Genomic DNA, 72,089 nt, shown 5'->3' with positions numbered 1-72,089 from the left:
ATTTTTTATCGATTGAATCAACGCATATTGACTTGTCAATTTTAATATTTACCGTTAAAAGTTTAGAAGAGTAATATATAAAAAGAAAAGAAAAAACTTTATCAAAACAAAAGGAAAAAAAGAAGAAGAGATTGAATAAAATATAAATGAAGAGAAAACAAAGATTTTTTGACACAGTGATCAAAGATTACTCTAACAAAAAAGTTATGAATTACACTTTTCTTTTAGAAGGGTAACTAATGAATGAATTACTAGAAAGTAATATGTATATAGCATTTGCCGTTAACTAATTAATTAATAATAAACAAAGTCAAAATATGTTACTGCACCGCTTGGTCCTTTATGGTTTTATCTTTGAGTCAGGTGGTGCAAATCTCAAATATGAGGGGATTCATAATCATATGAGATAGAAAATTTGGTACAAATCTCACAATTTCAGGGGATGCAGCTGCATCCTCTCAGCTGTACGTGGCTCCGCCACTGGGTGCAATGATGTCCCGGAAACAGCGGCACATATTCTGATGCAATGCAACAAAAGTAGATTAACTTGAGTGAAACTTAATCTGATTCATTGCATACACCAGGCCTAGCTGCAACATGATAGTATTTGAAGTATGATTTTCTACTTATGGAATATATTGTCAAAGAAAGATAATATATGTTTGCTATGAATATTTGGAACTTGTGGAAGAGTAGAAATGCATCAATTTGGGACCATCAAAATGAGGGGATTGCAGAAATTATTCATAGAGGGGACTGCACCCAATTTGGGACCATCAATTTGCAAAAAATATTTAGAGGGTACTGGATCTCAACAGAATGGCGGAATGCACGTCAAGTTGAGGAGCAGCATTCGTCACTACAACAAACTCATTGGGATAGATTGAGTTGGAAACTACCACCCAATAGTTTTGTATAGTGTAATATCGATGTTTCATTTTTATTTTCTGGGTGGCTTGAAGGTTGTGAATATGAAAAGGTTGAAGATGAAGAATGGAATGAAGATGATGATTTTGAATTTCTGTTTTATAGTTTTATTTTAAATTTTTAATAAAATTTACTAAAAAATAGATAATTTGCTAACTAAGATATGCCACGTCGGCATTTAATAGCCACATGAGCATTGTTTAGCGGGGTTAGATGGAAAAGGGTAACAATGCAAACTGTTGAAGAGATAAATGACCAATTTGAAATTAAAAAAATGTACAGGATGGATGTGGTACAAACATTAACCTTAACGAACTCCGTGTGTGTGTACACACACTATGATCCATTGATCTTTAAATGTAGAAACTGCAGTTAGGTAATTAAAAAACTACATTGAAGATGGCTCCCATTTCTGAAGTTAGTCACTAATGTGATATTTATCTGTCTTGTGAGCTAACAAAATCCAAACATGAGTTATCAAACCTCCACCTCTTCTTATTTGTTCTGAATGATAATCTACATTGCAATTGGCTGCAGCATAACACAACATCTCCACCCACACACTACATATGATTTCCCATCTGTTTTCCCTAACCATTAAATTCCTAGCCAGTCTTTGAGCATCCCTTAGTATGTGCCATTTTGATGTGACAACAGTTTCTGATTTCCTCTCAGAATTCGAGTAATGTGGAAGTCTTTCCATTCTCAAAATCCTACAAGCTTCTTTTTCATCTTTCACAGATTCTTCTTGTTGTAGCAACAAGGATTTGAGTTTGTCGCAGGCGTGTCGAAAGATTATACCGGTTGTTGTCATGGAAAGCATATGAGGACGCAACGCGAGAAGGTACATCATATAATCTGACAATGATTTGGCCATTTGGATTTTGGTGCAATATTGTGCATTAGTTTCCGAATCAGAATAATAACATATATCAGTTGCAATGTGCCATATGGTGATGCTCTTGTCAAAATCTCTTTTAACACTCCATTTCAAATCATTGAGACAATCATACCTTCCAAGTGACCAGTCTCCCCTATGGTTGAATGGCTTTAGTCCTCTGTCTCTATCGATATCTTTCATTTCTTCAACCATTAGAACTTTCAATTCCTTCGGAAATGGTACACGCTTCCTATTCTTGTTCTTCTTCAACATCATGTCGATTCCTCGGAACTTGAGAATTCTTCCACACTTCAATGGGATGTCATGATGGATGCAAAAGCTCATCAAGTTAAACTGTGCCAACGTATTTGACCACCTTTTCCAATTGGTTGCCCTAGGTCCTAGAATCCGTAGGCATGGAATCATAAATGGACGATGTTGGTGCTTGATCATTTGAACAATCGCCCAATCTGAGAAAGGTAATTGCGCAATCTGGTATGCCTCCAAAAGAACAGCTCCCCCTAACATACCAACTATAAAACAGGCTTTCCAATGGCGTGAAAAGTCTTCTCTGAATAAGATTGAAAATCCACATAGAGTCATAACTAAATGCGAGAAACTCACAACACGAAGAATACAACCTGCTTTGGTGTAGATTATAGGCGCTTTCGTGTATAACACATCATACATGAAGCTGAGTTCTGCATCTGTGATGTGGAAGATATCCTCCGGCGAATACTCATCGATTGACATCCATGGTAGAGAATCATACAGAGGCTGATATAGCCAGTTTTCGCGATGAGGCTTCAAGGAGATAAAGCGGTAATAAGCCTTCAAGATCAATTCAATATTCGGAATATCATCTGGAAGGAATCTGAATAAAGCAGGCATGTTTGCTTCTTGATCATCGATCTCTTGAACGGTTATTATACCAGATGTTTTAGTAAGAGCTGACTTGAGAGTCCACACAACTTCTCCATACTTAATTAAGCCGGAGACGAGTAATGGAAGGTAAAGATAAGAGAGATGAGAATGTGTCCAGCTCCTCACAATGATCCAAATCACAACAGCTACTTGTAAAACAAGGGTAAGCAGTTGCCTTAATCCGAGTCTATTGTCTTCAATTGAGTATGCAGTTATGGCATCCGGATTTCCAATTTGAACGAGAAGTAACGGTGCAAACAATGCCTTGAGTTCACGTCTAATGTTTCGCTCATCTGGATCACTTTCAGGTATTATAGTGAGTTTTCCTATGATGATTTTCGCAAGTGAAGCCGAGAGTAAATAGGTAAACCAAACTGTGAGCCTTATCCCCATACCTGGGATATCCTTTCTACGGCTGCCGTAAACCGTGAGGATAACTTGGATTGTGAAACTCATTAGCATTAGTATTTCTAAGCCCCATAGATCCCATAAGTCTTGTAATTCTCCAGGGATGAAACTTATGTGCATTTTTTTTTTTCTTTTTTCTGTTCAGCTCTATCAAATGCTGCAGAAGAGAAAGATTTTTTTCGCAAACATTTTCATTTTAAGTATTAGTTTAGGATTAATTAATTGTTCACACTTGAGCTGAGCACAAACAGAAGGTAAAGTTTGATACTCCTGCTAATATATGTCGGAAGAAACCAAGTTTTCTTAAACAGGATGATTTACATAAAACATACATATGACACAGGTCCTTCACGTTCAGCAATTATGGATGCTTGCTTTAGTAAGGGGCTAATACCATATTACCAATTATTTATATATAATAATAGAACATGCTTAACTGGATTTCACAAACTCTAATGTTTCTTTGTATAGGCTGATTATATTAAGGAAAGCAACTTGTTTTAGATTACCTTCATTCTTATGGAAAGGAATTTGTTTTAGTACTAGGTTCAACTACGTGGTACGTACCAAAGGGTTTCATTTGTTTTTGTTTCTTTTAGTAGAAAATCATGTTATGCGAATAATTTTTCATGTTATGTGTTTCTTAATAACATTAAAAAGAAGATTAGGAAAAGCATAAAGGGGAAACTGTTAACCTATTACATAAGCCATGTCTCTTTTTATGTCTAATATTATCCAACTTTATTGATATATAGGAACCGTGTTTGGATAAACATGGTCAAATATATTCACAACTGTATTTTTTACGCTAAAACTAGTGTAGTGACATGTGCTAAATACATATTAAAAAATATATATAAAATAAAATAACTGAAAAATAAATTAATATAATCTTTATTTTTTTCATGTGGTTAAATTAAATAATTAGGTAAAATAAAGTATAAACTTATATAGATAAAAAAAGGGTTAAATATGTTTTTAGTCCTTACATTTTTCGATCCTTTGAAGAATAGTCCCTACATTTCATTAAATGTTTTAAAAATCCTCACATTTTATATTCATTATCAAAATTAGTCACTGATGTTAATTCTCTAATGGAATGCTGATGTGCCAGTTAGTGAGTCCCAAAATGTAAGGACTATTCTTCAAAGTCATGCAAAATGTAGAGATCAAAAAACATATTTAACCCTAAAATAACTAGGACTCACTAACTGTCACATCAACATTCTGTTAGAGAATTAACTGCATAACTCTGAGCCTTATCCCCATACCTGGGATGTTCATACTCAATCTCAATGTCAAAAGAAAAATTATCTCTTTCAAAACACAGAGTATCAGGAATAAATCCAGCAAAATTGATATCTACTAGAACACGAGCATAATGACCAAATGAATTGTTTCTAGTATTCTCATCAATTATTATAGGGGTACCAATAGCCCCAGCTATCTCAAAAAGGATTTCATCTTGCCAATATTCTAATGGAAGATAATGAAAACGGACCCATACCTAACTATGGGTTTGAGTCTGATTAGGGAGATTAAAATCCGGAGACCAACGCGATAAGCGTAACAATCCAGGCTTCAAGTTCCAAAAGTCATTCGACCAAACACTTCTAAGATCATCAGCAGTGGAGAAACAAAATTTAAAAAAAAAAACTCTACCCAAAGGAATCATCTTCCATCGATAAAGAGGTTTCCACAATTGTAAGAGTTTAGTGTACAAGTCTTTAGACGATAAAGACTTATCCCCTTTAGACAAAACTAATCGACCATGGAGGTAATTGCTGCAATTAACTAGACAAGATTGGTAAACATCCTCCGAAATTTTGATTGAAAGGGAATTAATTACCTTTCAAACGAGGTTTCAGAAGATCATACAAAGGGACGTTCACTTTGTTGAGAAGAGCCTATGCAAAACTACGAGTTGAGACAGGCTTCGGCGTATGTGAGACCAAGCAAGGCCAAGGACATACAAATTGCGCCGTAAGAGCAGACATAGCCAAACCTTCGAAACCTACAAAGCAGAAAACAACAATCTACAAATAGCAAAGAACAGATTGCAGTTAAACACCCAAAACAGTTGCGCAAACAACAACAGATTGCAATATCAGATCAATCTCCAAATTAAACCCAAAACCAGGCCAACATGACAAAATCGGAACAATCAATCACACCCCAAAGTCCACACACCCAGAATCAACATTGTGTACAGTCGGAATCTAGAAAACGAAGAGATTGCAGTATCAGATCAAGTTCCAAATTGAACCCAAAACTAAGACGAAGCAAAGAGACCGTGTCTTGAAGACCGACAAACGCAGAGAAACGGAGATGGGAGAGATCCGGAGAATAAGTGACGTGTGAGGGGGTGTCGTTCAAACCTTTGGCGGGTTACTGTTCATCGGAGTCTACCATGGGTTACGCGACCTTTTCCAATCAAAAATAAAAATAAAGGGTAAGATTGTATTTTTGGTAGACATTAAGTTTCATAATTAGAAAATAGATTCTACGTCCATGCTAATTTTAATGAAGGGTTAATTTTGCCTTGAATCTGTTAAATATGAGTTCGAGTATGCTCTATTTAAGCTAAGCTCCATTTACTCTATTTAGGGTTTGGATGCAAGACATGTGGCAAAAAAGTATCTAATGGTTGAGATTTTAAATTAAAAAACAAATATTTGTTTAATAAAAATACATAATAATAACAAACAAATCATGTTCTCTTCTTCTCTCATATCGCAATAACGTTTTATTGTTTTTTAATTTAAAATCTCAACCGTTAGATATTTTTTGCCACATGTCTTGCATCCAAACCCTAAATGGAGTAAATTGAGCTTAGTCTAAATGGAGCATACCCTAACTCGTTAAATATATATATTCCAAATCTAATTTTTAATTTACAACGATCGTCAATATATTAAATATTATTGACTCTAAATCAAATTGGGTTAAATATCTTTTTAGTCCTTACATTTTGCGCCTCTTTGAAGAATAGTCCCTACATTTCATTAAATGTTTTTAAAATCCTCACATTTTATCTCCACTATCAAAATTAGTCCTTGCTGTTAATTCTCTAACGGAATGCTGATATGGCAGTTAGTGGGTCCAATTATTTTAGGGTTAAATATGTTTCTGCTCCCTACATTTTGCGTGACTTTGAAGAATAGTCCTTACATTTTGCGTGACTTTAAAAGCATTTATTAAAATATAAGGACTATTCTTCAAAGTCACGCAAATGTAGCGACCAAAAACATATTTAATCTTAAAATAATTGGGACCCACTAACTGCCACATCAGCATTCCGTTAAAGAATTAACGGCAGGGACTAATTTTGTTAACGGGGATAAAATGTGAGGATTTTAAAAACATTTAATGAAATGTAGGGACTATTCTTCAAAGCGGCGCAAAATGTAAGGACTAAAAACATATTTAACCCAATCAAATTTATAATTTACAAGAATCTGCAATATATTAATTTATTAAATAAATTCCCACTCTCTATAAAATTTACAAGGATCTACAATATATATTTTTTTTTTAAAGAAGGATCTACAATATATTTATTTATTGAACAAATCTTTACTCTCTATAAATACACATAAGCTAAGCATGCTTTGTTCGACAAATCACATTCACCATGAGTACAAGAGGGAGTCAAATCTGTCAAACTGATACAGTAGGTCTCATTTTATTTCTTTCCAAATCTACATTACAAGAGTGTAAAGGTATTCTATATATACAAGTAAAAAACCTATTTTTACTAGACTGAAATAATGGTAAATTATTTCTGATTACAAATCAAATCCCTATGATTCCTCATGATATATCAGAGGCATAACTCACGCCAACACTCCCCCTCAAGTTGGTGCACAGAGATTCTGAATGCCCAACTTGTCAAGTGAGTTGAAAAAGTTTTTGCTGCATACGGCTTTTGTGAGTATATCTGCTAACTGGTCCTCAGATTTAACAAATGGAAATTGAATTATTTTGGTCTCCAGATTTTGTTTAATAAAGTGCCGATCTACTTCCACATGTTTGGTTCGATCATGTTGAACCGGATTGTGAGAAATGTTTATAGCAGCCTTGTTGTCACAAAATAGTTTCATTTCACAATTTGGAGCAAATCCAATTTCTGTCAACAACCTTCGCAGCCAAAGGAGCTCACAAAGACCCTTAGCCATCCCCCGAAATTCAGCTTCAGCACTGGATAATGCTACAACCTTCTGTTTTTTACTTTTCCATGAAACCAAATTTCCTCCAACAAAGGTAAAATAGCCTGAAGTGGATTTCCTACTTGTGATATCTCCCGCCCAGTCGGCGTCTGTATAGCCTTCAACCTGAAGATGATTATTTTTTGTGAACATTAATCCTTTTCCAGGCGAGGATTTCAAGTACCGGAGAATCCGAATTACTGCATTCATGTGATCTTCACTTGGATTGTGCATGAACTGACTCATTACACTTACAGCGTAGGCTATGTCAGGTCGTGTATGAGATAGATAAATAAGTTTTCCAACTAACCTTTGGTACCTTCCTTTATCTGTTGGCACTTGGTCTGGATATTCTCCAAGGTGGTGATTTTGAATGATTGGAGTATCTACTGGCTTACAATCTAGTAATCCAACCTCTGATAAAAGATCTAGAATATACTTCCGTTGAGATATAAAGATGCCTTGCTTGGACCTAGCAACCTCAATCCCTAGAAAATATTTGAGCCCTCCTAGATTTTTCATTTCAAATTCTGTTGCCAATTGCTTTTGAAGCCTTTCTATTTCCTTAGAGTCATCTCCGGTAATGATCATATCGTCTACATAGATGATCAAAGCTGTAACTTTACCTTCACGATGTTTTAAGAATAAAGTATGATCTGCATTGCTTTGTTGAAAGCCATATTTTCTCATTGCCAAGCTTAATCGCCCAAACCATGCTCTAGGGGATTGCTTCAAACCATATAATGAACGTTGCAACTTGCACACCACTTCGGTCTTAGAACTTGTCATATATCCTGGAGGAATATCCATATATATTTCTTCATCGAGATATCCATGGAGAAAAGCATTTTTTACATCTAATTGATGTAATGGCCAATCAAGATTTACAGCGAGAGATAGAAGGACTCTTACAGTGCTCAACTTAGCTACAGGTGAAAAGGTTTCTTGATAGTCTACACCATATGTTTGTGTAAACCCTTTAGCCACTAGTCTTGCCTTGTACCTTTCGATAGATCCATCAGCTTTATACTTGATCGAGAAAACCCACTTACAACCTACAGGTTTCTTCCCCTTTGGTAGAGGTACAAGATTCCATGTTGTATTCTTATTTAATGCCTCCATTTCTTCATTCATAGCTTGAATCCATCTCGGGTCTTCAAGAGCCTCTTCAACATTGGTAGGAACACTATGTGATGAGAGCTCATTTGCAAACTTCTTAAGAGGTTCAGACAACTCCTCTGTAGAGACATAATTAGTAATTGGATACCTCGATCTTTGGTCTTCCACCTCAGGAGAGTATCTTTTTGGTGGTTTCCCCCGATTATGCCTGTAAGGAAGCTCATAGCCAACATTGATATCAACATTATTATCAAGAGTAACAGGAGAGCTAACCTCAACGATATTTTCTAAAGAAGAGTCATTGGATACTGGAGAGAGAGGGGGGTTTGTTGCTTCAACTTCTAGAGAAGGGAAAAATGTTTGAGGAGCCTCATCGGAAACCTCATGAGATGGTGTATCGATATGATTGAACCAGTCAAACATCATCCAATTCGATTCTTCTTCTCTTGTCTCCCCCTGAAGAGAAGAATTGGATGAGGGAGGTGCATAGAAAGTGTCAAATTCGAGGAAAGTCACATCCATAGTTACATATGTATGCCGATTGATAGGGTCAAAGCAACGGTACCCTTTCTGGTGTACACCATACCCCAAAAAAAGGCAGCGAATGGCACAAGGATCAAGTTTTGTTCGCTGATTTTTATGTAGGTGAACAAATGCAACACAACCAAAGACTCGAGGTGGGAGCATTTGTATTGTGGGTAGTGACACAAATGTTGACAAAGTTTGCAGCGGAGTCTTAAAATCAAGAACCTTCGATGGCATCCTATTAATGAGATACACTGCTGTAGTAACAGCATCAGCCCAATGGTGGCTAGGCACATGAGCTCCAAGTAAAAGAGCACGAGCAGTTTCAAGGATATGGCGATTCTTACGTTCTGCGGTGCCATTTTGCTGGGGAGTTTGTGGACAAGTGGTTTCGTGAATATGTCCATGTTGTTGGAAGTATTCACGAAATTGTTGATTCACATATTCGCCACCATTATCAGAACGAAGAATACGAATCTTTGATAAGTATTGAGTTTGAATCATTTTATGGAATTGTTGAAATTTTTGGAACACTTCATTCTTGTGTTTTAACGAGTAAATCCAAGTCATTCGAGTGCAATCATCAATAAATATCACAAACCAACGAAAGCCAAAGACAGAGGATTTTGGGGATGGACCCCATACATCAGAATGAATCAAAGCAAAAGGAACATCAATCTTATTCATACTTAATGGAAAATTGACTCTATGACTCTTGGCTAAGATGCAAGCCTCACACTTTAAGTCCAACAATGATGTACCAATAAATAAATCAGGAAACACATGTTTCAAGTATCCAAATGAAGGATGGCCTAGCCTACGATGCCAAAGTAAAATCTGTTCCACTTTAAGATTTTCCGGGTGGCGCATGTGGTGTGCTTGTCCTACACTAAAATCCTCCATGTAATAGAGCCCCCCCTTCTTAGTACCACGCCCAATGATCTCCTTGGTGAGAATATCCTGAAGGAAACAGAAAGATGGATATATCAGCACAACACAATTCAAGTCGTTTGTAACTTGACTCACGGATAGCAACTTATGAGAGAGAGATGGAACAAGCAGCGTATTAGATAGTAAAAGAGAGGGTGATAACATCACAGTCCCAGCCCCTGTTACCGACGATAAGCCACCATTAGCATTGGAAATACTTTTGCGTCGAGGAGTTGAGCGTTTGGAAAAATCAGCCACATCAAATGTCATGTGATCGGTAGCACCGGAATCAAGTATCCAAGCATTGCGGTCGTCGACAGGATTAGAGAAAATTAGAGCATTACCTTGTGTAAGGTGGGAGCTTGATGATGGAATGAGTGACAAATGTGGTTCTGCAGAAGCTACAGCAGCTGTTCCTGGATCGCTATCAGAAGTGCTTGTATCTCGATGCTTCCGAGCTTGAAAATCTGTCCACCAATCTGGATAACCATGAAGTTTAAAGCATGTTTCACGTGTATGTCTTGTTCCGCCACAGTGAGAGCACTTAGTACTGATGTATGAGCTTTTATGTTTTGAGTTGGAACTCGCTTTGCCGGTATGTAATCTGAGACTTTTAGATGCAAGAACTGCTCCAGGTATTTCATCAGAGTTGTCTGTCATTACCGCTTGACGCAGAGCTTCCCTCCGTACATGTGCATAGGCTTGCTCCACCGATGGAAATGGTTTCATCTGTAAAACATCGCTCCGAATATTATCTAAGCGGTCATCAAGCCCATCCAAAAATACATATACTCGGTCTTCTTGGAGGAGGGTGTTGTAATGTTGGATATCAATGGGGCATTCCATCGGATTTGGACGACGGAAGTCGATCTCACGCCAAAGTCCTTGGAGATCATTATAATATTTCTCAATAGATCCACCAGCCTGCTTGAGACGGCTTACCCGACGCCGAAGATCGTACACCTGAGAGGTGTCACTGCCATCAAAGTACATGGTTGCAATTGCGTCCCACACCAACTTGGCTGTGGAGAATCGAATAAAATTACTGATGAGGGAGGTGTCCATAGAGTTAATCAGCCATCCTTTTACAATCGCGTTGTCAGTCCGCCAACGTCGAAAAGTAGGGTCAGTTTGAGGAGGTTGAGGAAGATCTCCATTGATATAACCCAGCTTGTCTTTGCCTGAGATATACATCTCGACAACCTGGGACCAAAGTGGGTAGTTGCTGCCGTCTAATTTGATGCCGATTGGTGCCACCACCGTATGATCAGAATTAACATTAACTTGTGACGGGGCTGCAGCTCGGTTCAAAACTTCCGTCATTTTCGCCGTCAATTCAGCTAGGATGGAGGACGATGATGTGTCTTCCGTATTAGAATCAGAGTCGGCCATGGAAGGAGGTGGATTTTTAGGGTTTCAGAGTTATATTAGGTTTTGGATCAGAAGCTCTGATACCATGTCAAACTGATACAGTAGGTCTCATTTTATTTCTTTCCAAATCTACATTACAAGAGTGTAAAGGTATTCTATATATACAAGTAAAAAACCTATTTTTACTAGACTGAAATAATGGTAAATTATTTCTGATTACAAATCAAATCCCTATGATTCCTCATGATATATCAGAGGCATAACTCACGCCAACAAAATCAAATGCATAGCCTGCACCATTACGTCAATTTCCTTGATTTCGTTGCTCATCTTTTTGATCGTTGCTCTCTCGCCACCCTTCAATGTCAAGTTCGACATAACAAATATCTCCCTCATGCAATTCAACCTCACAAACAACAACACCCTATATTACAACTTTAAGGTCAACATTACATCAAGAAACTCCAACAACCATGGAAAAATATATTATAGGAGGATCACTGCAGTTGCATGGTACAAAGATAATGATTTTGCATGGATGAGTTTGACACCCTTTGACCAAAGAAAAAAGAATACTACTTTACTTGGGCCAATAGTGTTTGAAGGGAACTATATGATCAATCTCAAATCGAAACAACTTGATGAATATAAGGAGGAGAAACGTATTGGAATTTATAATGATTTGGCTGTGGATTTGGAAATCAAAATAAAATCAAAATATGGAGGGATCAAGAGTAACCAATATCCACTAGTTCAATGTCGTCGCTTAAGTGTTCCTTTGATTTCTAATGGTGAAACATCACCTACGTTCAATGCTACTAGATGCAAGAATCAGTCGCAAAGACAAACATTTTGGTTATGGTTGTGGAATTCAAGGTCAAGGTCAAGGTCTAAATCACAACGAAAACGATGATTATTGCAGCGGGTTATAGTTTTTCTTTTTTGTGGTGGTCGGGGTTTAAACTATTATACTTATTTCACAAAATCTACTTATTACTTTTATATTTCGTACTCATAATATTTATGGTAGTCTTTCTATTGCATAACTTAATGTAATGGTTTTCTCAGTCTGTTAATAAAATTAGACCTATTAAAAGTGTGAAATTTTTATTTAGTTTTCGATTGCATGTCAATTTTCATCCAAAAATATATTGCACTACATAAAGTTCTAGACTTTTTGAAAGAACATAAAGTTCTAGACTTATATAGGGTTTGTGTACGGAATTGTCATTATTTTGTTTTGAAGGGATTATGATTCTCGGTGAACCATAAAATTTCCTATTAATTTATACCCAACAAGATATGCATTAATTTTTTTAATAGAAAAAATTAATAATTATTTGTTACACTAATATTTACTTACACCACAAAAAAAAAAAAAAAAAAAACACTAATATTTACTTCTTCTTTTCGAATTTAACTCAAGATATTCAACTCCTTTTTTAAAGGCATAGTTTTCTTCGTGTAATGCTCTATGGTAGTAGAAGAAGACGTTACCCGCATGACTAGTTAAGTGGGGTGATGAGGGAGTTAGAGTATAAGAGAGGCTATTTTTTTGTTGTTTGTACAATTTTTTTTTTTTGTGGTGGCCGGGATTCGAACCCCAGACCTTGCATATATCATGCATTGTCTTTACCATACCAACTGAGTTAAGCTCACGGGAATTGTTGTTTGTACACTAAATGCATGGGATTAGTAGATATGTGTGTATGGTGAGGCAGACCCGGCCTTGAGGGGGTGCAAACAACTCAATGGAGCTGGACCTCCTCAAGGTATGGGTCTCTAGAAAAAATATTGCCTAGTAAACCAGTAATAAATATATGGCGCAATATTTATATATTAGTATTATTGCAATGGCTTAGTGGTACAAATGCAAGCTTGCAATGTGTGTTCAACACTCAGCAACCCTATAATTTATGTTTTTTTTCTTCCTTTTTACTTCTTTTATTAGTATTTTTAGTATGACAGGACTTTGATTTATTAAGGGTCTATTTTAATATGAGAACCGAGCCTCCGATTACACAGGGACGGTCCTATGGTGAGGTATGAGAGTAGGGGTAACATCTCTTCCCTTATTATAAAAGCTTAACTTGCCAAGCTGGCACTAAACCCTAATCAACTTAGTTTTCCCTCCTAAGCTAACCTTAAATGCAAGCTAAACTGCCAACTACCTATCCATCCCTCAAACTTTTCATCTCTCCCTTTCATATTCTTAATCTTAATGAGTTTTTCTTTCTCCCTTGTCGTCATGTTGATTTTATTCATGGGTTAATCTTCTTCTTCTCACCTTGCTTAATTTGTGCTTAAAAACTGAAAAGCCCAAAAAAATAAAAATTGAAAATCGTAACCCCTCTTCTCCCTCTCTAATCCGAAATTTATTTTTGCTCTATGATAATTTTTGTTTTGGTATTGTTGTTTGACTGTTGTGTGTTGTAGGGATAGATTTTTGGGTTGGCTCTAATTTGATTTTGTTGTTGCTCAACGAAGTTCCTAATTTTTTCTATTTAACATCATGTTCTATGTGAATTTTGACTTTTTGTGATTGCTTTTGAACGCTTATCATTTTGTGTTTGCAATTTGATTTTCTACGATTTAATTGTAAGAGAATGTATATGCATAGACTATCTACAGACGAACTTAGCATTGGCAAGAGGGGCTGTCGAAGATCACTAGCCTAAACGAAAGAGGCCTTGCTCTTGCGAGGTGATTCCAGCTCTTTGTTCCACTATGCTTATATGATTTTTCTTCATTTCATTAACCTTTTTATTTTGGATATTCAACAAATTGTTTGCTAAAAAACTTCATGCTTAATGTATGCATATTCTCCTTCGAGATATATATAATTATTTTGATTCTTGAACTTTTGTCTTTCTTCCTATGACTTTCTACCAACAAAAGGTACGGGCTCCTTTTTAAGCTTAATTTTTGTATTCTTATTGGAATGAGAATTCTTATATGTTTTAGTCTTTTAGAACACAAATTTGTACATTTGTAAACTGATTAAAAATCCTAGCAATATATAGATTGTTATGCTTTACGATATTTAGAGCTCTTTTAAAAAGTATACTGATTATGATTTTTGTTTATATGGTGTTTGAGAATTTATTTACGGTGCCTATATGTATGTAGTATAATCAAAATCTTTTTGTCAAACTTTGTTAGGTATCAAATGTCATTTTGCACTCTAAAGTTTGAAAATTTGGATTTGCTACCTTAGAGCATCTCTGTAAGTATCTTGGCACTCCAGAAGTTGCATAGATAAGGAACATTAAAATCATAAACTAGTCCAAAATAAAGTAATAAACACCAAATTGAAAAGAAACTTGGCACTAGTCTCATGCCAGGCCACTCCATTGATTCACAACACCGTGTTAGCCGGTATTTTCAAAGGCTATCATTTAATGCAGTCAAAATAGATTGATCTTGTCATCGAATAAATTGTTTTCTCTTTTATATCAAAGTTGGACTTGCTGAAAATGCTCGAAAGCGCGTGTTTTAGTTCGACAGGCGAAAAAGTTATCGAAGGGCAGTTTTGTTGTGGTTTGGATAAGGTCAAGCAACGAATATTTTCAAGACACATTCAAAATTCAAATCGAATGGATAAGTATTGTTAGTTTACCACAGTTATAGTTTTAAATTTAAATATAGGTAGTTATTTCTATTTGTATAAATAGTAGTTTTCCCTAAGGAAAAGTGGTCACAATTCAATCATACAAAAAACTTACACTCAAATTATCCGCATGGAAGAGAGAAACGAGTCACAATGTATGAACATGTGTACCAATTTACATTCAATCAATGCAATTTAAGTTTATTTTCTTAAATGTCTTTACAATTTACTTGTTTCTTTTGAGCAATTCATTTACCTTTGTTTACACCGATTTCAATTGAATTCAACTGGGTTGAATTCGATTGCTTTTTACTTTCTTTTATCGAGTTCTTCAAGAACAACATTAAATTTATGGAAAAATAACAAACACAATATGTTCCTAAGATTTACTGGTTGATCTTGCAAGTAAATATTTTTAAAACCAGCGGTTGTTTACCAAAAATCAGTGTAAACACACCGACAATATTCTAGGATTGTAAATCATTGTTGAAGGTTAAAATCGAGCCCACAATGGATCACTGTCGTGGTCTTGAATCCCAGCACCCATCCGATACCTGTCCATTTGATAAAATAGCTTAGGGTTTTCTTCTTCAGACGCACACATAACGACTCTCCAATAGGGGCCAATAGCATTGTAAACATTTTGCATCTCTTCTGTTGTTTTACAAGACACGACCGGTAGCAGGAAGTGATCGGATCTTGGATGTCGGATTTTGTCACGTCGATTCCGCTTTGAGTTGCTATCAAGTAGAAGATTCACAATACAATCATAGGATTTTTCATCCACGTCGTTGGACACATTGAAAGAAACTGGTTCAGCATTATTAATGTATCTCTCAAGCAAATCCTGAAAATTATCATCGCTTTGAAACATTTACTTGAGTCTTTGTGCTGCATAAATTTGAAAACAAATGAACGCATGAGGTGAGAAGAAACATAAACATACTATATGAAAACTAGGGGTGTTCGTGGTTCATAATTTGAACTAGACCGTCTTGTTCAAGTTCTTAAAAACCATTATTAAAAACTGGTTAATTTCTCAAACCATTCAGTTCGAAACTGGTTTAGTACAACTTAACCATTATTAACAGTTTTTTTAAAGAAAAAATTGGATTTAAGAGCAGTTTGTATCCGAACATGACATTACAAACTCCAAGAAAACGATAACTTTCTATAATTCAGACATATCTGAGCATGACATTATGAACTCCAAGAAAACAATAACTTTCTATAATTCAGACTATTGATGAAACAAATTAAAACATATTAACATATAATAATAATCATCATCTGCAACAAATTTAAAAATATGATGAGTTTAGATTTGCTTCCCCAACGGAGCTCGCATCTTTTTATGATTAAAAACCAAACTCATTTTCATAATTAAAAAATAATAATAAACGAGAATGGAAAAGCCATGTTACAAAATAAGCACTTAAACAATGCCAATATTTAAAACCTTGTATGTAACTATCTAATGAAAATGTTTGTATCCACATAACAAAATACATCTAATGAAATAATAAAGAAAGAATTCCAGGACACTTACCTTTTCTTCCTGGATGGCTGAGGAGTAGAATGATTATCAATTCCAGCCTTTAACTGAGATTTGCGCATTTCAACCAATAGTTTCGCAGTCTTGCAATCCCCATAACCTGGTCGTGGACGCATAATGACCTTCCAATGATGGCCATAAACATTGCAAGCAACTTTCATAACCTCTACGGAGGAACAAACGATCGGATACTGGCAGTCATCGGGTCTTGGATTTTTAATTTTGTCACGTCAACCCGACCTTAAGTTGCTAAAGCATAGATCATCCACAATATTATCGTAGTCCATTCGACCCAAGCTATGGTTTACAATGAAAGAGACTGGTGCAGCATTTTTAGTTACATAATCATTAAGCAGATTCATAAAATCTGGGTAGCTTTGAACATTTGCACGAATCCGGTGCCCCTTCCTACATAAATTATGAAAACAAATTAAATCAAGGGTTTTAGTTGGTGTTCCAAAGGCTTATTAAGTTTGATATTCGGATCATTTTTTAACTCAATCACATGGTTTGGTTTGGTTTGCAGATTTTATTATACCAGCCGAATCAAACAAAACCAAACCGCAACGTAAGAAAACCAATACTTATAGAAACTCAATCGAAACTTTTATAAAATTGACATTTTTTTTTTCTTCATCTGGTTAAGTTTCTTATTTGATTTTTATTTCAAAATTGTAGTTGAGCTACTTGAACGAATGATAAAATCTTGGCAAAATTACATCATTAGTCCCTTAACTTAATTTCAAGTAACACTTTAGTTTAGACCTTTATCTTATTTTATTTTTCTTCCCCATTTTAATCCTTTATGTATTTAAATGTTAACAATGCCATCCTTTTTTGTAAAATATGTTACAGAGAAAGCATTCAGTAAAAAAAAAAATTACTTTAATTTTTTAAAAAACCAATAATTTTATGTTAGGGTTCATCTTCATCAGAGTTGCATGGATTCTTCTATGACAGCAAGAGTATCATAATAAAAGAAACTACAAAAAACAAAAATTCAATAAATGGATAAATAGAGAGACAAACGAGAGGACTTACATGTAAGGCTTCTTCTTGTCAACCAATAAAGAAGGAAGATGATTCACCTTCAAGCTAAAAACTACCACCAGTAATCAAAGGAAAAAATTAAATACGAATCTTTTTAAACCTAATCAATCGTCTTGCACACAAATGATCGCATTCAACTCATAATCAACTCGTATTCAATACAAAAATATACCTGGAGACCTATATAAAAGGCGGCGAGTGTGAGAAGAGGGTTTGGTTCTTTTGCTGAACAACCTATGCAGAGAGAGAACAATCAATTAACATTCAAAGAAAATAAGAAGAATGTGTCTATCTAATGAAAATAATAAAGAAAGAATATCAGGATTTTGAAGAGGACTTTACCTTCTCTTTCTCTTCCTGGAAGGCTGAGCGGTAACTGAAAAAATAGACATATATGGTCACAACTAGCACCAATAATCAAAGGAAAAAAAGAATAACTAATCTTAAACCCTAATCATCGTTTTCAATACAAAAACATATATGAATGTATGTATGTAAATATACCTGGAGACGACTGTGAGAAGAGGGTTTGGTCCATTTGGAGACTTCTTTGTGAAAGAAAAAGTGGAGGAGAAATTGAAGTAAGGAAAAAGAAAAGGAAATCGATGAAGAAGAAAGTGGAAAAAACTAGGTTGGGTAGAGATGGTTGTTTGTTTGTAGTGGTAGATTGAGATATGGAGGGAAAAAGAATGGGTGATGTATATATGGGACAAACATTCAATAATTAACCCTTTTTTGTTACTATCAAATATTCTATTTATTGGTTACTCAAAAAAAAAATTCTATTTATTGGTTACGGCAATTATTTGGACCCTTAAATATTGCATCTAGATTGTTGAATACTCCTTCCGTTCATTTTGAAGTGTATTTTTAAAAATTAACACTAAAATAGCGATGCATATTTTTGCATATTTTTTTTATTATACCTTCATTTTAATCCACCAATAAATATTTTTTTTTTTGCACACACTTTATCTTTTCAATAAATTTAATATGTTATTTTTCTCTAGTAACAAACAATTGTTAATTTTCTAAATATTTACACATCTTTTTAATTATTTTAAGTCAATATAAAATTATATTGATGAAACTTCTTCTTCTTCTTCATTGTCATCTTGTTCTTGTATCTTGTCAAATGAGTCTTCAACTATTGCTCCATCTTCACCTCTCATCAGCAATTCCAACGAGTCTTCAACTTTTTCTTTCTTTTGATTATTCATGGAGTCTTTCATTATTCTTCTCTCGAATATGTTCTTTTACTTTGTACTTGAAATTTTTAACAATTGTTACTCATCTTATTTATAGAATTTTAACTCTTCTTGGAACCATTGTTTGCAACAAATTTTGTTTAAATTTAAAGATAACAAGAAACTAATTTTGTTTAAAGAAAAATAAACTTTAGTTTTTCAAATAGATAGCATTAATTAATTTTATTGAAAAAGATAAGTGTAATTGACAAAGAGTATAATTGACAAATCGTACCCTTAAAATATTAAAAAGACAATTAAATATAAACGAAAAATTCACCCTAAAAAAGACACTTAAAACGGAACGGAGGGTTCTTTAAAAAAAAAAAAGGAAAGGAGGGAGTATTTGGTTTGGTCATAACCTTGATTTTATTTTAAAAATAGAACTAGTATAGATACTTGACGTTGTAGATTTGAATAATTCATCTCATTTTTAACCCTGGACATCGTAGCTTGTTATAATCATATACAAAAATAAAATAAAAAGTGATTTCGAAAAAAGAAAAATGTTAAAACCATTTAAAAATAATTGACCTTTGTTGTATTGACTAAGTGGTCATTATTAGCAGATAATTCAGAACATTCAGTTTGCAATGGACCATAAATTAATGAAAAACGATTATAACTAATTTTTGTTCAAAATCACCATACAATAAAAAAAATTAATGAAAAAAAAAGTTTAAAAAACATAACTGATATTAAAAATATAATTAATTATTGTAAAAAAAAAAATCACTACTTTAATATGACATGTTCCAATTCATACATCCCATTAGTGTTGCTTACTAATGAGTAGTCAAAACATAATCTTGTACAGCACAAACAGTGTTGCTCCATATTGTTGAAGAAATCCTTTTTACTCGAACCTTGAACAAAAATTTGCGTTCTTTCAAAGAGTCGATTTCTCGAGGATATAACTCATCAATTTCACTCTGATTGTCAAGGACTAAATCAAGATAAAAAAATATAAATGACGAAAGTGTTACCTGAAATTAAGTTCATGGACAAATTGTGTAATTTTGTTTAAAGAAAAAGAACCGACGCAAACTTTTTCATCTATGAAAACCATATTGATTAAATTAATATGGTCTCGATCTTTGATGTTTGGCATTCTCCATATTCTAATGATCCTAATCTTGAATCTCAATGCTTTGTGTTCATTATTGGTGATTATGCTATCAATGAGGTCAAATTTTGTAGCCATAATTTCTGGAAAAAAGAAAATTAAAAAAAAAATGATGAAATTTATGATTTTGTTAGTTAGGAATCAAAATTGAGTGAAGATGTTATAAGTGTTTGTGTAACATCATTAGAAGTTTTTAAGATGATGTCCAAAAATTGTCTTCAAAAATCAAAAAATAAACATAAACAAAAGATGAAAACATTTTATATTAAAAAGTAGCATTGGAACATGTTATATATATATTATAAAATGAAAGTATATATAAAAGAAATAATATACGATAAGAAGGTTTAGGTATTCTTCTTCTTCTTCGTCCTCCTCCTCCTCCTCCTTCTATGTTTCACGTTTTTGGGTTCATCTATTATTCACCTTTCTGAGTTTCAATGTGTTTTTAATTTGTGTGAAAGATTAAAAGGTTAAAAGGGTAATTGTGAAAGCAAAATGGAAAAACTGTGTTTTTGTTAACAGAAGTGTAACAGAAGGCAAACATTGAAACAATTTAAAAAGATGAAGGATGCAAATGGAAAATAAATAAAAAAGATAAAGGCTGAAATGTTACCTAAAATTAAGTTAAGGGAATATTTATGTAATTTTGCCTTAATTTTTAATCCTAGGATTTTTAAATTCAATGTTTGTCTATTTGTTATGGAAATCTCTTAGTTATGTTTTATGATTAAATATATTAATATTGTGGTTACTTTGATCAAGATCTTATATCAAAGTTTACACTAGTGACACATGCTATTGCAAATGATAGATTTAATTCTTGTTGCTTTAATACATAGTCGTTTTCTATTAAAAAAAAACTAATAGTTGAAGGACCAAAACTTTAATCGAGTAGAACGTGCATTTCTTGTTCAGTTGTGACTGGAAAAGAAATTTAAAAACTACTACTCAACCCAAAACAACTTTATTGGACCGGGTGATGTCAACAAACTTTTTCCTTGTACTATAACCCTATGATATTGGTTCTAAGGTATGTGTGACTCAATAAGTTGACATAAATTATCACACATCCAATTATCATAATTATTAAGTTGGCTTTTAAGCAACTAGTGTTTGGGCATACATCCAATTTGATACACATTCAACTGAACACCTTGAAAATTCTAGGACACAGTATTAAGATGTTCTATGAGATATTCCAACACCAACCACACAGAAAACTAATGTTGTGTTTAATGTTCCAACATCATGCAAACAAACATAAAATACACAAGTAAATAAATGACAAGAAAGTAAAAGGCACAGTGAGTTTGTTGACCCCAGTTCGGTGACAAACACACCTACTCTGGGGGCTACCAAGCTAGGAAGGAAATCCGTTAGTGTAGTCGTTATTTTAAAGTTCTCAGTAAACCACGTTTACAACTTAAGACCTAGGACCTACCCGTCTAGACTTCAACCTAGGATCTCCTAGATCTGAGATCTCATCTCACTATCCTACAATCAATCACAGCCCCTGTGATTATCATATTTAAACACAAAATAATGAAGTTACCTTCAAACATAAACTACAACCTTGCTTCAAAGCTTTGGTGTAGTACACGAGTTACAACTCAATAAACAGTCCTTAACATGTACCAAGGTGATACAAGAAAGGCTCACAAATAACAAAGAGTCCTAGACTTGCATCAAAATGATACAAGAGAAGAACACACAAAGAAGACGACTCAAAACCCTGAAAAATTATTCTTTTGTAAAGCTATGGTTTTGATACCAAATTAGGTCTTGAAGTCTTCCTTACATATTGAAGAAATATGGGCTAATTAACCTTGTTGGGTTTCAGAACAAAGTAGATCGTTCAGCTGATCTACATAACACGAATCAGTAACAAATAAGAAAAGTCCTAAGAAGTAGAAACATCTTTCGGAACTTCCAAACATATCCAATTATTCCCTAAAATATTGTTGCTCCTTTAGAAATAAAAGCACAACAGATTCTGTACAGATATGCGCGTTGTTTGGTCAATAAGATACGAGGACGTGGATTCCTTAATAAGATAAAGCGCGTGTACAATCAGGCATGAAACAAGGCACACTAAACCGTGCCAGGATGTTGGAACATCGTATCCAACATCTTACAGAAATGCCTGAAACATGTTGGAACATAGTATCCAACAACACAATCATGGATATTTGTTTTACCAATAATTGCTGCCAATACAAATACCCAACAATCACCCCCTTTGGCAAATTTTTTGCTAAAACAAATTGAAGCCATTTAGATAAAGTAGAGGGATACACAAGTCACGTGGCTGATTGGTTAAAAAAATCACATGGTTGATAGTCCGCACAAAAATCTCATTATTAAATTACATATCAACTATTAAAGGGATACATGTTAGCATGTTATTACACATACTCTAACTCATAAATACTTATACAATAAAAACTTTGAAATTATGGAGGGATCTATTTGAGAAAAATTGGTTGATGTTGCTGCAAATGAGATGGAATTAAACATATCTAGAAATGAAGGAATTAAAAGGGTTTCAGAAAGCGAAAAAATTGAATCCTTCAATGTAAGCGCCAATCATAACTAACTAACATGCAAACCAAACATAAGAAGCCTTTAAAACCTGACTGATAATATTTTTTCTACTTATTTGCAATATATACAGACTTAACAGAAATTGGATGAAATGGCTACCAAAATGCTCAACATACGTTCCACATTTCACGAAGTTATAAATCTTGTTCATATATAACATCATATTTACTACCCAAACTAGTTGACCTAATAAACTAGGCTTATATTTATTTGTTATATTTTGTTCATGCATTAACAAAATCAAAAGATTGACGACCAAGTTGTAAACATGAAGAAGAGATTTCAACTATCGATGAAACAATCGACCATATAAGGATATACAATACAATTGTACTCATATACAACTTGTGTTACTCAACATTGAACTATTTACACAACCCATATCAAACTTATATTGTTTTTTTTTATATGCATGATAATGTTTCCTGTACATATGATTTGCATAACATTTACGGTGTATTGTTGGTCAAGCTGGATAACATTGAGAATATGCTCAACAAGTCTACACCAACTATATCTGGGAAGGATCTTCTGACCCCAACTAACAACTCACAAGTTATTCAACACTATGGTCCAGCATGTGCAGAGAAAGATATCTCAAATATGGTACTTATGATGAAGAGGATGTCAAAAACAAACCAAGACGAACACGTAAACTTAATGGGAAAGCTACCCCCCCCCCCCCCCCCCCCCCCGTGTAACACCCCACTTTAATTTAAGTTTAATGTTATTATGTTAAGTGTAGTGAGTAAGTGAATGGATTGATATTATTGTTGTTGTGGTGTAATTTATGTTGAGTCGTGATGAGAAAATATTAGAGTAATAATGTTGAGTGAGAAGTGGCTAAAGGAATTAAATGAGGCGAAAGGAGAAACTCAAAACAAACAAACAAAAAAATATATTAAGGGTGACAGGTGTGCAAAAAGTAAGATCTAAATAAGTGGGGGAGGGAAAGAGTAAAAGAATAGTAATTAGCACTAGAAGAGTTTAAGACTGAGTGTTGCCCCAAATATATATAGAACATTAGGAAAATAGATTAGTCAGTTTTCTTTTTGGCTGAACGTGAAAGGAGAAAAGAGAGAAGCAAGAAGAAAACAGAACCCTAATTGCAAACAAGTTAAACCGGAAGTTTCAACCAACGAATTCAAGGTAAGGGGGAGAACGTTTCATCTTAGGATATTATTATTCCAAATTGAACGGTTGTTTTCAATTTTATAATCGTTGATGCTGTTATGATGAGAATCATGGTGAGAAATTAGAGATGAATTTGTGATTATTAGTGTTGTTGTTATTCTTGAGAGTTTAAAAGTGAGAGATAACCAATTTTTGTGTCATCGCAGTTCTTGTTTGTTACTGTTAGCTTATGTGTTCTGAATTGTATTCAGTTTAGTAGTATCTCATAGGTATGACCGCATCAACGTGTAATGATACATTAGGATAGTGACTTGATTTATGTATAAAGAGGCTGAAATGAGTTTTTGGGAAAAATTATACTTGGTTCTTAATCATATATAAATTGTCGCGTACACCCACGAAGTAATATACAGGTTGGTGTTGTTAGTTTCATTAATATATAGAGGATTGAAAGGGTAAAGGGTTGATTTTATTTGAGGAATTAGGGAGTGGCTAATCACGATTAAAGCATGAGAAAATATGTGGTTATTGTCTTATTAGGTTATTGTAATTCATAGACTGAGACTTTGAGCGGTGAGTTTTAGTGAAGGGAAGTTAAGCATAGGTTGACAATCATTTTGAAGTGATGATAAATTAGGGTCCAAATTTGTTCTTCTCAAACTTTTAGGTAGATTTTCTGCTGCAAATACATGATGCTAATCTAGTATGAAAATTTTGGAAATTGACGTTAATAAAAGGAAGAAAAACAAAAATAATAGGATATGTTGGGTTTTAAACCATCACAGTATGACCATATGAACACTAGAAGCTGAACTTAATAAGAAGAAGATAAGCACATAAGCATAGTGTGATACGACTTATTCATGTGTAAGTTCTAAATTAGTATATATAGAAATAAGCTATTGACCTTTTAATGAATATTAGAATTCAGTTATTAGTATAACGATGAAAATCTTTTTAAGTTAAATTAATAATAAGGCTCTTAGAATTTCGTTATTAGTTGATCTATTGAGGAATAAATTCATTGACGATGTTGATGATTTAATTAATCATGTGTATGGATGTGCTATTTAATGATGTTGTCTATTATGTTTTGATGATGAGCTTGATGATGTATAATTTATAATGATGATGAGTGTGATGATGATTTGTGTGCTTGCATTAGAATTATGCATTTTAGGTGGGAGTCTTGCATTAATAAGTGAATTATTTGATTATGTGTATATGTGTATTACTTGTCGAATTTATTTATATGCATTCATATAGAGTCTAAGACCGATGGAGTGCATGACTGATGGAGAAGTTCAGTAACATACCTCTGGCAAATTATGACGAGAAAATCCAGTAACATAACTCTGGAAAATGATGAGATAGGAGTGGTACCATGTTCATATAGGTCTTTAGGAGAGTCCATGTGCATTGATGTGAAGATGTTGTGCTTGGTGTTTCTAAGAGTGGAAAGATGAGACGGTGTGATATGTGAATTGAAGAGGATATTTATATAGTAACTGTTGAGAGTGAAGTGATGATGGAGATTTTATTCCTTCGATATTATTTACTGTGTGTGCTTTTCCTTAATACTATGTTATAGCAGGATTTCTCACCCCTTCTTTTGTTGTGTTGTTTTATGTATGGTGGTTGTACTTTGAGTGCAGACACTCAGGTTGACGAGGAGTAGCTGTGGGGCGTTTAGAAGGTGGACACGGAAGATGTTCCTTATTAGTCCTTTATTTATTAGCTGAGAATATAATGTAGTCGCTACGAGCTCTGATTCCTGTAACACTAGGGTTGGGGACGACGATTGAACCTTTATTTCATTCTGAGTTTTACTATGTGAATATTGCTATTTTCTTTTTATGAATCATACAAAAACTGTAACGCCCTCTTTGAATTATTTGATTTATTTGATTGTTTTAATAGGTTTAGAATATATTTATATGATTATGTGATTTATTAAGTGGTTACTTTTATCATTTAATAGAATAAGTGAGAATTAGGATTTAATTGGAGTTTTGGGGTTAAATGAGAATTAAGTAAATTAAGTGGGAGTTAATTAAATATTGGAAGATTATATTTACTGAGAAAAAGGAGAAAATAGGGTTAGAAGTAGTTTCACGTAAAAACAGTTTTTGGAAGAAAAACCAAGAGAAAGCTAGGAGAAGAGCCAAGAGGGGAGAATCTGATTTTTGTAGAGCTTTGTTCATCAATTCAAGGTAAGGGTGAGGCTAACTCTCAATAATCATAGTGTATGTAAATTCTGAAATTGATTTAACATGTAGTTGTTTATGAATTTGGGAATTAGGGTTAGCATGTAGAATTGAATCGTTAGAAGAAGTAGATAATCTGATGGATTAGGGTGATAAAGGATGTTTAGATTGTAGATTGATCACAAACTAAGTTCCCAATCAGTTTTGGGGTTTGGGTCGATGGAAGTTGGAATTTAAGCTTGAAAAGTCGGAGTCTAAACGTTTTTGCAAACAAGAGATTATGTGAGGTTTGGGAAATCGATTTTTGGGGTGGTTGAGAATTGAAATAGCTATAGATTATGATAGAGCCAAGTGTCAGGAGAGTGTAGGCGAAAACGGCACCAAAATCCGATTAACGGTTGGAATTTTACGCGCGAAATGGTGAAAATCGCACTTTTTGAGAAGCAGATTTCTGGACCTGATGTTGTCAAAACGTGGCACGATTTTGCAAGCGTGGCACGATTTTGTTGGCCGAAAGTTCAATGGTTCTGGGCACAAAAACGTGGCACGATTTTCTAAAATCGCGACACGATTTTTGTGAATCGGATCCTTCATATTTCACTATTTCTCACCCCTTCTGCTTGGAAATGTTGCCCTTCGTATGGGTAACTTGCAGGTGATGTAGAGTAGTTGTTGTTCACATGAGTCTTAGGTGCTCTGATACGTAACAGGATGGAGATCTTTATTGTTTTCCATATGTTACGTGATTTATTATGACTTTTATGTTGAAGACTGTTTAGACTGGATTTTTATTAAGTTGTTTAAGTTGAGGCCGTTGTGCCAACATAATGTTTTATTAAGATATTTTCCGATGCATTGAGATTTAATTTTGATATTATGAAATGATTGAAATAAATAGTAATTTTGCTATATTTACGTTTGAAAGAAGTGTAGCATTCCGTTTAAGGTGTTTTACTCTGATTTATGCTAAAAAATTTCAAGTTGGGAAAACGGGGTGTTACAAAAATCAACATTGGTTTAATTATTATGACCTTTGAATATTTATTTCTCTATGTTACATTACTTAATGACATTGTTTACGATCTTTGATGAATAAAGTTCAGATGTGTAACATCCTTGTTATTCTATATATTATTTTTATTTAAAATTATTGACGGGAAATAGGGTGTTACACCCCGCATGAAATTATTTTTACCTGATGACCATATACCAACTATAAAGTCATCTAATCCTGACAGTAACTATAACAGAGCAAACAAACAGGAACTAGTTCATCCAAGGTATTAGCAGGTACAATATATTCAAGCTTTGTTTCCAAACTAATGTAATAATAATAATCTGAGTGATTAATATTTTTTTTACTAATTTTTGTTCCTTCGTCTAACATCAAATTGTTGAAAGTTCCTAAGTCATAGACAGTGGTATAGCTTGGTGCTCCAACTTTTTTTCCAAAATCTAGTAATTAGGTATTCACTTTTAAGGGCAACATCAAAGACAATAACTATAATAGCCACACTTTGTCGAATGTATATATAAACCACAAAAGATCGATAAATGTGACTATTAAATTTAGGTCCTTACTTAACACATTGCACGTTTTGTCACACAGCTTATCAAGTCAAACTTTCCTCTTTCTCCAAAAATGAATTTAAGAATGTATCAAGCTCTCGTTTCATCATATGTATTCCACTCATTTAACAATCTAAAGCGAGTTTTTAGTCATTACTATGCTGCTTTTGTCGGAACTATGAAATGATTTCACTCTCTTTGACAAGGTTATTAATGTTTCACATACACTTATTTATTATTTACCATGACATGTTAATAATTAAAATTGTGTTATCATTAAGAATAGAGAATTGGAAGATCTAATCAATTGATGAAGGTGAAGGAGACATAGAAGAAGAAGGAATTTGACGATGAACAGAGAGAGAGGAATAAAATGATTTTGCAAAGACATTTTGGTTTAAAATAGAAGGGCACAAAAGTAATATCCACTGCTGCACTTTAAAAATAATTTTTTTTTCCAATGTGGGACCAAGAAACAATATTTTTTGTTACCACCTGCTATTAAAGGTCATTTTAAAAGGATCATGGATAAACCTTTAATATTAAGGACTATATTAGGGGTTTCTACTCACTTATATTTTAGTTAAACATAATAACTTAATTTTACTTAGATCACACCCAAATAAATAATTAATAAACAAAAAACCTAGGTTATAATGATTTATTACTTAAAGGAGGGTGCTACAATATTTTTTTAATTATATTACGGAAAAATAAATTAAACAATGAAAATAAAAATTACCGAATCTAACTTAATTATTCACAAAATAAATTCTACTGATTCCCTTGTCAAAATATCAATAATCATCGATAATAATGCCAAAAACTTGTTGGTGTCTGAGTATGTAAGTGCACCAAATTGTACTAAAGTAATAAAGTAGTAAGTTATCGACTCCATAAACATTGTCGTTCAACTCAGTAATTAGATGTATTTATTTAAAAGTAAAGGAGTTTTGTGATTTAACTCCTTTAGTCGAGCTTTAGATGGTTTTGGGTGCCTTAACATGTATAAGAATGATTAGGCAAGTTTTAGATTGAAATTGAACATGGGGAAATGAAAAATGGGATTTTTGGGTGAAAAATGTCAAGTTCCCGAGAGCACCCAGTTTCTGTTCGCCAAGGCGAGTAGCTTACTTGCCATAGCGAGTAGAGTGGCTCGCCTCGCGAGCTGCACAGAGACAGACAGCCTTGTTTAGGGTTTTGCGATCTTTGTCTCACGAGATGTTATGAGTTGATCCTTAGGGTAGGAATGAAGGTTGATTATGTAACACCCCGTTTTCCCAACAATATAAATATAAAAGTAAATCAGAGTTTAACACCTAACGGGCATGCTACACTGCTTTTCAAAAATCCATAAATAGAATAAAGTACTATTTATTAAAATCAACTTTGATAAAATATCAGTTCATTGCAGCGGAAAGTATTTTTCAACATTAAACAACTTCCAATAAAACCTTGGCACACGGCCTCAACAAAATATCTGTAAAGATTAAATTCAACATCAACAGTTTCATAATGATACATAAGGAATGAAAACACGACAACAATTTCCCATCCCGTTACGTATCAGAGCCCTAAGACACTTGAGCCACCACTTCTAATAAGCTTCAATACCTGCAAGTTACCCATACGAAGGGCAACATTTCCAAGCAGAAGGGGTGAGATTCACAAACAATAATAGTAGATATATAAATCATCAACTTAATTAAATAACATAATTAACCGCATATATTCAACAATAATATTCATACTTCTTCGTCTTTAGAAACACTAACTAAATCAACCAACGACGACAACAACAACTCTCCCAACAACAACCACAATTACAACAACTCCATCTACAACAACGACAACAACACAATCAATCGACAACGACATCATCGACAACATCAACAACAACATCAACGACAACTACGACGTGGTACTATTTTCAACACATTGAATGACTAAGCATTCCGGGGCATAAGCCCCCAACAATTTGAATGATGAACATTCCAGGGCATGAGCCCTCAACAGATTGAATGACAAGGCAATTCCAGGGCATAAGCCCTCAACGGTTGAATGATTAACATTCCAGGGCATGAGCCCTCAACAATTTGAATGACAAGGCATTCCAGGGCATAAGCCCTCAACAGTTGAATGACGAGCATTCCAGGGCATGAGCCCTCAACGATTTCCTAATCATGAAAGGACTCGACTCGTGTATATCAACATACAACTCAACTACGACAACGACAACATAGGCAACAACAACGACAACGACTGTGCATAATAACTTATGACTTACTCCCCAACTTGGTCATCATCAACAACCTATGACTCCGTTACTTAGAACGACAACTTGCAACCTTACAACCTGAACCAACATCTTGTATAATCCAATTGAATGCATTTATGCATAAACCAACAATCAGCAGCAAATCATATTCAATTCAACAACAACATATAATAATAAGCAGCGAGACAACAACAATAATAACCATCATATACAACGAGTAGGACTCATATCAACATCTTTCATAATATATAACTATCTCCTCATTTGTTCATCAACCTAAGTCGACGTCATTAAACATTACAAACATCCTCTCTGAATCTCCGTATAATCAAGAATAACTTCTCTCCTACCTCAAGGGTCTACTCATATCATCACGTGCGACAAAAGATCGCAAAATCCTAACAAGGCTTCTGAAATGGGACAACTCGCGAGGCGAGAGGCTCTACTCGCCATGGCGAGTTAGGGTAAAATACTCACCATTCCATTCTGACACCATTCCGAGTTCAATCTCATTCTAAAACTTTGCCTAATCATTAAGGTACATGTTCAGGCCCTCATAAACACCCAAGGTTAAACTCACAGCTCAAAAACACAGAATCTTGCAAGCTCTCTGCCCACACTCGCTACGGCGAGTAAACTTGTTCGCCATGGCGAGCTGCGAGGTGCAACTCGCGAGGCGAGTAACTCCTGCTCGCGAGGCGAGCGATGATCTTCATCACTCGCTACGGCGAGGATCGTCACTCGGGAGGCGAGCGATGAATAACAGTACGGCCAGGTTACAGTTTTTCTCAAAAATTCACCCAAACCCATTGGTCTAACCTTAAAACTGATTCTAAACATCAATATATGAAACATCTAAGGTCTGTTCATCATTTCTACATCAATTCACCCTAATTCCATCATTTAATCATCAATTCTCATCATAACCCTAATTCCCAATTCTCCAAATTTATTCATAACTTTTGTTAAAACATAATCAGAATCATATACACTAAAATTAATGTAAGTTAGCCTCACCCTTACCTTAGGTAATCGAAATCGCAGCCCTTCTAGGTCCTCTTCCCTTTTCTTGACTTTTCTCCCTTTTCTCTATTGTACATGAAAACTGCCTCTGCCTTCTATTTTTCCAATTCTTTAATAAATATAACCTCCCATTATTCCTTAACTCCTCTTAATTCTATTAAATTCCAATTTAACCCCCAAACTCCAAAATAAATCCTAATTCTCCCTTATTCTATTAAATACTAAAAATAGCCATTTAATAAAATACACCACACCACAAATCAACATAAATGATTTAAAAATCATATAAAGGACTTTAAATAACTAAAAATAATTAAATAAAATTGGGGCGTTACAACTCTCCCCAACTTTAGAATTTTCGTCCTCGAAAATATACCTCTAAAACATAACCCTGCACCACAAACAACAATCAGAACAATTAACAAAACAACATTAGAGTTGACACTCTATCCTAGGTGGCTCAACACGACTCTACTACTTGGCCGGACGGACCAACCTGCTCTGATACCAATTGTAACACCCCGTTTTCCCAACAACATAAATATAAAAGTAAATCAGAGTTTAACACCTAACGGGCATGCTACACTGCTTTTCAAAAATCCATAAATAGAATAAAGTACTATTTATTAAAATCAACTTTGATAAAATATCAGTTCATTGCAGCGGAAAGTATTTTTCAACATTAAACAACTTCCAATAAAACCTTGGCACACGGCCTCAACAAAATATCTGTAAAGATTAAATTCAACATCAACAGTTTCATAATGATACATAAGGAATGAAAACACGACAACAATTTCCCATCCCGTTACGTATCAGAGCCCTAAGACACTTGAGCCACCACTTCTAATAAGCTTCAATACCTGCAAGTTACCCATACGAAGGGCAACATTTCCAAGCAGAAGGGGTGAGATTCACAAACAATAATAGTAGATATATAAATCATCAACTTAATTAAATAACATAATTAACCGCATATATTCAACAATAATATTCATACTTCTTCGTCTTTAGAAACACTAACTAAATCAACCAACGACGACAACAACAACTCTCCCAACAACAACCACAATTACAACAACTCCATCTACAACAACGACAACAACACAATCAATCGACAACGACATCATCGACAACATCAACAACAACATCAACGACAACTACGACGTGGTACTATTTTCAACACATTGAATGACTAAGCATTCCGGGGCATAAGCCCCCAACAATTTGAATGATGAACATTCCAGGGCATGAGCCCTCAACAGATTGAATGACAAGGCAATTCCAGGGCATAAGCCCTCAACGGTTGAATGATTAACATTCCAGGGCATGAGCCCTCAACAATTTGAATGACAAGGCATTCCAGGGCATAAGCCCTCAACAGTTGAATGACGAGCATTCCAGGGCATGAGCCCTCAACGATTTCCTAATCATGAAAGGACTCGACTCGTGTATATCAACATACAACTCAACTACGACAACGACAACATAGGCAACAACAACGACAACGACTGTGCATAATAACTTATGACTTACTCCCCAACTTGGTCATCATCAACAACCTATGACTCCGTTACTTAGAACGACAACTTGCAACCTTACAACCTGAACCAACATCTTGTATAATCCAATTGAATGCATTTATGCATAAACCAACAATCAGCAGCAAATCATATTCAATTCAACAACAACATATAATAATAAGCAGCGAGACAACAACAATAATAACCATCATATACAACGAGTAGGACTCATATCAACATCTTTCATAATATATAACTATCTCCTCATTTGTTCATCAACCTAAGTCGACGTCATTAAACATTACAAACATCCTCTTTGAATCTCCGTATAATCAAGAATAACTTCTCTCCTACCTCAAGGGTCTACTCATATCATCACGTGCGACAAAAGATCGCAAAATCCTAACAAGGCTTCTGAAATGGGACAACTCGCGAGGCGAGAGGCTCTACTCGCCATGGCGAGTTAGGGTAAAATACTCACCATTCCATTCTGACACCATTCCGAGTTCAATCTCATTCTAAAACTTTGCCTAATCATTAAGGTACATGTTCAGGCCCTCATAAACACCCAAGGTTAAACTCACAGCTCAAAAACACAGAATCTTGCAAGCTCTCTGCCCACACTCGCTACGGCGAGTAAACTTGTTCGCCATGGCGAGCTGCGAGGTGCAACTCGCGAGGCGAGTAACTCCTGCTCGCGAGGCGAGCGATGATCTTCATCACTCGCTACGGCGAGGATCGTCACTCGGGAGGCGAGCGATGAATAACAGTACGGCCAGGTTACAGTTTTTCTCAAAAATTCACCCAAACCCATTGGTCTAACCTTAAAACTGATTCTAAACATCAATATATGAAACATCTAAGGTCTGTTCATCATTTATACATCAATTCACCCTAATTCCATCATTTAATCATCAATTCTCATCATAACCCTAATTCCCAATTCTCCAAATTTATTCATAACTTTTGTTAAAACATAATCAGAATCATATACACTAAAATTAATGTAAGTTAGCCTCACCCTTACCTTAGGTAATCGAAATCGCAGCCCTTCTAGGTCCTCTTCCCTTTTCTTGACTTTTCTCCCTTTTCTCTATTGTACATGAAAACTGCCTCTGCCTTCTATTTTTCCAATTCTTTAATAAATATAACCTCCCATTATTCCTTAACTCCTCTTAATTCTATTAAATTCCAATTTAACCCCCAAACTCCAAAATAAATCCTAATTCTCCCTTATTCTATTAAATACTAAAAATAGCCATTTAATAAAATACACCACACCACAAATCAACATAAATGATTTAAAAATCATATAAAGGACTTTAAATAACTAAAAATAATTAAATAAAATTGGGGCGTTACAGATTATAGTACTGTTAATGTTCAGTGAGTCTGATATACTATAATTTGATGTTGTTAGTAATGTGATATAGTTGTATATGCATTATGTGAATTATATAAGATGTTTAAGTTGATGATGAATTATTATTTGATATTGTTATATCTTGAGATGTTTATGTGCTGTCATGTTGCTGTTGTAAATTAATTAAGCTGCATGAGTCGGTCAAGATGTAAGATGTTGTTCCAAATTATTGGAGTTGTATAAGATGTCGATGTTTCTAAGATGTAAGTTGTTGAGTTCATGCATACTCATTCATGTTGGGGGCTTGATGCCCTGGAGCCTTTGCTCAACACGTTGGGGCCTTTGCTCAATTAAGTTGAGGGCTTGACGCCCTCAGAGTATATTAATGCTCAAATAAGTTGAGGGCTTGATGCCCTGGAATGGTACCACATGCATGATTAAGAGGATTAAGTTGCATAGTTAAGTCGAAGTCGCATTGTCGAGTCAAGTTGTTAAGTTAATATGTTCCAATGAAGTGTTTAATGAAGAATTACATTGATGATATGTTGATGTTGTTAAATATAATTGATGAATTATATGCTTAATATTATTGTTTGTGAAATCTCACCCCTTCTGCTTGGAAATGTTGCTCTTCGTATGGGTAACTTGCAGGTGATCGAGAATAAGTTGCTGTTAGTTGCTGTCGTGAGTGATCTATCTCTCACGTGTGTCCTAGGTGCTCTGATACGTAACGAGATGAGATTTTATTGCTGCTTTTCTATTCCTTACGTATTACTTTATGAATTTTCATGACTATGTGTTGAAATTGGACTTTCGAGATGTTTATGATGAGACCTTCATGCCAAAGACTGTTTTAGATGTTGAATAAATTCCGTTGCGAAGTATTAATTATTATGTTGTTGAATTTTGAAGGTTAAATGGTTATTTATTTCCGTTTATGATTTCTAAGAAAAGAAGTGTGACATTCCGTTTATGTGGATTACTCTGATTATTTATGCGAAATTTTTATGTTGGGAAAACGGGGTGTTACACCGTTCGACACTTCCAGAACCTTCTCCCTTGATTCGCATAAGTGTTAGCAATGTAAATCTTCATTGGCAAACAACATCCACAAGCAGGTAACATAACCGGAAAATGTTCCAACCCGTTTGGTTGAGTTCGAACTGGCCTACGACTCTCTCCCCATTCCTTGAAATCGAATATGACTGTGAACCTCCTCTACTACTCGAATAACCTCTGCTACTGCTAATTGTTGGTTGGCCGTCTGGAAATGCGAAGAAGATGGAAGGAAGGATGTGCGAAGATGAAAGTGAACAAAGATGGAAGGATGATTGAAGAAGAACGAAATATTATATTCGATTTATGCTTCCGAACCGGTTGGATTGAAGATTGAAGATTGAAGGAAGGAAATTGGAGGAGATCGACATAAGAAAGGGGGAAAATGAGGAACCCTGACGTTTTTCCCCCTTTTGTATCTGTTTTATTATTATTTTTTAGGGGAGAAGAATAGATTTATACTTTTCATTAATATAAAAAATAGCAGAATATAATATCCTTAAAAAATAATTCTCTACGATGCTATATTTTTGTGAGCTGATTTAGTTTTTTCAATTTTATATCTTCATAATTTAAAAAAAAAAAAATTGCTGTTTTTTTTTGTTTATCTTTTTTTTTTTAACGGTTGTTTATCTCTTCCTAAGCTTTTGTGTTTGAAATGAGTCGTTCGTTCTTATCATCTCGTAACCTGGTTTTCTATTCCCGGGCAATTTCCGACAAATTTAGTTTTAAAATTTTAAGAAGCTACCCCACACTGTCACTTTACTCTTTTGGCTGGCTTCATTTCATTTCCATTATTCCCATCAACCCCACTGTTTATTGGCCCTAGTTCTTCTGTCACTCTCAATACCCCTTCCACCTTTTTCCTACCCACCCCCTTTCTCACTCACTCACCCTACATTCCTTTCCAATGCTACTCAAATTCACCTTCACTCTTCTTTCACTAGATCTCTCTTCATTTTCTAACTAGGTCACAAGGTAAACCACTTTTCTCTCACTCACAGTAGATCCAAATTCCAAACCATAGCTTCTCCAAGTTTATGCGAACAAATGGAAGTGCCGTTAGAGTCTGAAAAGAAAAAATCTTCAGAATCCATAAAAATCGCTTCAACCGGTTCGGTTTCAACGAGAAAGAAAGTGGAGACTCGGAACATTCCAGAATCCGGTTCAGCTACAAAGAGATCCGGTTCAATTGGTTCTTCTGCAAGTTCAGTACCGAGAAGAAACAGTACCGGAGGGTTACCGCAAACGCAACGGTCTTCTTTATCATCAGATGGAAGAATCAAACCTGCAACGAAAACCGTTAGAGACAAAACTGTTACTGAACCAGTGCGAAAATCTCTACCGGAGATTCGCCGGAGTTCCATTTCCGCTTTGCATGCCGGAAAACCGGTTGCGGCGACTCCAGTTGGTTCCAGTTTGAGGACGTCCGCCGTGTCTGGTTCGGAAGTTGTTAAGAAGCCGTTGAGTAAGCCGGCTTTGTCGAGGGATAGAGTTGGTTCTTCCACAGTGGATGGTTCCGTTAGGAAGACTGTGGGGAAGGTTTCGTCGCAGTCATTGTCGGCGCGGTCACCAACTGTTTCTGGTGGATTGAGGGCGGGGTCTGTGTCATCGTCTTCGGATAGAAGTTCTGGTTTGTCTGGAAGGAGGAAAGTGACGACGACCCCTGATAGTCGTAACTCGCGGTTAATTGTTCTTCCGCAGATTGAGGTTAAAGCTAGTGATGATTTGGTAAGGCTTCTTGCAATCATGTTAATTTGTTGAAATTACTATTTAGAATTTTATTACTGAATTATTATTACCGTTGACTCTGGAATGAAGTAGTTGCTGAAAGGAGAGGATTATAGAGATTAATTTCTATGCACTGTCTGTGTAATACACATGCATCCAATCAAATCACGCTAATGTGTCTCTATTATAGGTTAGTTCCTCAAATGTCTCGACAAATATCTACGTGGCGTGATTTGATTGGATGCATATGTGAACGAGTTTTACACTGTCAGTGTATATAGATTAAATCCGAGGATTATATATTGTGCATTATTAGATGTAGGTGCTTTTGCTTTTGAATATGATTAGTGGTTGTTGGGGGATTTTATTTTAATTTTAGGAGAGAAAGGGCTCTATTATGCTGTTTTAATAATCTTAGTGGGTTGCATAGTCACATTGGTTGTGGATTTGAAATATAATACTAGTCCATGTTTGGCATAATTGAGCGCTTTAGTGTATGTTTGGTTTCAATTTTGGCCTTCCAATATTGATTTTAGAGGAGTAGAATTGATTTTGGCAGGTTTGGACGTTGTAAAGTAGAATTGATTCTACTTGAAGCTAGAATTTGTAGCTTTTGGCTTCTACAATTGACTGTAATCTTAATTTTATTGTCAAATCGACTTTAACATAAACAGGCTTCTACAATTGATTTTAACCTTAAGTTTATTGTCAAATCCACTTTCACATAAATACATCCAAACATAAATAAATCACTTTACACTCAACTCAATTTTATAAAATGAATTTTTGCCACCGCAGAACCAAACACACTTTAATATTTCAAAAAGGACTCACCACTGTGTCCATATTTATTTGGGTGGGGGTGGGGGGATTCTCATGTATAATTGAAGCAAATATTTTGAATCACAGTTCCATTGTGAGGGGGTGATATTGAGGACATTTGCAGTAAAATATGACTGATATGGCCACAATTGCAACATGATGAGGTTGCAGCCATAACTTGAGGCCACAAAGTTGTTTTTTGAGGCCTTGCTTGTACCATATTGTAATTGTAATTGTAATGGAGCTTTCAGCCCACTTTACTATCTAATTCTGAACTATATTGATGTTTTTATCAGAGATTGGATCTTAGGGGACACAGAGTTCGCAGTCTCACTGCCAGTGGATTAAATTTATCCTCAAACTTGGAGGTAAGCGTGTCTTCTGTTCAGCATATTGTTTTAGATAAGCTGTTCAAAGTTGTTTTTGGCAATTCTTAGATGAAATTTAATTTATGGTGGGCAATGTCCTCATTTTATTTACCAACTCCTTTAACAGATGAGCATGAGTAAATTTATATCAAAGTATGCTTTATTTGTTGCTCTACTCATTCTCAAGAAAACATAAGTTAGCTACCATTTTTGTTTGCTATTTATTTTTATTTTAAGGAAAGAAAATAGTTTGCCATGGTTGAGCACACCCAGTAGTATGTGTCAAAAAAATGTTGGGAAATGTTTTGACTTGCTAGAGAGAAAGTTGTGAGTAAAGTGCATCTCTTGCTTGGTGCTCACGTTTGTATTACTTGTATTTTTGCGAATGGCTAGATTGGTCTAGGCTCACGTTTGTATTACTCATAATATTTTCCTAAATGGGCTGAGAAACATTGTCAACTTTCCTCTGTGTGAAATACCAAGGTAAGACAAGTGAGCTCAATGATGTGGCTTTAATTGCTATTGACTCTGTCAATAACTTTAGGTTATATTGTTTAAGACTATGAAACAAAAATATCATATTTGCCTGCATTTATTCCAACGACTGCATAATGTATATAGGAGAGAATATCAAGTTGTATTTTAAATTTTAACGTAGCATAGTTATATTATATTTTGAGGATTTTCATAGCATTTAACTTATGATTCTAATTGGCAGTTTGTCTATCTCCGTGACAATCTCTTGTCTACATTGGAAGGAGTAGAAGTATTGACAAGAGTGAAGGTTTCATACATAATTTATGTTTGGTTATTATGTTCGAATATTCTCAAATGAACTCTTCACTAACTAATTGAAAGAAATCTTTTAATTTATCAGGTTCTTGATTTGAGTTTTAATGATTTTAAAGGGCCTGGATTTGAGCCTCTTGAGAGTTGCAAAGTACTGCAGGTATATACATATTCACGTGGGTGCACTTGCTTTTGCCTAATGAATGCAATAATATGTAATATTAATAATGACATTATGAAATTCATAACTTGTAGCAACTCTATCTTGCTGGAAATCAAATCACATCATTGGCAAGTCTCCCGCAACTTCCTAATTTGGAGGCAAGTTTTAAAAAAACCTTGTCCTTTTGCTGATTTTTTATTCAGGTTTTCTTTGGTCTTCAACATAAGTTTTCATAAAACATTTGTATTTTTTTTGTTTCATTTTTGCAGTTCCTTTCAGTAGCTCAAAATAAGTTGAAATCTCTCACTATGGCAAGTCAACCTCGACTACAGGTTGTTTTGTCGTATCAAGTATTGACCATATAATGTGTGCTTTATTTAACTCTTTATTGAATAACAAATAAGTAATCTGATGCAGGTCTTAGCTGCCAGCAAAAACAGAATTTCTACACTTAAGGGTTTTCCATACTTACCAGTTCTTGAGGTTAGCCTGATATCTATTTTATTTGGCATAACATAACCCAGATCAGTTGCTCACATGTAACTCTTTTATCAGAGTAGACTTTTTTGATGGATATAGTTAATCATTTTGTGTTATTGTCTGATGAAACTTCTGAGCCTTGGAGATGTCTAGTTATCTCTCTAAGAAATATAGAGAAGTGTTGTACATTAGTGATTTTAAAATGCTATAGTCTTCGTTTTAATTTTGTAGTTTAATTTGTAATGAATTTATGGTTTTTGAGAAAATCAGTAAGGAAATTGTATGGGTTGCCATCTGATTTTTGGTTCTATCTGTCTTTATCATATTTATAGATAATTTTGAACTTCCTGCCTTCCCGGTGCATGCATCTTGATTATTGGTGGGTGTTAGCATGATGAGCTAGCAGTAATTGTAGTCATGATTGTAGCCACTGCTTTGATTGTACACAAATTTGTTTCAATATAGAATTTTGTTTTCTACTATTAAGGAAATTATATCGGTTCCTCCTCTAAACTGAAGGACACACTTCAGAGAGAAAAGTGCATAATTGAACCATCGATTAGAAAAACAACATAGTGAATTTCAACGTCAACCACTTCTTTGTTTTATATATAATATACACACCATTGCCACAATATTATACTTTTGTTTTCCAATCAACTATCATGATACTCCAATTTTCTCTCTTAAGTGTTCCACTGACTTGAAAGTAGCCAAATCTTTATTACAAAATTTTATACCTGGTAGACAGACCAAGGGTTTATCTTGCTATGGTCCCCAATTTATGTTGTTTTCAATGATTTATTTTAATGTAGCATTTGCGATTGGAGGAGAACCCTATACTGAAGATGCCACATTTGGAAGCAGCCTCAATATTGCTAGTTGGGCCTACTTTAAAAAAATTTAATGATAGAGGTATGGGTCATCGGTTGTTAGCCTTTGGCTTGTTAAAATGTTGGTAAAACTGATAGAAGAATACATTATAATTTTAATTACTAGTTATTGTTTAAAGAGTACCCGAACATGTTTTCTTTGAGTGATTTGTATTGGCAACTTCAAATTCTTATGTTCATATGCATTAAAATAGTTCATTGAATATGAAAAAGTTTTGTAGATCTTGCTCGTGAGGAAATGGCAATAGCAAAGCGATACCCTGCACATACAGCTTTGTGCATTAGAGATGGTTGGGAGTTTGGTCGCCCTGAGCAAGCTGCAGAGTCAACTTTTCGCTTTCTAGCTGAGAAATGGAAGGATCATATTCCACCTGATTTTTTTCTCAAAGAAGCCTCAATAGATAAACCTTTGGAAGAAGATGTGTGCCACAGTCACTTCACATTTGTTCATGATGGTGCAATGAGCACAGACCCACCGTTAGTCTTAAAATATCAATGGTTCTGTGGTGATGTAACACTTTCAAACTTTGTCCCCATTCCAGATGCCACTGATGAGGTATTTTAGTTGATTATTTGATTTTCATTACTTCAAATTTGTTTGTTAGTCTATTTGATAAATTATTGATGTTTATCACTGTATTGTTTTCAGTTTTACTTGCCAAAACATAATGAGATTGGAAAAGTTCTGAAAGTGGAATGTACTCCCTTTGTAGGAGAGACAGAATATCCTTCTATATTTGCTATCTCTTCTCGTGTTAAACCAGGTACGCTTGCCTTGTTCATTATAGATGAACAACTAATTTTTTTTGAGATCTTAAAACTTGAAAGGAATTTTACTAAATATAATTTTTGTTAATAAATGATACAACCACCCACCGTTTTCAATTATGGACCACTTCTATTAAATGTTAGTCTCAAATCACGCGTTAATAGAAACAAATCACATATCAGTTATGCAACAGTGCATTCCCTTTAATATAGTAAATGGGTATTTATTTTTCATAGTTTGCTAGTAAGATCTATGAGGAGCCTCTCAGTCAACATGTCTGCTACCATATTTCTCAAGATGTAGTTATCAGTTCCTGAAAGAATATATTCCCTGTGCTTGCGTATCTCAAGATGTTTATTTCCATGTTAAATCTGATGTTTTACAATATTAAAGGCTGGTGTATGATTAACTAATTAACTTTATATGCGGTTTGTACGTCATCCAGAGATCTCGTGGAATGATTTTCATCCAAAGTAGTGCACAAACTCTTTGTGCATCGTTCAAAATTTTGCCTCTTTGCTTGACTCTGTAATTGCATTTAGTTTCTTACTTCTCCATATTACTAGTTTACCACATGCAATATTGTGAGGTAGATCTATTAACGATCATTCATGTATTTCCTCCAGTTTTCGAAAGGTAGTCCTTTTAAGTGTAACTTAAGGTACAATAGAATCCAATTCACTTCCTTTTGTTGTCTCATTTGTGAGTCATACATGAGTTGAGTCATTGACTTACTGCACAAGTTATGTTTGGTCTAGTACTAGTTAAATATATGAATTCCCCAATAATCTCTTTTACTGATTGTTCTACACTACTGGGCTTCTACCTCATTGATATTTGATAGGTCTGTTATTGTTGGTTAAGAGGATAGTTAGTCAATTGTCACTTTGTCAGTAACATTTAGTTGAGAGGTTAGTCAATTATTAGGATGGATTAGTTAGAAGAAACAAATAAGACATGTTGCCTATAAATAGAAAGGAGGGACCAGAGAATCAGTTTCTTGTTAATTGAGTGATCTACGGTCTTTTGACATTGGGAGGTGGGAAGACACTCGAAGAGCTGCCGCCGTTGTTCTGTATTAAAAAGCAATTATGTGTTTCTGATCAATATTCACCTTTGAATTGATTATCATTAAATGATCTGCCTACTCTCTGATTCTGACTGGTTAAAGAAAAAGAGTGTGTCTTACCTGTCTTGTACTCCATCCGGTCCTTATTATAAGAAGAAAAACCAAAAATCATTAAAACCAATGCAATCATTAATTATTGTAACTTTTTGAATATTTTTACAAATATACGCTTAGTTTGAAACTTTAAATACACTCTAATATTAAAAAGACACATATTAAACGAGGGGTAGAAAAGTCTTTTAAGTATAACTACACCTTAAAAAAGTTGTGACGATTTCTTATAAATAGTACCATTTTTTTGAATCTTATATAATAAGAACCGGAGGGCGTATTGTTTATACTTAATATCAATTAACATTAATTAATGGCTTATTATTTCTATAATTTCTTAATGCTTACATAATTCATGCATTGCAAATGATATACGCTTCTACTTTTCAAAAGGGAGTGGAATTCCAAAAGTTGTAAGCCTTGAAGTCCATGGGGAACTACTAGAAGGGAGTATCATCCGGGGTTGTGCTAAAGTTGCATGGTGTGGTGGGACTCCAGGAAAAGGTGTTGCTAGGTGAGATGACATTCCTTATGTTTGTATGTAACGTTTTGCATTATGTATATATGTCCAAATTATATTCAACTAAAAATGGCATAATGCAACCATGCCATCTGTATGTGTCCTTGCTTGCTTTAGTTGGCTGCGGAGGAAGTGGAACAGTAGTCCGGTGGTTATTGTTGGGGCAGAAGAGGATGAGTATCAGCCAACCATTAATGATGTCGATTCCAGTTTAGTTTTCATGTACACACCAGTAACAGAAGAGGGTGCCAAAGGAGAACCTCAATATAAATATACAGATTTTGTAAGAGCGGGTAATGATTGAAATTTGTCCATTTTTATGTATAATTTTTTCCTAGCTCTGATTAAAATGGATGATGACATTAGCAGAATACTAAACTAGATCCATCAACATGTTTAACACTTGTTAGATTATATGGTCAACAATACAACAACAACAATAATTATGAAATTTCTGTGTTAGTGAGTTACTTAGCTTTCAGTTTGCCATTGATTTGCTTAATTAACTCCTTGATTGATTTGATTGTAGTCATACTTGGATAGGAGATAATTATGCAGCTTAGAGACACCTTAGTTCTTCCTAATCATTGTTGTTAAAATCGCGATCAGAATTGTGAAACCCATAATTTTGCGATTTTGCTCTGCCTTACTGATCTGGATCCTGAGTAGAATCCTGAATTATGCAAAATCTCTTTGAAATCGCATGGAATCATGAAATCTGAGTAAAATCGTGCGATTTAGCGGTTCTTCCGATTTTGGGTAAATTATTTTCTGGGTGATTTCTGCCTAGACATACCCTCACGTACACTACCGAGCATCTCATACTAAATGTGGGACTTGGACACTGATAATACCCAAGTCACCATCACTCATGATTTCTATTTTTGACTTTTTGATTACATTAGTGGGTGTTTTGTAATTTTTTTAGAAATCATTATGCCATTTTCCATTTTTTTTTTAGTTTTTTAAATTAGAAAAGAACAAACCTGTTAGATTCACCCGACCCAACCCGTTCTTCATTGTATTGGTTTAGTTTTTGTTGTGCGGAAAATTTCAAAGTCGAACCGAACATTTTTTATTGGTTTAGTTTCCTCTTTGACAAAACCAAATAAAACCATCTCGTTACAACCTTCTTACAAATCCGGCTTGTTAGTTGAGAGTTATCTAAGCCTTCATAGTTTCCTTAGATAGCTTAGGTTGATGGATTTTATTCTGATATGATGGAATCACCTTTCTCCTTTTTCTCTTGTATACATACCTGTGAATCCGTTGCAAATGATTAAGTGAATTATTCAGATTCAAATGATTTACTTGCTCATAGTCTTTGAATTGGCTTATTTGGAAGATTGATGTTGTCAATAAGAAATTAGTTATATCATAGGTAATAACTTCCCTTTTTCTGTTAGCTGTATATATAATTGTAATCATGTCTACTTCTCAGCAGTTTCATTTTTTTTTATTCATATGGCAGCTCCCCCTTCAGTCAGTAATGTTCGAATAGTTGGAGATGCTGTTGAAGGAATCACCATTAAAGGAGTTGGTGATTATTTTGGTGGACGGGAAGGACCTAGCAAGTTTGAATGGTTACGGAAGAACAGGGATACTGGGTCAGTATTCTCTTCATCATAATTTACTGAAGGGCATGGAAGTATTTCTATAAAAAATAAATCCTCGCATTCTTGTCTTTGATTTGCGTTGCGTTTCCACAAAGTTGAAAGTGAATTGTTGCATTTATTTTGATGCTTTAGGGATAGTTAACATCTTACTTTTACCTAAATTTTCTCACTTTTCTTGTCCCTCCATTTTTTTTTTCACTATGCTCTTCTGTCTTGACTATGATAAATTTATGCAGAGACTTTATGTTAGTGTCAGCCGGTACATCTGAATATACCTTGACCAAAGAAGATGTTGGTTGTTGTTTGACTTTTGTATACATACCAATTAATTTTGAAGGTATGCTATCTGGACTAGACACAATCAATGTATCTTTTCTATTAATTGTCATGTATTTCTATAAAATCGTCACTGGTTTCTCTTTCAGGTCAGGAAGGAAAATCACTGTCAGCGGTGTCTCCTGTTGTAAAACAAGGTATCTTACTGATTATTAACATGCCTCCTGTAATTGGGTACTTCTCTTTTGTGTCATTTCCATTATATTATGCTTTTAGGGAGTGTTAGTTTCTAGTCATGTAAGTTCATTTTTGCGAATAACTTTTCCTTAGAATATAATGATGAGAATCTTATTCCCTTGTATATTTGGAAAAAAAGTGTTTGGTCAACATTTATAGCATTTTGTTGTATCATTAGTAATGTGAGAAGTCAACTCTTAATTCATAAGACAAAAGTATTTACTGTGTTGCTTACCAAATTAGGTGTGCATGTTATGTTCTTTCCCATTATATATTTTTTTCTTCGTTTTTCCGGGTGCTCTTTCCCATTCTTCTGTTAACATGATGAATTGTTTGTTGGGGATGATTTTAATAAATAAACTTTCTGTTAATATATACTAGCAATTGGCATGTATGTGATTATTATGATTCTTCTCAATTTCAGCCCCGCCAAAAGTAACAAATGTCAAAATAATTGGCGATGTACGAGAGAATGGAAAAGTCACGGCGACTGGTATTGTAACCGGAGGAACTGAAGGATCTAGCAGAGTTCAGTGGTACAAAACATATTCGTCAACATTGGATGAAAGCAATCTTGAAGCATTAAGTACTTCTAAAGTTGCTAAAGTAGGTGGTCTGTTCTTTTGGCCGTTGGAGTTTGGCTTGTTTCCCATTGAATTGCACAATTAATTTTCCATGTAAAGGGCACAATTTTATCCTTTATGCACTAACTTCCATTTTATTATTTTGTTTTGACCCGGTCAGGCTTTCCGCATTCCTCTTGGAGCTGTTGGCTGTTACATTGTTGCAAAATATACACCAATGTCTCCTGATGGTGATTCTGGTGAATCAACATTTGTAATAACTGATAGAGCAGTTGAGAGTAGGTTTACTTGTTTCTTTATACTCTCCTTTGTTCTTTTTATCTCATATATAACCAAGTATATAAAGACACAATCTATTCGTGTGTTTGAGATGGTGTTGGGAGATGTCAAACACTCTTTTGAGTACATAAAATATTTGTTGCATTGGCATTGGATGTGCTTTGGAGTGTGGGCCAATGCTAAACCAAACACATCATATATTGACTGATTCCTTGAAGTATCAAAATAATTTTTTCTCGAAATCAAAATCTGTTGGGAGTTTGATATAAAAACTTTGCATCTCTTTCGCAGCTCTTCCCCCCAGCTTGAATTTCTTATCAATCATTGGAGATTACAGTGAGGACGGAATATTGACCGCTTCTTATGGATATGTTGGAGGTCATGAAGGAAAAAGTATATACAGTTGGTATATTCACGAGGTATGCACTAGCATCGAAGTTCCACAAAATATGTTTAATTTATTTTATAAATGTTTTGGGAGCCTAATCCCTACCATGTGTTTGTTGATTGGTGGGTAAATTTATCTATTTAAAGTTTTGATTTTCACTTCTTGATACATGCTAGACAGTGGAAGTGGGTGGAAAGATAGGCTCATTTAGATTTTCATTGTGTCATGTTGTTGTTAGCAATGTTTTAGTTATTGTAAAGTAAGGAAAAGCACAATGGCAGACATAAATTTAGATTTTCATTGTGTCATGTTGTTGTTAGCAATGTTTTAGTTATTGTAAAGTAAGGAAAAGCACAATGGCAGTCATAATGAATTAAGGTGGAAAACTTTGAAATGTATGAAACTGATTATAGATTGCCATGCCTGTGGCGAATGTTTGTAGTGTGCTGCCTATGTAGACCGTGCATTCTGCTGTGCCAATTTAATAAGGCAAACATTGGCAGTGTGTGCTGGGTATGTTTATTTGTATACTGTCTTTCATGGCCTTTTTTATTTTGGTCAAGGAGCTGTTACTTATGTCAAATAATTGACTTTTTTTTTTTTTATGATCGAGTGAAAGCATTTATGTTGGGGAGCCTTTTTTTTTCTTTTTCTTTTCTTCATTACTAAATATATTTGGCCTACTTGAAACATATATAAAAAGCAGCATTCCTACCATGAAAATTGTCCTTCAGATAGAGAACTTATGTTCTAAAATATCTTCTAAATTTCCAGGTTGAAGGTGATTTTGGTTCTCCGATACCGGGGGTTTCTGGACTTCTGCAGTATCACATTACCAAAGAAGTTATTGGAAAATTCATCTCATTCCACTGTACTCCAGTACGTGATGATGGTGTTGTGGGTGACGAAAGAATTTGCATGGGCCAGGAGCGCATTCGCCCTGGTAATACCTTTATGAGTCATATGTGGCAAAATTTGAATAAAAATTTGTCTTATTTCTCTATTGTTTTGTACAAAATGAAATTTATGTTAATAACATGTAAGCTAGAAATTTATGATATGAGAAGTATATATTTTTCAGATAAAAAAAGTTATAAAAATGGAGAATCAAGAAGCTTCCAAAAGCGACAAAGAAAAAAAAATTCAATAAACTTTCCAGCTTTAAAGAGAAGTTCATTACTGTTAGCTGTTATGCACTTCAGCGAGAATTTTGATTAGCTGCAATTTAGTAGATGATCACTTTGTAATTAGTATTTTACATGATATAAATACTTATTTGTGTTGACTGATTAATCGCAGTTTCCCTCACACCTGCAAATTGTAAATAAGATACCAACAATTATACAAGCCTGCCAAAAGATCTGATCCACACTGAATCACTAACAATAAACATGCATTTTTTTTCTTATCTTCCAATCATGCAATATATTCCATTTGCTTTATCTGCGATCCGTATTTTTTGTATTTTGTTTCTTATGGTGGAGTTGTTTTATGGTGATAGGAAGCCCGAGATTGCTTTCTTTACACATAGTTGGAAATGCGGTTGAAGGAACAACACTAAGAATTGAAAAAACGTATTGGGGTGGTGAAGAGGGAGATTCAGTTTACCGCTGGCTTAGGGTACTTTTTCTTTGAACCTTTTGTGCTGTAAAGTCATTGTTTGGAACTCCTATTTTGATTTGAAATTGCATTGGCCTATTTTGTTTGGGAAAACATTTTCTTTTCATATCCTATTTTTACTTTTAATTATAAAACTCCCACTTATAGAAAAAGTTAAAAAAAAATCTATTTTCGTTGTTTCCTACCCAACCGCTGAACATTTTGGTTGATCTTAACTTGACCTCAAACTGGCTGATAAGGTGAAGGTTTCCCCTCACTTATAACCATTATTTGAGCCATACCACCATCCAATGTGTGACTCTGAACACCCTATCTTCTCCAAGACTTGACATCTAGAGCGTGATTCGAGTGTCCTAATGGCACAATAAGAAGTGGCCTATTGGATCAACAATAGGCTATGATATTGTAAATATGTATTTTACAGTAGAATCATATATGTAATTATGAGCTTTTTGTATTTCTTTATTTCTTGATTAGCATTTATTAAGATCAGTCTATATATTTAAATTAAAGCTTGTTCAAAGTGATCCAAGTGCACCTCAAGAAAGCATTAACGATAGTGACAATATCTCTGAATTCTAAAATAAAGGCCGCTTGCTTGGGCCCCAAATATCAGAATGGACGATACAAAAGTGAGAGATTACGAAGATGAATAACATCTAGAGATACAGAAACAATACATACAGTGGATGAAGGAGGTTGGATGTGATGGATAGATACCCCATGATTCAGATCTTTTTCTAATTGTCTTTCCCATACTCTAGTTCTGTATAAATAAAGAGTCAGAAGTAAAACAATACATACAGTGGATGAAGGAGGTTGGATGTGATGGATAGATACCCCATGATTCAGACCTTTTTCTAATTGTCTTTCCCATACTCTAGTTCTGTATAAATAAAGAGTCAGAAGTAAATGTTGTAGAACAGTTAAAGAGCCGGTAGGTTATTTAAATGGGATCAAATTAAAGAGGTAACCAGAACAAATAAGACATCATTTCGAAACAAGGATTGTAAAAGGTGTAGCTTGAGCAATACTAGTAGTCTATTCTTAGAATAATTAGAAAGGGAAACATGGTTCGGTGTTTTAGGAGGTGATATATTAACTATTAAGAATGAAAGAGGGATTACTGACTATATGATCATAAGCTCTATAATCTTAAATTCAATATCCCACAGAATGAGATTGACAAAACAGTTTAACTACCAAAACGAGCTAGAGTGGCTGAAGAGAAAGCCTGATGCTCTTCCATGAAACTGTGAAGAATAACTAACCTTGAATGGTGTCAGTATCAGGTGGGCAAGCAGAAAAATCAACCACAAATTTACGTAGAAAAAAACAGGGTTTTAAATAAGATGTAAAAATACTCAAACAATAACTTGAGCTAAACGAGGATGAATGGAGAGTCCATGGTGAAGCAAAATGACTAGAATACGAACCAACTAAATACGTGACTTGAAAACTGGGATCAAATGACTAAAGCTGTGACAAAGAAACCCTGGAAAAATATAGTTTCAACAACATAACATGCTGGAATGATGACAACAAAATAACAAGCATAACTTGGAACGCACCTCAAAAAATGGGACCCCCCAGGTTGAAAGGGGCACCAAGAGAGGGGACGGATGAAGAGCCCAATGTGGAAGAGGAGGTAAAAACAATATGTGCAATAACCCACATGCCGTAAAGAGGTTAGATGGTGGCAGGTAAAAACAATATGTGCAATAACCCACACGCCGTAAAGAGGTTAGATGGTGGTGTGTGAGGGCGCATTGGATGGTTCTGAAGGTGGTTTGGACCAAATGACAGTGTTCCTTGGACACCCAACTACCAACCTGAAAAGGACCTAGGTTGGCCTTCACATCAGTTCGACCTGAAGATGGAGTAGGATTTCAGAATCTGGCTATGACTATGATACCAACTTGAAATGTACAATGGTGTTGTTCAAATATATATAAGCCATTTACTAAGATGGTAATAGAGGCGTTAATAGATCCATTGCTAGGCCACCTGCATTGCCCATGATCTGTCATGAGGTAGTCGGATGGAAAGCTTCCTTGATTGTTGTATGCCGGCTGCCACTAGCTGCCTTAATTGTAGCAACTTTGAACTACTTTGCAGCCTCCAGCATCTTCATTGTGCTAGGTGTGAAGGGTAGTGTTTTGTCCCTCATTGTCTAGAGATATGGTCCAAATAGTGCTCTTAGATAGAGTTCATGTCTTAACTATGAATATGAATAAATGATACACTACCAAAAATTCATGGTTTAGAATTGTTTGTAATGGAGATATTTTATAAAAAGGAAAAAATGTATGTTGCTTTCTAGTCTTTTGATTAGGAAAATGTTCAAAAGCTTTTGGACAGAAGCCATATTCTTAAAGCTTTCTGACATATCTAAGCTATTGTAAGAGAGGTGAAGTAAACATATCTAAACTGTTTTAATAATAAGGTAGGGGAAGAGACAAACTTCTCTATGTGATTGCCATATGCACTGGATAATGGCATAAATACCTCCTCACTTTGTTTCGTTGACCTTTGTCTTGATGATACTGCACATTGTTTCAGTTAAACATTTGGCGGACTAACATATTACCTATGGCTTTATGTAGACCAGTTGTGATGGTGTCCAAAGTGAAATTATGGGGGCCACCACAGCATCATACATGCCCTCAATTGATGATATTGGTTTCTATATTTCTGTTTCTTGTGAGCCTGTCAGAAGTGATTGGGCTCGTGGACCCATTGTTCTCTCTGAACAAATTGGACCAATAATACCTGGTACTGATCAGTTCTTGTTTTTCAGCATGCTCTCCCAGCTTTAAAATTTTCATATAGAATGGAGATATTTTGAAACAATTTTAATTTTTTAGCACTTCTGTTGCAATATAGGTCCACCAACTTGTCATAGTCTGGAAATTTGTGGATCAATGATAGAAGGACAGCGCTTGAACTTTAATGCTGTGTATACTGGAGGGTAAGGCTCTACTATCTAATGTTTATAAATTAATGTGTCTACTTTTAGAGCTTTTGATTTTATCTGTGTTTTCTTCCCCTGACATGGAACTTGTTGCCCTGCCTTTCAGGGAGAGAGGAGATTGCACCCACGAGTGGTTTAGGGTACAAAACAATGGTGTACGAAATAAAATAAGTAGTCAAGGTGAGTTTTGTGTAGTTTTGTTCTACTTCATACTACCTCTGTCCCTATTTATAAGACCCTTTTGTAAAATTTTGTTGTCCCTTTTTGTAAGACCCTCTTCAAATCTCTCTCTTAATATTTGGAAGATAATTTTGGAAAGAGAGTGTACATTGTTGGCAAATTTAATGCAAACTCAACTTTTCTTAATTCTTGTGATTTTATCAAAAGGGTCTTATGTGTAGGGACGGTGGTATTGTTATTATAGCATAATAATGAGGTACAACAACCAAGCCTTATCTCAGTAAGTGGGGTCAGCATAGCATAATAATTATATAATGAGGAATATTCCAAGTGTCTCAACCACATTCATCCTGGCTCCGTCTAATTCTAGTTTGTTTATATTTTATAGATTTTATTGAAGAAAGAACAATAGTTATAATAATAATGTGATTCAACAAGATTTAACAGTTTTTTCTTTTAATTATAATTATTCTTCTACGTTGATCATAATTTATAATTGCTTACCCTAGTTTCTTTTAAACGGCCTAGCGGCGAGAGTCAAGATAGTAAGTGTGGAGAAGAGAGGTATTGCTGGTTCAAATCCGTACCCCAGTATACCAAATGTCCCCACAACCTTTTACCATCTGAGTTGCAATTACGGGACACCCTAATTTATAACTTAAAAATTATTATATTAAGTTTTTTTGAGGGGAACTTAAATTATTATATTATGTTATAACCTGTTTGTACAACGACACAATTGTTTAATATTTTGGTATGTAATTCTTCATACAATCATTTGAAAAATAATTATATAAAAGTACTAATATTTTTTTAAAATATGTCAAATTGAATGCATACACATGCTCCGGTCACTACACTAGTTATGGAAAACTAAATGCCTATATTTCTAAATAGCAGACTTTTTGGATTTGACTCTTGACGATGTCGGTGCCTGCATTGAACTTGTCTACACACCTGTGTGCAAAGATGGAACTAAAGGCATCCCAAAGAACGTGGTATCTGATGTGATTTCTCCTGGTAAGAATGTTTTGTGCATGAAATTAGAAAAATAATGTGAATTTTATGTATCATGGCCCTAATTTTGTAGGTGAAGTCCAAGACACAATCAGCGATATCAGTTCTGTTAATTACTTCACCCAAGTTTGAATATATACTCAAACTAGACAAAAAATAATTGAATGGGTAAACCTTTGACCAAAAAACATCTCCATTACTTAAATGAAAAGGACCATTTATAAGTTGTACTACCTCAGTCCCTATATGGAAGACCCTCTCGTAAAATTTTATTATCCCTTTTTATAAGACCATTTTCAAATTACAAATATTATGTAACAGCCCGTCTCCTCCAAACTTTACCATGGGGCTATGCTACCATAATTACCACTCATATCTTCTCATTCCATGTGAATTTTTGCCTTCCGTGGAATTTGAACCATGTATCGTGGCATTCCAATAATCAACGTACTTAAGCTCTAAGTACATGGCTCAAATTCCACGGAAGACAAACTCACATGGGATGAGAAGCTATGAGTAACAGTTATGGCAGCCTAGCCACGTGGTCAAGTTAAAACCCAGTGGAGGAGTAAGGTTGTTACATGTTAATTTTTTCACAACAATACCCTTAATTAAATGGAGAGAATTAAACACCAACTCTCTCTCTCTCTCTCTCTCTCTTTCTCTCTCTGAGTTGAAGGATAATTTTGGAAAAAGAATGTACATTCTTGACAAATTTAATGGAAAAACAACTTTTTCGAAGTCTTGTGCTTTGTTCAATGGAGTATTACATGTAGGGACGAAGGTAATATTAATCATTAATATGAGTTACTGAACATCATCATACTCCTGGAATCTTGATTATATTTTACTAAATAGTTGTTTTGTGCAACTATAGTACTTGATTCACTGATTACACTATCGTACTTTTGATGAGATCTTTTAGTATACAGCAATGTTTGACTGATTTGTCAACTGTGCTGATATATCCTGGTTAATGGATCATTTTATTTATTGTTCTGTGTGTATGTATGTATCGATTCTATAAGATTTTGTGTCATTGTAATATACATCCCTAATGTAATTATTTGTTTTTTGTCTTCTGTGCTCAGCGGATCCTAAGGGAATAGAGCTCATAATTCCTGACTGTTGCGAAGCAAGGCAGGTTACCCCAATGAAGATATATTTTGGTGGACATGAAGGAGTTGGAGAATATATTTGGTACCGAACAAAGATTAAGCTTGAAGGATCTGCGCTACTAAATATATCTAATGGTTCTGACATTGTGATATGTGGGACAGAGCTGTAAGTACCAACATATTGTATTTTATCTATTATATGAACGAAAGATTACATCTACATGAAATTGAAGATAATGTAATTATTTTCCATGTCATGGCAGAACATATAAACCCACTCTAAAAGATGTTGGATCTTTTTTGGCCTTGTATTGGGTACCAACTCGTGCGGATAACGCTTGTGGAGAGCCATTGGTTGCAATTTGCAGTACCACAGTTTCCCCTGGTATCATTGTGGCTCCTAGCTTGAATTTTTTCATAAATTATCTCTGATGCTTTTTGATGCGGGTTCTGTGTAAATAGATCTAATGTAGACTGTGGTGTTTAGCACATTTCGCTGTCTTAATCCTACAATAATTTGCAGGACCTCCAGTGGTTGCTAATGTACGTGTGAAAGAGTTGTCTTTGGGAGTTTATTCCGGTGAAGGTGAATATTTTGGTGGATATGAGGGAGAAAGCATTCTTAGCTGGCATAGAGAAAATAGTGAGGGGAGTGTTGAACCGGTCAATGGGGCAAATTCTAGAACCTACGAAGTTACTGATTCAGATTACACTTGTCGCTTGTTGTTTGGGTAATGTTTCTATATTATTCTTTAGCTTTTTGTGTTTTACCGTGAAGAATGTGAATGAGATGCCATGATAAACATAACAGCTTGTTTAATTAATCTCTTAGCGGCAGAATGTAGAAGTAGAGATATTTTTTATTTTTTTTTAATTATATTATTTCTCGCTCACTTTGGATTTGGAGATCTTTTTAACGTATTGATTTTGGGAGGAATTGATTTTTAATGTGTAAACTTCTTAAGTTAGATTTTTTTAGTTAAAACCACTTATTGAAGTTTCAATTACAATTTACAAGTGTAAGGCATCATAATTCCGTGCTCATGTGCAATGGTCAACGTTCCAACATATGTGTTGGTCCAGTTGGTAAGGATTCAACTGATTCCACAAGGACGTGTGAGTCTGAATCCCGTTGCTGGAGTAAAGACCTCGCTGGTGATTAATATATATAAGTACCTCTTTTAAGTGCTCTTTAAGCCTTTGGCTTTTTCTTCACTGTGCTCTGCCCCTGGGACCTAGCTCTCCCAAACTTTCATCTAATAAAACAAAGGAATAAGTGATTCAAAATAGTATAAAACGTCTCTAAACATTAAAATAAAAAAAATATTATTTTAGTGTTTAAACATTAAACGTCTCCCAAACTTTTAATTTCTACGCATGCACACTGTTGTGATAGTCCAAGGCATCTTATTTCAGTGTTTAAACATTAAAATAAAAAATATTATATGATTACCTAGTCTGTGATTTGTGCTTTTTTTATGTTATAATATCTAAGAATATTGTAGGGTTAAATATGTTTTTAGTCCTTACATTTTGCGCCGCTTTGAAGAATAGTCCCTACATTTCATTAAATGTTTTTAAAATCCTCACATTTTATCCCCGTTAACAAAATTAGTCCCTGCCGTTAATTCTTTAACGGAATGCTGATGTGGCAGTTAGTGGGTCCCAATTATTTTAAGATTAAATATGTTTTTGGTCGCTACATTTGCGTGACTTTGAAGAATAGTCCTTATATTTTAATAAATGCTTTTAAAGTCACGCAAAATGTAAGGACTATTCTTCAAAGTCACGCAAAATGTAGGGAGCAGAAACATATTTAACCCTAAAATAATTGGACCCACTAACTGCCATATCAGCATTCCGTTAGAGAATTAACAGCAAGGACTAATTTTGATAGTGGAGATAAAATGTGAGGATTTTAAAAACATTTAATGAAATGTAGGGACTATTCTTCAAAGAGGCGCAAAATGTAAGGACTAAAAAGATATTTAACCCAATGTTGTAAAATTTGCATATCTTTGCAATTAATTTAGAATATTTGGAATCAATTTTCTTGCAATTGAGGGAGCAATCATAGGAGTTATTTCCTAATTTGTCTACTATTTTTATTTTATTAGCAGGCTTAGGCTTGTACTATTTTTTTAGACTAGTGCATGACCTAATCATTTGCACAAAGAGGTTGCTTGTATTGTTTCACATCATTATGTATCATATCAACCGAATGTGAGAGGCTCCTCTCTTTTACTTCCTTTTAATCCTAAACCCTCTAATTTCAACAAGATAAACAATTAAGATTTAGTTTGTTCATAATATCCTGTTGGTACTTGTTGAGAGTCTCGCATCAATTACAGATATGGCCTAGTTAGTGCTTATAAGGCTTGAGGAGTCCACTAGCATGTCAGTTTTGTGGGGTTGAGTTAAGCCCAATCAAAATTTTAAGATGGTATTGGAGCCTATCATAGATTTGTTACTGGGTCATCTGTATTATCTAGGTACCAAACCCGACAACACTGAGCATAAGAGGGTATTGGGCACAAATTCAGGTCCCACTTGATTATAGTGCCTACTACCTTATGAAAGCTTGTCCACTCTTCACCTTAGAAGCCGGTTTTGTAGAGTTGGATTACACCAAAAATATAAGATGGTATTAGATCCCGGTTTGATCTCTTATTGGGCCACATTTGTCGACAGTCTAGATATCACCCCATTAGGGGGTGTATTACTATTCTTGTTATTCCACCTGTAGTGAGGGAGTGTGTTGAAAGTCTAACATTAAGTAGAGATATGGTATAGGTCGTGCTTATAAGACTTGGGAAGTCCTCAACTTACTAGTTGGTTTTGTGGGGTTGTGTTAGGCCTGGAACTCAAACTCCAAGATGTGCTAACTTTCTTTTTCTTTTTTCAGATATACTCCAGTTCGTTCAGATTCAGTTGTGGGCGAACTCAAGTTATCTGATCCAACTGACATTCTTTTCCCAGGTAACCATTGTGCAAATCTGTAATTTTTTAAGTTGGATTTATGTTTTAATGGTAAAACACTTTTATCCTTCAAAGTTTGAAGTTGTTCTTGGTAAGTAATTGAGGTTCTTGCATTGTCCTCTAGAGCTTCCATATGCAGAGATGCTTGCTCTGACAGGAAAGGCAGTTGAAGGTGACATACTTACAGCTGTTGAAGTGATTCCAAATAGTGAGATGCAGAAACATGTTTGGAGCAAGTACAAGAAAGATATAAGATACCAATGGTATGGTCTTATACTCTACATTGGTGCAGCACTAATACTTCTCAATTGAACTTACTTTTTATTACCCGGGTGTGATTCATTTTCAATAACAGCTGGTAGTCACTCCTATTATCTGAATAGTTACTGTTTTCATATGGGCTCACAAATCTAGGTTGTGGTGTGCAAATTTATCTTTAAAGAAATGCTAAGGAAACTCTTTTTGACAATCTCTCTAACACTCTTTTATTGGCCAAAATCAATGTGAGTCCTACAACTTTATGTGGGATCCATTTTCAAAGTGTGGGATTCACATTAATTTTACCCAATATGAGTGAGTGTTGAAAAGAGAGTGTTCTTATCACGCCTCTTATCTGTATTAGGTAATAAATACATCATATATCTACAATAAATAATAAATGTGAGAAAAAAACATAATTACAAGAATACTAAGGTTCTCAACACAGCTTTGGATTGTTTTTTTTTTTTTTTTTTTAATAAAAATAAATAAATTTAAGAACAATAATTTACCTATACTGTCTTTGAAGCTGAAACATATATTTCGCCAGAAATTTATCAGAGCATTGAATACATCAATAAAAGAAAATCATACACCAGTAACATGACATGGTGCCTTTCAGACGTGATTAGATACAAATTATATTTGTGGTGTGGTACTTTTTTCAATTTGGTTTAATATTTTTCACTAAGTAACAATTATATTTGTGGTAGTATTTATTTCTATATTATGAGGAGAACAATAGTTGAAAATTTGCGATGATTTTAATCAAAGCCCATTGTTGGTGTTACACCAATATCATTTCAGGTTTTGTTCATCAGAAGAGGGAGATAGTTCTTCATATGAGCCATTACCAAATCAAAATTCTTGCTCTTATAGGGTGAAGTTAGAAGATATTGGTCGTTGTTTAAAATGTGAATGTGTTGTAACTGATGTGTTCAGAAGATCGGGTGAGGTGGTATACATTGAGACAACACCTGTATTGCCAGGTGATTGCTTTGATTACATAAGCATTCTTGCTTTACCATTATACTCTTTTTGATGAATCTGAGATGTTTAGTTAGGTCAGTGGATGGTTCATGCACTCAACCCCAACTAATGGGAAACTTCTTTTTGCAGTGATCAATCTGTTATGCTATTGTTAGTAATTAACCTGATTTCAAACGAGCTTTAGTAAACATGTCTGCCAGCAGTTCTCCAGTTTAGTCCCTGTTATGGTTATTTTATGATAGTATGGCCATCGGCCTCAGTATGTTTTGCATATCTGTTGGAAATTCCGCCTTAATTGCGGTCCGCCCCTAGTCGCCTAAATTGTGACCTTTGGTTAGCCTTAATTGCCGCCTCCAAAACCTTCATTGTGTTGGCTTTGAGGGGGTGGATTTAGTCCCACATTAGATAGATAGCACTCTTGAGAAGAGTTTATAAAGAGGAGGCACTCCTCACCTTACAAGCCGGTTTTGTAAGGATGAGTTAGGCCCCAAATTTCAACATGGTATCAAAGCCTATCCTAGATCAATCGTTGGGCTTCCCGCATCGTCCACGCTTCAGGCCCATTGGGCCGGGCTGAAGCGTGAGGGGGTGTGTTGGAAATTCCGCCTTAATTGTGGTCCGCCCCTAGTCGCCTAAATTGCGATCTTTGGTTAGCCTTAATTGCCGCCTCCAACACCTTCATTGTGTTGGCTTTGAGGGGGTGGATTTAGTCCCACATTGGATAGATAGTACTCTTGAGAAGAGTTTATAAAGAGGAGGCACTCCTCACCTTACAAGCCGGTTTTGTAAGGATGAGTTTTTTTTTGAAGAAGCAAAACTAGCCCACCTAAATTGGCACCGGGGAGAATCGAACCTGAGACCTCAAGGAGGAACACACTCCCAGGTCCCAAGCCAATACCACCAGACCAACCCATGCGGGTTTGTAAGGATGAGTTTGGGCCCAAATTTCAACAATATCATTTAATATGGAATTTGGAGAATAGAAAGATGCTTGATTGTTAGGTATATGTGGATGACAGTGATCACAGACAATGATTATAAATGTATCAGTACTTTAATTTTTTTTTTTTTTTTTTTACTTTGGTGCTCTAAAGTACTTTATAGCCATTCAAGTTGCACATTTAGGGAGGTGTCTCTCTTTTCTCAAAGGAAACACGCAATGGATTTACCACTTGAAAATTGAAAATGAATTGACTCTTTTTTCCGAAAAAAATTGGAGTTCTTGTGCTTTCTAATAAAAGTAGTGTTTAAACATTATGAACATTTCTTTTTCTTTTATGATTGATTCTCCCCCGCATTTTTGTCATGACTTCTGCCTTGGTATAAATATTATATGTGCATTCTTAGGGATTCCTAGAATACACAAGCTGGAGATCGAGGGAAGGGGATTCCATACCAATCTCTATGCTGTTCGTGGCATTTATAGTGGTGGGAAGGAAGGAAAAAGTAGAGTCCAGTGGCTTAGATCAATGGTTGGAAGTCCTGATCTCATCTCTATACCAGGTATGCTAAATCCTTTTATTGATATTGAAATGTTATTTAAATAATACAGGAATAGTTTGTAAATATACTCCAGTATACTCTCGAAAGGTTTTTCCTTTTAAGCATAGTATATTCCTTGTTATATATCTTACCACATTCCTTTGTAATAAATGTCTGTTAATTGTGTAAGACAATTATATAGTTGTGTCTTAATTACTTAGCATATTTGTATTGTTTGTATTGATATGAATTATTTGTACTGTTTTATTTATTACTTTACAAATAAAGGACCACACCTTTAAACCTGTGTCTGCAAGAGCCTCATAAGACCCTCGTTTTAGTGAGTTAGAGATTGGAAAGCTTATCTACAATTATGAACTGAATCCAAAGGCCAAATACACCCGTCGTTGAAGTGAGCTATGGGGTTGTGCTCAACAATTGTATGTTTTTATTTTTAGCATGATCACCACCAGCACAAATACCTTTATAGTATGAGGGTAAAACTCTAAAACACAATGCCCTCTCTATCTCATTTTTTGTTAGGATCCAATATGAGAGGGTGTTTTAAGTAATTAGTGGTAGTAATTAGGTTTAAGTAGATTATTATTAAGTGTCCCATTAGGATTAAACAATAAAAGATCCATTAGGGTTATATACTAGAATGTTATCTTTATTTGTATATAAAGGGGCGTTCTCATGAGTTTTAGAGTATGACGGAATAAGTTTTCTGTTTAGGGCCAGAGTAGGATTCCTCTCTAAGTTGTATCGGAGCTTCGCTCTGGGAGTAGTTAGAGAAACTCTCTACTATTTTCATTCGTATCATTAAAACCACCCTATTTTCCTTAATTACCATATCTTTTATTCTTCTTGTTTGGTGGTGTTACTATTAATTCATTGGTAGGATCCTTTGGTTCCTATCATTTTTTCTGTTTCATAATTTGGAGGATTTCTCTTCTTCTCAGCGGTTGTACTTTTCCTGTTTCTCTCTAATAGTATCAATTATACATTTTTTTGTTAATTTAGTGAAATCAACTCATCACAGCCGTTGATCGTAATAATCAATTTTGTAGTGCATAGAAAGGGCTTGATAAGAGGGTGGTAGCTGTTGGCACCTACTAACTGTTTAACGTGTTCACTATATTCTAGCAATTATTCTGTTGCACATATATGGGTTAGTGTATGGGTAAATATATGCACATGTGGCTGCTCCTAAGTTGTACCCGTGCTTTCTGGATATATCTTACATGAACAATATTCTCTTCTATTGTGTATCTATGTTAATTGAACTGCTTTTTCATTAAATTTCAGGAGAAACAGGCAGAATGTATGAAGCAAATGTTGATGATGTTGGCTATAGGTTGGTGGCCATCTACACTCCTGTAAGAGAGGATGGAGTAGAGGGCCAATCAGTGTCTGTATCCACAGATCCAATTGCAGTTGGTAAGTTGAAATTCTTTATCTAACTGATAAGATGAGTTGATGTTAAGTAAATTAAGTTTTGACATTATATAGTTCTCTAGGGTGGGTTGCCAATTATCTGTTGGTTTATGTTTTTATAATGTTTATGAATTCATTAATACAATCAACACACATTATCTTTGACAATACACCAGGTAGCCAATCCCTAAAACACTGGGTTGGCATAACATGGTTTGTCACTGAAAAAAAGTATTATACATATTAAAGGTGTGTTAAAATATAAAATTGCCTAAAATTAAAGGTCTATTTATAATTAATAGCAATCCGAACATATGAATCAAATGAAACCATTAATGGATAAATTGTAGCATGTTAGATATGTAAGCAGAGATCAAATTGAGTTTGAAGAAAATAATTGTGAATTGTGAAGTATGAATGTGTTATGATATAGGGACTGTTAGAGAAAAGTTAAGGAAGTTAAGTTGTTTTTTCTTTTAACTCAAGGAAGTCAAGTTGGTAGAGGGGATATCTTGTATGGATGGGATTCTGTATATTGGAGACTTGTGAATGAATTAAATCTTTGTAGAAGGGGGAAACACTTGGAGTTGGAGTAGAGGTCTCTCGTATCTTAAATCACCCATTCAATAAAATTTCTTTCTTTTCAGATGTTTCCATGATGTTTGACCAAAAATCAAATTGGACCATGGGTTCATTTTCTTGATTAGATGGCTGGAATGAGGAAATTCATTTCTAGGGTGATAATCGTAGTGTTGTGAGATATGGAAATTCCAAGTCAATGAGTAATTGGCCTGGAAAGGAAACTGTGGGTTGATCTTTTATTGTAATTGCAAACTGTTCAAAATTTGATGGTGTTTTGTTCTGTGCATGCCTTTTCATATTTCTCTATTATCTACTGTCTTTTGGAGTTTTCCTTTTTTGTTTTGTGGATACAATTCATGATAGTTTCGAATTCTTTTCAGTTTAAGTGTTGGTAAAATCAGGCTCTAAAACAATGGACTTCCTATATTAATTGTTATTTTTTGTTTTAAAAGAAGTTCCCATCTTTAATATAGGATTTATATGTGACCTTTAATTCCATGCAGAGCCTGACGTTCTTAAAGAAGTGAAGCAGAACCTTGATCTGGGATCAGTGAAATTTGAGGTAGGTTAGATTTATCAGACCTAAGTTGGGCTTTGCATTTAGTTAAATATTACAGGCTTTAGCTCTGCTGGTGCTTGAAGGAAACATATAGTAATTACATGTTAGTAAAACCATATTGTCGAAGTACCTGAAATGCTAAACCCTTGTTTTTGGGATCTAATGATTGACCAGACTTTTACTTTGTAGCTTGAGTCTTGTGTTATTCATGAATAATGTCGTGCAATTTCTGATTACTTCGCATCTCAAATTTGGTTAGCCTCAATTTTGTGCCATACTTCTACTCTTAACCTTCAAATGCATGTGCAAATATAAAGAATATTACCTACAATAGATCCATAATGGGTCTGATTTTTTTCTAAGATATTGCATTGGGAAATGCTTTGTAGCAACAAGTTTATCTTTTTCCTCTTGTAGTTTTTATCCTACATAGGCTAAGCTCTTTGTCTTCTGTGGCAGGTATTGTGTGACAAAGACCAAAAAAAGGTATCTTTTAATAATAGACTTATGCTGTTGGGAATTGGAACATATTCATTTAAAAGTTGTGGAATAGCAAAAAAGACTAGCTCTAATTTTGACATAAAAATTTATATTTCAGATTTCATCAGTGGGTACGTATGAGAGACGAATCCTTGAGATTAACAAGAAAAGGGTTAAGGTGGTGAAGCCTGCCACCAAGACTTCTTTTCCAACTACCGAAATTCGTGGTAGTTATTCCCCTCCGTTTCATGTAAGTTTGGGTGACATACGAAACACATTTTCCCTCATCAGCTATGTAATGTCATTGCCAGATTATTGTATCCTTGATTTACTTCTGTTGATCTTTGAATATATCATCAGGTGGAGCTTTTCAGAAATGATCAACACCGTCTAAAAATAGTAGTGGACAGTGAGAATGAAGCAGACTTGATGGTGCAGTCCCGACACATTCGGGATGTTATCGTTCTTGTTATTAGAGGACTTGCTCAACGATTCAACAGTACTTCCCTCAATTCCCTTCTCAAGATAGAGACATGATTATTTTTTTAATTGAAACTTTGTATAGTCGTATTTGATTTGGGAAACCAAGTTTCTGAAACCAGTTATCTCAAGGTTTGCTTGTCCTGAGTGAAAGTGTTTTGACATAATAGTTATTGATGCCACAAATTTCAGGCCATTAATTATTAGAGCCGTGCGTAACATGAGATAATTACTATTTATGAGTTTCACATTGTGCATGCATATTTGGGTTGGCCGTTTAAGAATGGCTGTGATATTTATACAACAAGCAAATTAACATTAAATCCAATGGCTATTTACTGGCCAACAAATTCGTGAACCGCTCGGGAAAATGCTTCTCGCGGTCTTAAGCATTTTCCATATTCTAAATAAAAACTTAGAAAGAAAACTCACTTTGACATTCATAAGTCATTACTATGATATACATGTTCACCTTCAAACATTTGATGCAACAACAATAGAGAATTCAAATTTGTTGAGACACAACTAAATGGGAAATAGAGATCAAGATAAGAATTTATGATCAAGAAAGAGCTACACGATCTCAATTATGATAACCAGTAGAGTTGGAAAGAAAATATGATATGCTAAATTACTCCCTCCGTTTTAAAATATAAGCAAAATTCACTTTTTAGGTTCATTCATTTAATGATGTATGTGGTCCATATTATGAACCATATACATCATTAAATGAATAAACCTAAAAAGTGAATTTTGCTTATATTTTGAAACGGAGGGAGTATATGTTACGATGATATGACTGAAATCAGTAGACAAGAATACAATCAAGCTGCCTTATTTCATTACCATCATAATAGAGAACAAATCCATAACTACAATCTTTGTCAAATTAGAAAAAGAAAGTTATTGGATTGCAACATGATAACTAAATGGTACCTCTTAATATAAGTCGGACATTTGTGTACTCGTGAACACTTGTAGAATCTATGGTATAAATCCTATACAATCACACCAGCCTTCTGAGCATACCGGTTTAATACCAGGCATGCACCTTTCATTTCGACAATCAGAATCTCCAATACATATAGTTTTTGCTGTAATGAAAAATATGAATAAAAGTATGTTATTAAAATGTAATAAAATATTATGTATGAAGAATGTATTACCTTCCATGTTTGTTGCAATAATAAATATGGAAAGAAAGATAATTATAACATAAACAAACTTGACAATATCTTCCATACTCCCCCCTATGCATGTATCATATAAAATTTGATTTTATCTATTTATAATATATAAATGTCTTACATTAATTAAATATTCTTTTGGCCCTTATGAAGTTAGAAAAGTTGTCTCTACAGGTAGACTCATTATTAAATTCCTCTCAACTACTAAATCAGTGTATTGTGTTTGTCCCTTCAACACACTTAGTAAAAAGGTCATATAAAAACTTACCAATCAAAAGACAAGGACATCGACTTACACGTAGAAATATGTCTGTGGGTGCCCCTGACTAGTGTCTTAGTTGTGAACATCGACTTGACATTGAAGACACAGGAAGGAGGTGACCTTGTTGGCAATCAGAGGTAATCAAGCTCAAGCTCAATGATCATCTTTCACGAATCTTTTTAGGTGTCCATTTTGGATCAGGTCATCCATCTTATTCTTCAACTGGTGACACTCATTTGTGTCATGATCGTCCTCTCAGTAGAAAGCGCACCAACTTGAGGAGGCGGGAGTTTTAGTAGTTTGGCGTGCATCATCTCCCCAAGAACCTTACTCTCTGTTATAACCCATCTATCTATCTACTTACGATATATGATAGTAAGTTACTACCATTTTTACGTTTCTACCCATGCCATTATTGCTACCTCGTGCTTTTTTGACCAACTATTCACCAATTTCAAAATTCAAATTTCAAAAGTTCATTCATTCATTTTATATTCCATCTTTCCTTATTTTCTCATTTTTTTTCTCTTAACTTCTCTCATCTTTCCTTCTCATCTTCAACTGTAATTTTTTCTAAACTCTAATTTTTTTTTTAACTCAATCCTCTCTAACTCATCTTCTACTTTATTTTTGCAGAAAAAGTGAATATAAAAAAAAAACACAAGATGAAATGAAGATCAACAATATAATAGGTATCAAGTTACTCTTTTTCATTATTTTTTTTCCTCCATATTATTTTTAACAAATTACTTTGCTTTCTTCAAGTCATTCAAAAGATGAAAAGGAAAAGATGAGGATAAACATCATTAACACAAGTGTGTTTTTTCTTCCACCAAATTAATTTTAACAATCATCCTTATTTTTTTCAGCTTCATGGTAGATGTTTAAATCATAAAAAATATAGACAGCAAGCACTATAACTTTTCTATCTATCTATTTACTTCTTTCTACTTTTATTCAAAACTAACTTTTATTCGTAGAGTCCAAAATAATATGAAATTTAGTAGACTTGCCTCTTGGTTGCAAACCATTACGTTGATAGTCTACTTGCACAATTTTTTAGCAGTGCTATGAAACGTATTAAAAAGAGCGATCTGATCGTGACTCAACCAATAATTACTTTGATGGCTAAAATATCTTTTTCAAAATAGGTTTTGGGTATCCAAATACGACAATTTAGAAATCCTAAGAAAACAAAACATCATACCATTCTTACACTTATTGGATTGTATGTCCCAGTGGTTAGTGTTTTTTTGGTGTATAGAAAAAATGACAATAATCGTTGAAAACCTACACACACAAGTGAAGGAAACCCATTTTCATCAAGTTTTACGAGCCTTAGCAAAGTGTGAGATAATGACACCAATACATAACATATCATTTTTTTTATAAGGGTTAAATGTGACATTAATATCCCTGAACTTTTACCATAATTTGACATTAGTCCATGAACATTGTAAAATTTTTGCAATTAGTCCTTCTGTTAAGTTTCTGTTTAGAAAAAAAAGCAAAACTAACGCTATGCCACGTGGACCAATTATTACACGCCTCATGTCACACTAAAAGAAAAATTTTATAGAATTAAAATATTCCAACTTATTATTATTATTTTATTAATTATTTTTTGGCTTAAAAATATCATTAATCCCTACAGTTTTAACATTTTTATATTGGTTCTTGCACTTTTATCCTTTCGCAAAACGTTGCATAACTACAGAGAAGACACCATGTGTCCAAAAACAGGGGACCAAAACCACAACTTTTTGTAATGACAAAAGGACAAAATATCATATTTCCCTAAAGATAAAGGGACAAAAGAACATATTTCTCAAACGATAGAGGGTAACATTTTTTTTTTGTTTGGGGCCGAAATTGCAACTTTTTCAAAGTTACGACGTTTGACATTACAACTATGCTGGCAGCCAAAGTCACGGTGTTTTATCATCCCAACTATATTGGCATCCCAAAGCATCGTGTGTCAAATGCACCTCATCTCATGTTTTATTAGCAACCGAAATTATTTTATCTAAAACTCATCTCCAACGCGCTATCTCTTTTATTCTTTCTTCTAGCAAGTGTCTATCAATTGTTTGATTTTTATCTAATCTTATTTTCAATTTATTACAAGTATTCATATTTGGGATATGTTCTGCACTATTTCTATGTTGTATGAGTCTTTGGCTAATTATATGCTTCCAATCACTAAAGTCCTCACTTGTTAGGAAAGTCAAGTTGCCAGAAATAAAATATATATATATATATATATATATATATATATATATATATATATATATATATATATATATATATATATATAATTTAAAACAAAAACAATATACTTTGTCAGCATATTTGCGATAAACTAACCATTTTAATGATCCAAATTTTCCAAGTTTTGTATGACTCACTTGATAATGAAATTTGAGGGTGAAAGCACTTGCTAGGGGGTATATACCAAAGATTTCATCATGGCTGAAAACTGTTAATGGTTGGGGTCCTCTGATGCCCATTTGCAATATATACCTCCCTTTAAAACAAGTTTTTCTATAAACAACCGCCCCATAAACGTCGGACCCGGGTCACGGCCTATGACCTAACAATTTTAGCATTTTTATCGGTTGAACTAAGACTTACAAACGTAGGTGGATTTAATAGCTGCTGTTACATGATAATTAACTGATCATGTGCAGATTAATGAATTATGGCTCTGATGCCATGTGTGGAAGAAAAATCATGATTCAAAGCTATGTTTTTGGTGGCAATTTGCTTGTTATCATGTTATTATGGTTGAACCATGTTTTTGAGCGTCATACACTAGAAGTAGAAGCTATATTTGTGAGATGTGTATATCAAGTTTCTTTCAAAACCTTGTTTCGGCAAATGGAAAATATATTTTCAGTTATGTAAGATTGTGCCGTCAGACTGAATGATAGAAGAGGTGGAGAAAGTTATATAATATATATGATACATGCAGCTCATGAAATATGTATTCTCGGTTAGACTTTTCTTCTCTCTTTTGCTCCTTCTCCAGATTTCCACTATTTTAGGATCTTCTGCCACATTTCCTTTTCCTTTCTCCCAATTATGTTGTTCTCATTCCGAACCTAACAATGTTGGTATTGCGTTGTAAATCCGAAATCTACATAGACACACACAGATGCTTACTTCTTCTTTCGAATGTTGTCTCTATCGCTTTCACTCCTTCCAATGTTTATTCAGTTTTGTTCTCTTGTCTCTCCGTCAACTTTCCTTCTTTCCTCAACTTCATGGTCTCAATTGAATCACGATCATCTTGATGTTGATAATGCTATTTACTCTTTCCATCGCTTGCTCCAAAATGTGTCAAATTACGTCCACTGTAAAATTTAACAAGACTAAGCACTGCTACCTCACAATTATTTCACTTTCTTACTGAATGGAATTAATCCATGTATCAATTGTTACTTCCACATACTATAAAATGATTTTTGCCAAAAAATTTTCAAACTAGGATTTCAACCAAATACTATAACCTTCCATACGCTTATGAAATGTCCATGTCATGAAGGTCAGATTTATAAGGCAAGGCCCTTCACTTTCACGACAAAGTAGTTGTAAAGAGGTTTCATTTGTACCAAGTTAGTAATGGTAGCTTGATAAATGGAGTGCGTAAAATGGGAGAAACAAGAGCTGCTGTGCAGTTATTGAGAGAAATCGGAGGAAAATTGGTGAAACATATATTGATACTTTGTGTAATGATAAACTTTATAATAGATGCTCATGATTTATATTCTGAAGTGATTGTAAAGAGAGTTTTGCCTGATGTTGTCACTTTGGGTAATGTACAATGCATAGTTGTTCAATTAAAAGAAGCAATTGGATTTTGAAATGAAATGGTATTGAGAAAATTAATAGAAATGTTTATATATTTAGTATATATATGGATGCGTTATGCAATGAAAGAAAACGTGTTCCTTTAACTTCATTAATAGATAGGTATTTCCAAGTTAATGTAGCGAACATGGCCATAGTTATATTCAACACTTTAGTGAAAAAGAGGAGTGATGCTCAACATCAATTGTTATAGTGTCTTGATTAAAAATGATGGATGAAACCATGATTCTCCGTAACGAAATGCAAATCAAGAATATTTTTCTTGCAAATCAGGGAGAAACTTCAATCCATGAGAGCTTCTTGATCAGGGCCTTTTTCCCTTGAACATTTTAAAAATATCTCCTCCTTAATAAAGAAGTTACTTCAATATTTGGTTGCTAGCTGGTTTGGTAGGTAGAATTGTTGGTGGTTAAGGTTGTGGATGTATGCAATGAGTTTGTTAAAATTATAAGATGCGTAGTGTATGTTTGTTTGTCATTGTTGATTGGGGAGCAAGGGGATCTGCATTATTCAATATTTCTTGTAATTGTATGATCCTTTCAAAACAAAAAAAAATAATATTTCTTGTCTCAGAAATTTAGAAATCTGTTCAAAATTTTATGGATAATAATTAGGAGGCTATAGGCTAGAAGCCTTATTAGGTATTTCTTGTTCACCATTGGTTATAACCTGAGTCAACAATAATAAAAAACAAGTCAAAATTGTCCTCAATGTTCATGTTAAAACATAAAACTCTTAGTGACAGAAGGGATAAATTTTTAGAACAAACAAATAGAAGAATTTAATGATCATTAAACTCAGAAAAGAGTTAAAAGCTTTTTTTTTTTTTTTTTTTTGGTTAAAGCAATGAAAATAAAATGCAAATCAGGATTAAGGCCTGAACCTATTTACAAAAGAGGAAAGGAAGGCAAAGGCTATCCTATAGCAACAAAAGTGTAGCCTGCCAAGAAAGCTTATGGCTGCACATGTCCCTAAAGAATTCTAATCATATATAGCATGTGTGAAGCAAAAAAGATGAATATCAAAATTTCCTAATCCTCTAATCATCATATTTGGGATTGCTTTTGATAACACCATGTTTGGATCTAGTATTCACAGTATCAGAGCCAATCTCAGTAAGATCTGTAGAGGTTTTGTGTTTTGATTTGGTGCCAGATAGTGCTATGAGACTCTTGGGCTTTCTAGGTCTCCCTCTCTTGCCCTTTTTAGCAGTGTCAGTAATGTGTGATAAGAATTTGTGCACTTCAGGATGAGTCTCTAACAGAGCCTGTTGCTACTAAGTAAAAGTTTCAGGCTCCAAGGTGCTATCAGATGCCTGATCAGTGTCCAAATCATCTGCCCAAAGTATGCTCAGAATTTTCTCACTTCTCCTGCAAGCTTTAGAGTTATTAACAACATTAGCAAATTGTATAACTTTACCTTTATCCGGTCCAAGATTCTCATGAGTGGTGGTAATAGGGGAAATGATAGGTGAAAGAATAAATCCATCTATTATCTATTTCTTCGTGCAACTTTGTGAAATGATTTTTACACCAACCTAGTATTAGTCCAGTACTTGCTCGTCCACTTCCATCTCCTACCCCCTGCAATGAAGATATGATACATTTTGACGATTTTTAGACAGCCACTGAAAAAAAATTTGCTTCTGTATTTGCTCCACGTTCTTAGACAGCCACTTAACTTTTTGTCCACGTTCTTAATTTGCTCCACGTAGTTTTGAACATTGTTGGATGAATATGAAATTGTAACTATTTCATCATTTGATTATATATTTTTTTTTTATACTAAAATTTTGAAAAAATCTCTAAAAAAAAAACTATTTCAAATAGCTTTTCATAAAAATAATTTTTGAAAGATGTCATTTTGAAAAAATATGTGATTTTTACTATGTAAAATCTCGAACAATGAATATTCAAGTTAGTGAATGTCAAACTCTCTTTTTTAACCTATATCAAATGATTTTGAAATGACTTTTACGATTTTTGAGTAAATTTAAAAAATAATCCATACATTGATAAAAGCTGATCACTCAACATACAATGAATAGTTGAACTCTAAAGAAAAAGTATAGAATTTAAAAAACTAGACAGCTTCATGAATTTTTACCGGGTAACATAACATACATTGATAATAATGAGAGAAAACTAATGTATTAGTGCCATAAAACTGATGCTTTTGTGACACTAATGCAATGAGAAAGTCTTCTATAAGAACAAATACAAATAAAAAATGTTTGGGCACACTCACATCAAAGGAGAAAAATAAATGAGAAAATAATTGAATGATGTGACTAAATTTTTTGTCATTTATTTTTCTCCTTTGATGTGAGTGTGCCCAAACATTTTTCATTTCTAGGAATAATTCAAAAAGAAGTTGCCATGAGTACCCCTAAGCAAGTGCTCTGATGGGTTTCGCACCCAAAGAAGTGTTATGCAATCCAATGGGTTCCACCCTTAAAGGAGTGCATGTGTATAAATAAATCGTCAAAACAAGGTTACCACGTCAGAATAAATTGTCAAAACAAGATCAATTCGGTATTGACCGTATTAACACAGTAAATAAATAATATCAAACACCAACATTTGCATAGATAAAAGAATTTAAATATAAAAAACTAGAGAAAAAGTATAAAATTATAATGAGAGAAACTATTGAAAACGAATAATGAATAGTCTTTAAAAAAGGATAAAGAAAACGAATAATTCTGAAAACTATTGTAGTAACAACTTTTTCATTATTAATAATTCCGAAAGCGAACAACTTCTATACACCAAAATAAAATGATAGGGGGTGCAGTGAGCTGAAGTGGGATGTTGTAGCAAATTCAGAAAGAAGAAGGTTGGGCTGGTTGGGTTTGGAGCAAGGTTGGGCTGAAAATAGAGAATATAAATAGGGTTAGGTTTGTTTTTCTCATTTCAGCACAACCTTTCTCTCTCTATCTCAAGAGCTCCTCCCTCTTTCTTTGTTTGCTCGGGTGCCGGAGAAAAAAATTGCATTTTTTGAAGAATAAAAGAAACTTTTCTAAATCACTTCCTCCTTCTAATTCTTATTTTCAAGTTAGATTTTTAAAAAAAATTATCTATTCGACCTAGATCTAACTTTGAACAAACAAGTAATAAAGATGACTCTTTTCTCCTATCACAAATTTGCTTTGCTTTATGGCCGAATTTGTGGTGTTTGTGGTACTGGAAGAAAGTTTGCTTTGCTTTGTGATAATTTAGGGTTTATATTGTGTTTGTGGTACTCGAAGAAAGTTGTGTTTGTTTTGCCAAAAGATTTCTCTTCAATCTGTTGTTTATATTTTCTCTTCAATCTGTTGTTTATATTGTAAAATTTCTGGACAAAAGTAGATTGTTGTTTGATGTACTTTCAAATTAGGGTTTTAGAGAAGTTGCCCAAATCTGGAAATCGGGCCTTTGGATAAAAAAGAGAATAAAGAAATAATTAAAAAAATAACTCTTTTTTTTTTTTTGAGGGATGCTAGTTGTACTTTCATGTTACTCGTGTTTCGTTAAGGGTACCCTTATTGTTATTTCGACCCTAATGATAGTCATGTCAGATTTTACAGAATTAGATACTAGGAAGAGTAATAGTAATACTGTGTCAATATTTATCACCACATGACACTGTATCAATATTTGTTAGTAGTAGTGTGTCTGAGATATGTAAGTTTCATTATGCATTAATTAATGTAATTTGTAATATGACAAGAACACAAATTCATATTTCTGGATTTTAAATACAACTAGCTATACATAGTCATATGTTCAGAAAGATAGATTTACTTACCTTTTAGGTCATATGGATATCAGTTTTTGTGATAAGATATTAATTAAGATATATCTCTAAAAATGTATAAATTTTTAAAATCTCTAAAAACTGCATTATGTTAAATGTCTAATATTGATTAACAACATAAAGCAGGGTCAAAATTCAAGTCCAGCTCAAATAAATAAAAAAATACATTCTGATATGCTTCCTATATTAAACTATATCTTGGCTATAATTCTGATATGCTTCTTATCATAAACTGTTTCTTGGCTCCACCACAAAAAGTTTCAAGTAGGCTTCATGGGCAGTAGATCAGCAATTGATTTTGGTCCATACCACCATAATAGATTTTGATCAGACCTGTGGTCAAAAAGCACAAAGTATTCTTAAGCATAGTAGTTGTACTTTCATGTTACTCGTGCCATCACCCATTTTATTATTAATGCAAGCATGGATGGTAACAATGTCACCTTCTTGTATACCCTCTTCTCCTTCAGTCTCACATGTTACATCAAGGATTAAGGTAGACATCATATCCAAGACAATCTCAACGTCTTGTACTTCTTCCGAAGATAACCCTGCCGTTTGAGTAAGTAGCTCAGCTCGCTCTTGTGAGTCCATCTCATAAAGTTCCTGAAATGCTCTTACCTTCTGCATAAGTAGAAGAAAAATGGTTAGTTCCAACTTCCAACATTCGTGAGCATGGGATCAAATTGGAAATTCAGTATGACATAAAAATCGATTGGAAATCCAACATTAAAATTTCAAACAACCATCAGTCACAACACTATGGGCCAACTTACCATTTCTAGGAATAATTCAAAAAGAAGTTGCCATGAGTACCCCTAAGCAAGTGTTCTGATGGGTTTCGTGTAACATCCCGTTTTCCCAACATAAAAATTCCATTCAAATAATCAGAGTAATCATCACAAAACGGAATGTCACACTTCTTAAAAATCATAAATGGAAATAATTAACTAATTATCCTTCAAAATTCAATAACATAATAATTCATACTTCGCAGCGGAATTTATTTCAACAACTAAAATAGTCTTTGGCACGAAGGTCTCATCAAAACATCTCATAATAACATAAACAACACAAC

At 34.4% G+C, this 72,089-nt stretch overlaps 2 protein-coding genes and 2 long non-coding RNA genes across 5 annotated transcripts; 2 read left to right on the top strand and 2 right to left on the bottom strand.

Annotated features, from left to right (window-relative positions):
• Nucleotides 1-1,345: 1,345 nt before the first annotated feature.
• On the bottom strand, nucleotides 1,346-3,187 carry LOC11417765 (uncharacterized). Its single transcript, XM_003595440.2, has one exon. The coding sequence runs from the start codon at nucleotides 3,185-3,187 to the stop codon at nucleotides 1,346-1,348; it is 1,842 nt and encodes a 613-aa protein (XP_003595488.2).
• A 32,237-nt stretch (nucleotides 3,188-35,424) lies between these two features.
• LOC11411729 (187-kDa microtubule-associated protein AIR9) lies at nucleotides 35,425-62,148 on the top strand. 2 transcript variants are annotated; one of them, XM_024776800.2, is made up of 36 exons: nucleotides 35,425-36,371; nucleotides 37,490-37,561; nucleotides 38,280-38,345; nucleotides 38,439-38,510; nucleotides 38,606-38,671; nucleotides 38,783-38,845; nucleotides 38,931-38,996; nucleotides 39,809-39,908; nucleotides 40,108-40,442; nucleotides 40,536-40,650; nucleotides 42,229-42,349; nucleotides 42,473-42,648; nucleotides 43,827-43,962; nucleotides 44,208-44,308; nucleotides 44,397-44,444; nucleotides 44,909-45,090; nucleotides 45,229-45,346; nucleotides 45,639-45,766; nucleotides 46,510-46,678; nucleotides 47,237-47,355; nucleotides 49,962-50,130; nucleotides 50,242-50,326; nucleotides 50,436-50,509; nucleotides 51,407-51,529; nucleotides 52,618-52,810; nucleotides 52,908-53,029; nucleotides 53,168-53,375; nucleotides 55,550-55,623; nucleotides 55,748-55,886; nucleotides 56,689-56,870; nucleotides 58,219-58,374; nucleotides 59,662-59,793; nucleotides 60,876-60,934; nucleotides 61,391-61,417; nucleotides 61,530-61,661; nucleotides 61,772-62,148. In XM_024776800.2, exons 1-36 carry the CDS (start codon nucleotides 35,691-35,693, stop codon nucleotides 61,946-61,948), a joined length of 4,986 nt encoding a protein of 1,661 aa, XP_024632568.1. In that variant the 5' UTR covers nucleotides 35,425-35,690; the 3' UTR covers nucleotides 61,949-62,148. The 2 variants fall into 2 exon arrangements, with proteins under 2 accessions (XP_024632568.1, XP_003595480.2); XM_003595432.4 differs by having other exon boundaries at nucleotides 35,426-36,371; nucleotides 51,410-51,529.
• Nucleotides 62,149-62,700: 552 nt separating this feature from the next.
• On the bottom strand, nucleotides 62,701-63,149 carry LOC25486704 (uncharacterized). The gene is made up of 2 exons (XR_003009522.2): nucleotides 63,058-63,149; nucleotides 62,701-62,985 (listed from the first exon to the last, which is right to left on the bottom strand). It is a non-coding gene; the product is annotated as an uncharacterized lncRNA (long non-coding RNA).
• Nucleotides 63,141-64,208, top strand: LOC112419301 (uncharacterized). The gene is made up of 2 exons (XR_003009524.2): nucleotides 63,141-63,715; nucleotides 63,977-64,208. It is a non-coding gene; the product is annotated as an uncharacterized lncRNA (long non-coding RNA).
• The last annotated feature ends 7,881 nt before the right edge of the window (nucleotides 64,209-72,089 follow it).

The sequence above is a fragment of the Medicago truncatula genome, chromosome 2, assembly GCF_003473485.1.
Source record: "Medicago truncatula cultivar Jemalong A17 chromosome 2, MtrunA17r5.0-ANR, whole genome shotgun sequence".
NCBI lineage: Eukaryota > Viridiplantae > Streptophyta > Magnoliopsida > Fabales > Fabaceae > Medicago > Medicago truncatula.
This window is presented reverse-complemented; position numbering and strand designations above follow the sequence as displayed.

What these genes read in the sequence shown, in the direction of transcription:
- LOC11417765 (XM_003595440.2), bottom strand. Translation starts at nt 3,187, where the DNA reads ATGAGTTTCACAATCCAAGTTATCCTCACGGTTTACGGCAGCCGTAGA.
- LOC11411729 (XM_024776800.2), top strand. Translation starts at nt 35,691, where the DNA reads ATGGAAGTGCCGTTAGAGTCTGAAAAGAAAAAATCTTCAGAATCCATA. An exon ending in CCAGGAAAAGGTGTTGCTAG is followed by an intron (nt 42,350 to 42,472) that starts GTGAGATGACAT and finishes TGCTTGCTTTAG; the next exon opens with TTGGCTGCGGAGGAAGTGGA. An exon ending in CACAGATCCAATTGCAGTTG is followed by an intron (nt 59,794 to 60,875) that starts GTAAGTTGAAAT and finishes AATTCCATGCAG; the next exon opens with AGCCTGACGTTCTTAAAGAA.